Source organism: Acipenser ruthenus, chromosome 10 (assembly GCF_902713425.1).
Source record: "Acipenser ruthenus chromosome 10, fAciRut3.2 maternal haplotype, whole genome shotgun sequence".
Classification (NCBI taxonomy): Eukaryota; Metazoa; Chordata; class Actinopteri; order Acipenseriformes; family Acipenseridae; genus Acipenser; species Acipenser ruthenus.
Window position 1 is genome coordinate 20,070,393 of NC_081198.1, and position 56,914 is coordinate 20,127,306.

Consider the following 56,914-nt stretch of genomic DNA (forward strand, 5'->3'; position numbering starts at 1 on the left):
GGGGAGGAGGCTCATTGGAAGAGGCTAGCTTGTTTTTTCCTCAGCAGAGTAGGGGGGCTGGGGATAGACAAACACCTGTTTTTAATTGAGAGTGCCAGACTAGCTAAAGTAGGTCTCTCTTCTTTTTACTTGAGTGTTTTAGATGCCTGGAGGGCAGTGAGGGTGGCGAGAGATGAGGGGTCCCTGACAGGCAGGGTCCTGTTGGAGGAGCCCCTATTTTTCAATCCGCTCTTCCCTGTACGTTTCTTTCAGTCAATGACGCTCTGTGCCAGCTTTGTGAGGGCAGGAGTGACCAGGCTGAGACATCTTATCAACTTTGAGCTCTCCTGCTGGCTGACTGCTACACAGCTGGCTGGGCGGCTGGGCTGGCACTCTGAGAGACTGGCAGAGAAAATGGTCAGTGAACTGAGAAGTTGTCTTTCCCCCGAGCTCAGGGAGGCTGTGAGAGAGGAGATGTCCAGCGGCACAGGGCAGAGACAAGACTTCATCTTTCCAGGACTGCTAGTGTGTCCAGCAGTAGGTGAAGAAGAGGAGGGTGTAGGAAACGAGGGAATGTTATTAAACCTAGACACAGTTAAAGATCTAACTCTTCATACAGCAGAGAGTAAGAAGATCTACCAAATTTGTGTGAAGGCATCACATTCCCACCAGTTGAGGGGGTTGGTGGATTCAAGATGGAGGGCATGTCTGGAGGTAAAGGAGGGGTGCAGGCCAGTATGGAGGGTGCTGTATAAACTGCCCCTCACCAAGAGAGCGGGGGACCTGCAGTGGAGGATCCTGCACTGTATTGTGTCCACCGGCAGGTTTCTCCACAGAGTTGATGCTAGCATTAGCTCAGAGTGCTGTTTCTGCTCTGCAGAGGAAACAGTGTTTCACATGTATAGTGAGTGTGTCAGGCTAGGACCACTCTTCCATCTCCTACAGGAGCTCCTGCAGGGCCTAGGCGAGGAGTTCACAAAAGAGCTTTTTATCTTTGGGGTTCCCTACAGTTTTAAAAAGAGAAACAGGTGTGTTTTAATTAATTTTATAATGGGTCAGGCAAAATTGGCCATTTTAAAATCCAGAAAGAACAGTATCTCTGGCGCCGGGCTGACTGATGTTGTGTTGCAGTTCAGGGTTTTGGTGGTCAGCCGGATAAGAGTGGATTTTGAATTTTTTAAACTAAATAATAACCCGGAGGACTTCCAGGAGAGGTGGTGTGTGGGAGACGCCTTGTGTGCTGTGAGTGAGGAGGGGGAGCTCCAGTTTTTGTTCTAGTTTTAATTTTATTTTTTATTGTTTTACAGTGTTTTTATTAATTTTGGCTTTAATCTGTTTTTAACAGAAAGAAAACACTGTTTTTTTTTATTGATTTTTTATGATCCTTTTATTTTGGTAAAATCTATTTTTAAGGAGAACATGATGTATTTTAGGATTTTTTAATATTGCTAAATCTTAATTTTGTTATGTTTTACCTTTATTGAGTTTTAATGGATTTTATTTGGAATGTTAAATAAAGGATCTTAAAAGTCAAAGTCTCTCTCTCTCTCTCTCTCTCTCTCTCTCTCTCTCTCTCTCTCTCTCTCTCTCTCTCGTACACCCACCACCCCAAGTGCAGGGAGCTGCAGGCTTTTATAACAGGTGACCATCTCCCGATTAGCAACAAATTAAATCACCTAATTAATTCGGGAGATGGCCACCTTCTGCACGAGTTCTTAAATGGGGCTTCCCATCCACACTACTAAACAAAAACATTTGGCTACGCCGTGACTAGCTAAAGAAAACAATAACAAACCCTGCGCCGCTCGTCGTCATTTAAAATACATAACATTACTAAATCATAATACTAATAATAATACAAAATAACACAGGGGCGGAGGGGGACCCCGTTCTAAAAATAAATAAACAAAACAATGTACAGGGCACCTCGCCCTGTTACAGTCTCCCGTTGCGTGTCCAGCTTTTTACACAGCGGCAAGCATACGCTGAGGAACCAGCGACAGAGCACGCCCCGTCACAGTGCAATTTACATAAGGTGCCGGAATAAATGAGAAACCTATGTTAATGACCGTTTTTACATCATTTCAGGATTTGAATCAATGGACAGGTGGATCTTAGATGGAAAATACTCAATCCGACCACATCAACCCTTAATTTTTGGTCCTGAATATACAAGCTTTTCCAACCCTCAGGGAGGGCTTTTGTGGCGGTTTTAATTTTCCGACTGTGCAGAGCAAAAATTTCAAATGGCCAGGAAGGCTGAGAACAGACTCAAAATCGGATTGAATATTTTCTGCCTAAAGTGCTTCCTCCTGTTTCAATGATTCCCATTAGAGGTGGGAACCTATTTCAGACAGGCTCTGTCTCTCTCAAAAGGTCTGCTGCAGGTGGTGACTCTTTGACTATACTTAATGGTGATGGAGCCCAATGTGCTGCTAGGGATTGCTGCGATTTTAGAGGATGAAAGGGGCAATGTAATTCAATTAAAATACCAAGATTAACTCAATAATGAAATATATCCTTTTTTAATGTCCTGTATATAGCTATGTGGCAAAGTGGTTAGCAGTGTGCAGGTGCAGGTGATCAGTAAACAGACAGACAATTATAATCCAGGTGCAATGTTGTTTAATGGTTTTATAAATCCAATGGCAAAACAACAGTAAATAATAACAATGGTAATGAAGCAATACAGCGGCATATATTGCTTATTTGTAATCTGCGGGTTGGCCCTGAAATAATAACAGTCCCATTTTTAGTTCACCCACACGTAACACATACACAAACACAAACACCAGTCCACAGTGTGTGATCTAGTGCTCTTGGTGAATATAGTTCTTTAGTGAAAACAAAGTGCAGTGTTGTTGATCAAGGTTTACTGCTGGCCTTTGGCGACAGCTCTGGATTGTGTTAGCCATCCAAATAATTACAAACAGTATTATTAACGACAAACAAAAACTAACAAAATACTCACGTTTCACAACACAGGTTCTCCTTCTGGTCATTTAATATAACCCTTCACAAAGGAACAGATCACATCACTACGTCCCCTTTTTATAACGTCACCCATGTCCCCTTGGTCAACGAGCGCATCCGCTCCTCCAATCCGCGGATGCCACGCCATTTCCCGTCCAGGTCATTGAGTTTGTATACCGTAGCTTTGCCCCCTTTCTAGATGGCTGACTTCCACCTAACCCTGGGAATAAACTTTCGTGCCATTTAGTCCAAGGTATTCTGTTCCCTTTATGCAGCTGCCTCGCAGGTTGGGAGGGAGATCTAACACCAAGAATCATTCGATCTCTGTCACAAGCTAATTTAATATTTTAAACAATATTCCCCTTGATTTAATAGATGTGACATACAACAGTGCTTAATTAACTTTCAAAAATAAAAAAATCTGACAAATTAGTTTTAAAGTAGAATTACTTTTGTTTATTCAAAAGATTACAAAAAAAGATATATGATTTAAAGTATCTCACTTTTCAAACTATGCCTAATTAAAATATATACGTTCCTAAAGTCTTTAAGCAGAAATTAAAACATTCCTAATATATTCCAAAACGTAGTAATGTATTCATATATTCAACAAAGATTCAGAATTCTTAATATATGCAACACATTTAAGCATTATTAACATATTCATTTAAATTCAGAACTTATATATATATAGAGAGAGAATAGTAGATGGGCTTCAGTGAGTTACAGGAAAATAATTCCATCTAGGGTTTCTGTGACGTCATAAACTACGAGACTCTAGTTTATAAAACCGTTGGTGGAGGATGATTGTAAATCTTCACAGAGACAGATTTATTGTCTAAAAACCACGAATTGTGGGTGTTGTCGAGTGATTGAAAACTAGACATTTTGTTTATGAAAGTGGTCTCGGGGTGCACAGGAGTCAAATATGCCATTTTGACATCACTACTGTAGTATTATCCCTTTTTTTCGAATGACTCAGGATGCAAATATAGCCTTCATCCATGTATTATATATATATATATATATATATATATATATATATATATATATATATATATATATATATATATATATATTAAGGTCGAAACCCAGTGGTTAAGTTTTGCCTGGGCCAATCTAGTTTCGCAGAGAGCTTCTGGGCGAATCCCAAAGTTAGGCCTACCACTTTTTTCGGCACTCAGTCACATCCAATCGGGCGAATCTAGATTGGCCCAGAACTTGATAAAGACGACTGGGCGGAACCCGTTTTCTCAACAGTTTTCACTGAATTTCGGGGCTAGCCCAGGCGAGTCTAGTTTCGTCCAACGCTTCAACATCGACGCTGGGCGAATTTTGTTTGCCTATGCCAATTATTTGGGCGAGTCTAGTTTTCTTTTCTAGAGAGAGAGAGAGAGAGAGAGAGAAACAAAAAAAATATACAGGAACAGTGACAGTGACAGCGACTGCCCAGCCTGACCTGTATTTATTATTTTGTGTTCGTCATTTGTTTTATTTAAACCTTTTCTTTTTCTGTTTGAACTTTTTATTTATTTTTGTTATTTAAAAATAAAACGGCGCGCCGCGTCATTTATTTTGATCTGCAGTACTGGTGTCAGTTTCCTTCCTGCTTCTGTCCTGACGTCACCGCCCAGCCACCCTGTCACATCCTAATACATGACTAATACCTTCTAGTGTGTTTTTCCACTACCAACATGCTACAGTGCATTAATGGCACACAAATTAATGGCATAAGAACATAAGAACATAAGAAAGTTTACAAATGAGAGGAGGCCATTCGGCCCATCCTGCTCGTTTTGTTGTTAGTGGCTTATTGATCCAAGAATCTCATCAAGCAGCTTCTTGAAGGATCCTAGGGTGTCAGCTTCAACAACATTACTGGGGAGTTGGTTCCAGACCCTCACAATTCTCTGTGTAAAAAAGTGCCTCCTATTTTCTGTTCTGAATGCCCCTTTATCTAATCTCCATTTGTGACCCCTGGTCCTTGTTTCTTTTTTCAGGTCAAAAAAGTCCCATGGGTCGACATTGTCAATACCTTTAGAATTTTGAATGCTTGAATCAGATCACTGTGTTGTCTTCTTTGTTCAAGACTGAATAGATTCAACTATTTTAGCCTGTCTGCATACAACATGCATTTTAAACCCAGAATAATTCTGGTCCCTCTTCTTTGCACTCTTTCTAGAGCAGCAATATCCTTTTTGTAGTGGGGTGACCAGAATTGAACATACTATTCTAGATGAGGCCTTACTAATGCACTGTAAAGTTTTAACATTACTTCCCTTGATTTAAATTCAACACTTTTCACAATATATCCGAGCATCTTGTTGGCCTTTTTGTATAGCTTCCCCACATTGTCTAGATGAAGACATTTCTGAGTCAACATAAACTAGATCTTTTTCATAGATTTCTTCTTCAATTTCAGTATCTCCCTGTGACTGAGTGGTCTGACGTCAGGCAGAAGCAGGAAGGAAACTGACACCGAGGAGTACTGCAGGTAAGGTGGCGTTTGCCGTTTTTATTAAGCAAGTCACAAAAATAAATCAAAAGTTTAAACAAAAAGAACACATGCTCACAGAGCAAAATAAAAGGGTTAACAAAACAAATCTCGAACACAAAATAACGTGATCAGGCTGGGCAATAGCCTTCACTGATCCTTTGTCTTTTAAATCAAGTTACTCTCTGCTCGCTCTCCCTCTCTCACACCCCACTCCGAGCTGGAGAGCTGCAGGCTTTTTATATCGTGGCCGAGGGGTTTAACTAGCTTGTAATTAATTATTCTATTACCCCTCGGCCACAATCTGCACGAGTTTTCTAATTATTTTGTGGATGGGGCTTCCCATCCACATTACAAAATAATAAACAAAACGGCTACGCCGTCATCTAAACATAATAATTATAATAAATAAACAATACAAAATAAACACAGGGGCAGAGGGGAACCCCGCTCTAAAATAAAATAAACAAAACAATGTACAGGGCACCTCGCCCTGTTACATATCCCCCCCCTTGTGCAACGCACACATGGCCCCAACGGCCACCTCCCCCCCTCAGTCTCAGAGTCCTGGAAGAGGGGGAAGCACAGTGTCCATGGGGGGTGGCCATGGTGGGAGGTCCAGCACCCCCCAATTCTTCGTAGCCGGCAGCTCCCTCTTCCGGGGCTCCCGCCACACTCTATCCTGCCGCGAAAGTGCGGCTGGGGGAGCTGGTCTCTGACCTCCCCCCCTTTCTTCATGTCCGGCAGCTCCCCTTCATGGAGCTCCGGCCACAGTGTAGTGACCCGAGGCAAAGCAGAGCCCCCGGCGACCCCAGGCGAAGCAGGATCCTCGACGACCCCAAGCAACGGCAGCAGCGGACCCTCGGGAGGCGACGGCAGCAGCAGCGGACCCTTGTGAGGCGACGGCAGCAGCAGCGGACCCTCGGGAGGCGACGGCAGCCGCAGCGGACCCTCGGGAGGCGACGGCAGCAGCAGCGGACCCTTGGGAGGCGACGGCAGCAGCAGCGGACCCTCTGGAGGCGACGGCAGCAGCAGCAGACCCTCGGGAGGCGACGGCAACAGCAGCGGACCCTCGGGAGGCGACGGCAGCAGCAGCGGACCCTTGTGAGGCGACGGCAGCAGCAGCGGACCCTCGGGAGGTGACGGCAACAGCAGCGGACCCTCAGGAGGCGACGGCAGCAGCAGCGGACCCTTGGGAGGTGAACTCGGGAGGGGAGCCCCTGGCCATGGAGGCGGCAGCGGGAGCTCCACTTCTCCCTCATACCCTGTACCCTGTGCGGAGCAACAGGCAGCCCCAGGCGATGCGGAGCAACAGGCAGCCCCAGGCGATCCAGGTGTGGCATCCCTGAGCGGTGCGAGGCTGGCATCCTTGGGCGGTGCGAGGCTGTCATCCCTGAGTGATGGCGAACTGGCATCCCCGGGCAATGGCGAACTGGCATCCCCGGGTGATAGTGAACTGGCATCCCCGGGCGATGCACGACAGGGCGGCAGCAGTCCCTCAGGAGGCGACGGCGGCAGCGGACCCTTGGGAGGTGATTGCAGGAGGGGAGCCAGGACCAGCGGTGGGGCTGGGTTTGGCCCTCTTCTCAGCCACGGTGACCCGGCCGTTTTCCCCCTTGCCCTTTTTAGCAGCCTGTGCAAGGGCAGCTACGGACCGCCAGCCTTCTGTTCTGGTCCGTCCTGTCGTGAAGGGAGAGTTAGCTCCTGCTCCTCTCCCTCGGGTGGTGGAGAAAGAGACAGCTCCTGATCCTCTCCCTCAGGTGGTGGAGGCAGAGGCAGCTCCTGCTCCTCTCCCTCTGGTGGTGATGATGGAGGCAGAGGCAGCTCCTGCTCCTCTTCCTCAGGTGGTGGTGGAGGCAGAGGCAGCTCCTGCTGCTCTGCTCCTGGCGAAGGCGGCAGGGGCTCCTCCCCTTCTGGCTGCGAAGGCGGCAGGGGCTCCTCCCCTTCTGGCTGTGAAGGAGGCAGGGGCTCCTCCCCTTCTGGCTGTGAAGGCGGCAGGGGCTCCTCCCCTTCTGGCTGTGAAGGAGGCAGGGGCTCCTCCCCTTCTGGCTGTGAAGGAGGCAGGGGCTCCTCCCCTTCTGGCTGCGAAGGCGGCAGGGGCTCCTCCCCTTCTGGCTGCGAAGGCGGCAGGGGCTCCTCCCCTTCTGGCTGCGAAGGAGGCAGCTCCTGCTCCTCCCCTTCTGGCTGCAAAGGAGGCAGCTCCTGCTCCTCCCCTTCTGGCTGCAGCGGTGAAACCAGCAGGCATGCTCCCTCTGCTGGTGGCGGTGATGGAGGCGGAACCAGCAGGCATGCTCCCTCTGCTGGTGGCAGTGGGAGCGACAAGTCGTCCTCCCATGGAGGTGGAGGTGGCATCAGCAGGAACTCACCCACTGCTGGCGGAGGTGGGAGTGACACACAGTCCTCCCAGTGCGGTGGAGGCGGAACCAGCAGGAACTCTCCCTCTGCTGGTGGAGGTGGAAGCAACACGCAGTCCTCCCATGGAGGTGGAGGCGGAACCAGCAGGAACTCACCCTCTGCTGGCGGGTACCTGGGCTGTGGATGTTCGGCCTTCCCCCTCTTGGGTTGGGGACGCACCGACTCCCCCTCTTGGGCTGTGGACGCACCGACTCCCCCCTCTTGGGCGCAGGACGTTCGGGCTCCTCCCTTTCAGGCGCAGGACGTTCGGGTTCCTCCCTTTCAAGCGCAGGACGTTCGGGCTCCTCCTTTTCAGGCGCAGGACGCTCGGTCTCCTCCCTTTCAGGCGCAGGACGTTTGGGCTCCTCCCTCTTGGGTGCTGGAGATGACCGGGTCTGGTCCACTGCCCAGAACCACTCTGCAGCGTCCCCCACCAGACCCTGGTTCCACGCCTCTTCAAACTGGGGGTCCCCGTAAGGGCAGTCCTCCCTGACGTGCCCAAACTTGCCACAGGCGCCGCACATGGGAGCCCCCTCCTTCCTCCACTGCTCCTGTTCAGCTGCCCAGTCCGGGGGTCCAAACTTAGTTGGCACCCGGAACCACCACCTCTTGTTCAGCTGCTGTGGTTGCTGTTGTTGTTGGGGCGGTGGGAGCAGCAATCTACCTTCCCCTGCTGGTGGTGGAGACTGAGGCGACCCCTGCTCCTCCCTCTCCTGATGGACAGGGCAGCGGGCCACGTAGTGCTCACCTCCGCAGATGGGGCACAGTTGGGGTCGCTGTCCGAGGGGGTACCAGGGGCAGTTGGTCCTGGAATGCCCAGGCTCAGCGCAGCAGTAACACCCGGGCTGCTGTTGCTGTTGTTGCAGCTGCTGCTGTCTGCAGCTCCTCCTTCTTCCTATCCTCTGTTTTCCTCCCATTCTTCTTCCTCCTTACTCTCCTTTCTCCCAATTAGAAAAAATGAAAAAAACCGAAAAAAACTGTAGTACCCCACTTCTGCCTGAGTCCAGGAGGCGCTGGTAATCCCACGCTGGACACCACGTTTTATTAAGCAAGTCACAAAAATAAATCAAAAGTTTAAACAAAAAGAACACGTGCTCACAGAGCAAAATAAAAGGGTTAACAAAACAAATCTCGAACACAAAATAACGCGATCAGGCTGGGCAATAGCCTTCACTGATCCTTTGTCTTTTAAATCAAGTTACTCTCTGCTCGCTCTCTCCTCTCTCACACCCCACCCGGAGCTGGAGAGCTGCAGGCTTTTTATATCGTGGACGAGGGGTTTAACTAGCTTGTAATTAATTATTCTATTACCCCTCGGCCACAATCTGCACGAGTTTTCTAATTATTTTGTGGATGGGGCTTCCCATACACGTTACAAAATAATAAACAAAACAGCTACGCCGTCATCTAAACATAATAATTATAATAAATAAACAATACAAAATAAACACAGGGGCAGAGGGGAACCCCGCTCTAAAATAAAATAAACAAAACAATGTACAGGGCACCTCGCCCTGTTACACTCCCATATGATATTTATAGTGCACATTTGTATTGCCTGCGTGCAGTACCTTACACTTTTCAATAAAATAAATACAAAAAATAACAAAAGATTAGCTTTCCTCCAATCAATAAATTAATGAGTCACTCTTAGAAATGTGAATGTAAAAAAAAGTAGATATTCTGTTTGGACTTTTTAAAATCAGTAACTATTCCCTGATACAGGCCAAATTGCAATCTCATGATCAAAATAGAGCTATGCCAAACGATTAATCGACTATTTGGATGGTGTTTTCTGGGAGGAGTATAGAACACATTTACAATTCAAGAACAGCTGCAAGTGTTTGTGTTGATTAATCAGCAAAAATAAAATGAGGGTGTGACACGCTGAGTGGTGTGGTGCAGTAGAAAGTGAATGTCCAGTCTGAATTCTCCCAATAACTATAAAGCCTAAAAATAGTGGTACTTGCTTCCTTACTAAAACAGAGTGCTGGCATTTGTTAAAGGCGAGTATGCAGCATCCCCCTGCAGTTGACTTGCCCATACATTGAGACTGCACGTTCTGCATCCACTGTATTGGTTGGAAGTTAAGGCAAAGCTTTGCCAAGTTATACAGATGTGGAAATCGATTAGAAACAGCCCAAAAACTCGGTTACACAAGGGCATTTGGCATACTTTAACAAAAAGGTTTTAATAATTAACAAACAAAAAGATCATAAAGTAAATCCACTTGGAAAAATAATAATAAGCCCCGTTACCAGCGATGGTATTGGGGCAAAACTCAACAGCGTCCACGCCAAAACAAAAGTAAACAAAACACACTCCAATATCCACAGTCCTCCGTGCACGAAAATGTGCTCTTCTCTTCCAGGGTTTGTGGTGCGTGCGCTGTGCTGTGAAGTGCTGTGTGATGCTGGGCGTGCTCTGGGGTATGTGCTGGCTCGCTGGCTACAGCCTCCCGTCCTCCTGCTCCTCTGTTGACAAACAAACAAAACACGTAATCACAAACATAAAACACCAGCTCTGGCCGGTCGCTCTACTTTCTCAGTGCAAGGGAAGGTACTGACGTAGCTGCTTCTCCTTTGTACCCAGAAAACGCGTCGCCATGGTTTCTCCAATAGAGGGCTGCCCCGCAGCTGACTGCAATGGAATCGTCCTGAGTACTTGCAGCTACGCGTCCCTCCTAATATGGTTACCTTCCGGTTTCCACCTACCACCAGGTGGGAGATCTAGGAGGCAGCATACCTTCCCCCTTACACAGCACCCTTTCTAGTTGGGAGGGAGATTTACAGCATTGACCCTTTCTCTCTCTATCAATATCTCACCCCTCAGAGTGATGTCGAAGGAACACTTGGCCAACTCTACATTCCCCAATGGTCCACCCTCCCTTGAAAAAAAATCTGCATTTTGATGCTCCTTACCCGCACGATGTTTCACTGTATAGTGGAAGGTTTGCAGCGCCAGATACCACCGAGTTATCCAAGTGTTATTGTCCTTCATCGTGTGTAACCACCTTAAAGGAGCATGATCAGTGATAAGAGAGAAAGAACGCCCCAACAAGTAATAGCGAAGAGCGTGAGTAGCCGATTTGATGGCTAAACATTCCTTCTCAATGACGGAGTAGTTAATCTCCCTAGGAGCCATTTTTTTGCTCAGGTAAATAATAGGATGTTCTACCCCGTCAACTTGTTGGGACAGGACCGCCCCCAGACCAATATGGGAGGCATCGGTCTGCAGGATGAACTCTTTGCTGAAATCTGGTGAAATCAGAGCAGGAGTTTGACAGAGTTGCTTCTTGATCAAATCAAATGCTTCCTGACACTGCCCTGTCCATTTAAGTATTTTTGGAGCAGCCTTTCGGGTGAGATCTACCAGGGGGTTAACTATGGTGGCATACTCGGGATAAATCGGTGGTAATAGCCGGCTAACCCCAGTAGTGATCTTACCTGTGACTTGGTTCTCGGGATCGCCGTCTCCACCAGCGCCTAGACTTTGGAGGCGATCGGCCTCACCCGGCCATTACCCATAATTAGGGGTCTACTTAAATCGCGGTAAATTTACGTATTTTTCACGGGTATGTTGCGGAATAAAATTAGGATTTCGCGGACATTTCGCGGACCTGTTTAAACATTAAATAAACCTAAGTAGACAGTATTTCAGAACACTATAAAGCCTAAAAATAGTGGTACTTGCTTCCTTACTAAAACAGAGTGCTGGTATTTGTTAAAGGCAAGTATGCAGCATCCCCCTGCAGTTGACTTGCCCATACATTGAGACTGCACGTTCTGCATCCACTGAATTGGTTGGAAGTTAAGGCAAAGCTTTGCCAAGTTATACAGATGTGGAAATCGATTAGAAACAGCCCAAAAACTGGGTTACACAAGGTCATTTGGCATACTTTAATAAAGTCAATGTATGCAATACGTTCGTTGTCATGTTATTTGTCCCATCCAATAATTTATTTTATTAGTACCGAGTCAAAACAAAGAAGACGTGGCTATTCGGGTCTAAAATTCAAACTGTAAGCAGCAGGTTGAAGTGAGGTGGCTGTGCTGGATCGTTTTAGTACTGATTTAACTTGCAGACAGGAATACTTTTTGTCTGGGCTGACTTTCCAGTTTGGTTTCTGAAAGCTGTTTATTTTACGTTCTGTTCAGCAGCCTCTGTAGTAGCCTTTTGTTTAATGTGTGATTCTGAAGCTAAATAGCGATCGATCGTATTTTCTCCAAATACACATTAAGATATTGTAGCGTGGTCTTTGGAATAATTATCAGGCGCAATATATACAGTCAAATCTCAGAGAGGTAAGTTTATTTATTTTTCTTCTTGATACAGCAGTCGTGTAGATTTAGCAGGGCAGACTTGAAACCGAGAACATGGCCGCTTGTTTATCTCTCGTTCGCTTACAGCGTATGTAAATATATATATATATATATATATATATATATATATATATATATATATATATATAATTATTTAGTAAACAAACTACACTCACAAACTCCTGATGTCGACAGGCTTCGGTAAGGAAGATGATGGTTTCTTGTTGTTTACTGTTTCTGCCTAACCCGTGGCTATTTATTTCAAACTCACAGTATTACGAGAGTGAATGAGCTTCTCGTTAACTAGTGTCTGACGTCACCTTCTTCTTCCTCACTAACTTCCCGTCTACCCCCGAAATCTAGAGTCTCTAAACGGCCAAAATACTACATATAGAATTAAACACAAATGAACTGAAATATACTGCTTACATTTTTCCAGTTATAGTAATAATAAGTCCTGCGTTAACCTAAAGTTTATTATATTGTTAATTCCCAACTTATATATATATATATATAATAATAATTCTGCTGTTTTTAATTCTACATCTCTTTCCCTCCCTGTAGAAGAAACGTCCTCGTTTCAACAAAATATATTTTCAACAAAACATACATAACAAGTTATCTAACAAGTAAGAAGTTTTTTTTTCTCTACTTCTTGAACAGTTTAAATTCTTTTAAGTACTCAGGTGGTTTAACAGTCCTGCCAGTCTTTGTGGTATAAGCAGGTGTGACGCTCCTGGACCCTGCAGAAATACCATCTTCAGGTTGGCCAACTGGTGGTTCACTGTTGTCTCCTGTTGGAACTGGAATAGCTGGTTCTCGGACAGCGGTATCATTGAACTCATCAGAAGGCTGTGTTGAGACTGGGTCAGCTGTCATCAGGGATTGAGGCAAAAGTGATCTGAAGTCAGGTATGAGAACAGCTGGAGGTTCATCTGGAACTGTATTTTCAGTCCCCTGTGTTGAAGGCATATGTGGAGCTGGTGCTACAGGAACTTCAGCTCTCTTGGATAAAGCATGCAAAGGATTGAAAACACGATGGTGGTCCAAAGGTGGAGGAATAAACAGTTGGACTGGTCCTGAGTTTTGGGGAGACATGTCCGGTGATCTGGGACATGGAGTCACAGAGCTATTAGGTTTGGTGATATATGGTTTGAGCCGATTATAGTGTACAACCGTACTGAGTTTTTGTGGGTCATGTGGGTCAGTCACTTCATAGGTGACTCCATGGTGATGAGCTTGGCTAGGAATGCAACGGACAACTCTGAATGGTCCTTTCCATCTTGCAGCCAGTTTGTGTCGTTGGTGAACTGGATCATTCATCCAAACCAGGTCGTTGGGCTGGTAAGGAACATGTCGTACCTTCTGGTCATAGTACTGTTTTTGACGAGCCCTTTGATATTCAGCTTCTTGTTGAGTGGAGCGAAAAGCTTCAAAGAGTTTGCGTTGGAGACTTGTGATGTATGCTGCTGGTGTGCCAGGAGTAGCAACTGATGGCAATTTCGGGGCTGCCAAAAAGAAGTTCACAGGTAATTTAGCTTCTCTTCCATGAACAAGGAAGAATGGGGTGTAACCCGTGCTGCTGTGTACACTGGTGTTATAAGCTAGTTGAACCTGTCCTAGATGTTCATCCCATTCAGTTCCTTTCTGGTATAAAATTTTCGCCAACTGATCTTTAAGTGTACGATTAAATCGTTCCACTAATCCATCTCCTTGGGGGTGGTATGCTGTGGTTCGAGTTTTGATTATGCCAAAAAGAGTACAGAGTTGCTGAATGAGGTCTGCTTCAAATTGACGGCCCTGATCTGTATGGATCATTTCTGGTAGTCCATGTTCCTGTACATACCGCTCAAAGAGACATACAGCAATTGTAGAAGCTCGTTGATCTTGCAGTGGATATAAATTAACATATTTTGAGAAGTAGTCTTGCACAACAAGAACATAGCGGTAACCTCTAGCAGTGAGTGGTAGTTCGGTTATATCTGCCGCTATTTTCTCAAAAGGATGCTTAGCTGTTATAGTCTGCATGGGCGCTCGCATTAGAGGGTTGGGCTTAGCTCTAGCTTGGCATGGCAGACACGTGGTGCAGTGAGTTGTGAGGTCCTTGGCCATGGTGTGTTGTCTCCATGGCACACATCCCATGCTCGCTTCAGAGTTCTCTGAATACCAAGATGTCCCGTCGTGGTGTGACCATGCAATTGTGTCATAGCTTCTTCTTTCAAAGATTCCGGCACAACTACTAGTAGTGCACTTCCTTTTCCAGGTTGTCTCTTTGCTTTCTTGTAAAGAATGTTGCATGAGATTACTAATTGCGGATAGACACGCCATAGCTTTTTGAGCACTGGTGACTCATGCTTTATTTCCCTGTATGCAGGCCGTTGTCTTTGGCGTTTCCACTGGAACACGTAGCAAAGAAGGGGATCATGCTGCTGCTTGTGAGCGATATCCATCTGTGCGTTTCCAAACAGTTCCACAAGTAAAACATCAGAAGTAACTGTATTGATATCACTGGTTGATGTTGATATGTCACGGGTGTCTACTGGGACTGAATGCATTATTGGGTCAGATGTAGGTGTTTCTGGTTTTGAGGGTCGACGAGACATTGAATCAGCATTATTGTGGTCCCTGCCTTGTCGGTACTGAATTTCCCACTGGAACAAGTCAAGTTCAATAGCCCATCTCGCACGTCGACCTGTAGGATCATCCTCTACAGGTAGTTTCTTGAGACCCATAAGAGGTTTGTGATCGGTGATAATTACAAACATGTTCCCTCGCAGATAATGCCAAAAGTGGTGCACTGACCAGACAATAGCCCACAGCTCTCTGTCATAGGTCGACCAGTTGCGTTCCGCCTGGGTCAGGACGTGGCTGGCATAGGCAATAACTTGCTCTTTACCCTTCTGCTTCTGGGTAAGCACAGAGCCAATGGCTTGAAGAGATGCATCTGTATAAAGGGTAAACTGCTGTTGAAAGTCTGGAACAGCCATAATAGGGGGACTGGTCAAAGCCTTTTTAAAGTACTGAAAGGCTTCTTCACATTCAGAAGACCACTTAAATGGAACATTCTTCTGGGTGAGCTGGTGAAGTGGGGCAGCATGATGTGCAAAGCGAAGCACAAACCGTCTGTAATATGAGCAAAGGCCTAGGAAGGCACGAACTTCCGTCACCGATTTAGGTGTAGGCCAATTCTGAACACGTGCTGTTGATTTGGGATCTGGCTGGATGCCCTCAGCTGATACCTGATGACCTAAAAACACAACAGAGCCACGGAAGAACTGGCACTTCTCTGATTTTAACTTTAATCCCGCCTCTCGGAAGCGACTGAAGAGCTCCCTAAGGTTGGAGATGTGCTCAGTGAAGTTACGTCCAAAAACAATAACATCATCTAAATACACAACACATTTTTGCCAGTGCATACCTCTCAAGACGAGCTCCATGAGCCTCTGAAACGTAGGTGGTGCATTACAGAGTCCCATAGGCATCACTTTGAAGTGGTAGAGGCCATCTCCAGTAATGAAGGCTGTCTTTTCCTGATCTTCCTCGGACACCTGAACTTGCCAATATCCACTACAAAGGTCTATGGTGCTGAAAAGTGTGGCTCCTGCTAACACATCCAAGGTGTCATCCACCCGGGGTAATGGATGAGAATCTCTGATGGTAACTGCGTTGAGTTTGCGGTAATCAACGCAAAATCTATAACTCCCATCCTTTTTGCGAACAAGAACAACTGGAGAAGACCAAGGACTGCAACTGGGCTCGATGACATCTTGGGCTATAAGCTGCTCAACTTGCTGCTGGATCTCTTTTCGCAGGGCTGGCGGTGTTCTGTAGGCTCTTTGTCGAATGGTAGGCACATCATGCGTTCGTATAGAATGTTTTACTAGGTTGGTTCTTCCTAAGTCACCAGAATGTTTACTGAAGAGATCCTGATATTGCGAAAGTAGCTGTTTAGCTAACTGCTGCTGTTCCACAGTAAGGGGGGTCTGGCTCAGGTCAACTGGAACATCTAATGTGGCTGATCCATCTGTGTGAATATGATTGACAGATGCCTCAACAATCTCATATTCACCTTCTCCTACAGGAAAGAACTGTCCCAGTGAATGAGTGGGTTGGAGCTCCAAATCAGCTCTTGTGGCATTAAGGATTCTGATCACGGTTAGTCCATTTTCTACAGCAGATACAGTTCTGGCTACCATCAATCCATCTGGAAGTGAAGTTGAGGGTTCTAATATCCCAAAGTAACCATGTGGAGGGACAGCATACTGGTCATAGTTCTCAACCTTGGCAGTGCTGACAACTTCCGTTAAGGCAGGCACTATTACAGGTGAGTAAACAGAAAGGTTACAGCAAGCTGGCACAAGCTGACGGGATCGCTGCAATGGTATGGCTTGGTCTCCCAGTCGAATTTGACCCTTATGGGCATCAATTGTGAGTCCATGCTTCTCAATAAAGTCCCATCCAAGCAGTACAGGTTTGTTGACATTGCGAACAACCCAGAAAGTATGATGTGTAGTAGCATTCCCAAGTCTAAGCTGCAACTGGACAGAACCTAGAGTGTCAATTGGATCTCCCGTTACAGCTCGAACAACAATGTAATCTTTGAACAGAGGTCTCTGTTTCAGTGCTGGTACTTCTTTCCGAAAGGTTTCACTAATCAATGAAATGCTAGCACCTGTATCAATCATTGCACTTACTTCTCTGCCTTCAATGATCAGCTGCACAAAAGTAGTGGGTGGATCTTCAGCTAAGTCACACATGTCCTCCACTTGTCCATCTCTCTTTGGGGCCAATGTTGTAAGGGTAGGAGCTAAGGAGTGACCCTCCTTCTCAGCTCCTAATAGTTTCCCCGATGCTCTGGGCTGGCAAAGCGAACTCGGTTTTGATGTTCTCTGGAACCTGGAGAAGAATTGCGTTTTTCTGCATAGTTGCAATCATCTGGTGGGGCAGGAGAATGATCTCTCCTATGATGACAACAGCAGGGGCTGGAACTGCGCTGTTGCTCATAAGACCTTGATGCATATGGGGGCCTTTCCCTATAGGTGGAGTAACGAGAAGGGCTGCATTCCCTGTAGGTCTTGTAAGCACGCTCCTGTGATCTCCCTCTCTGATCAGTTCGGTATGTTGGTTGATAGTCCTGATGTGATCTGTAGAAGTCTGGCTCATAGCGGTGTGCTCTCTCATCACGAGCTGGCGAATGTGGTCTAGCACCCCTTGTGTGGTCATGAGTGTGAGGAGAACTTGATGCGTATGAAGCAGTTGGATATCTGTGGTATGGCGTTTCAGAGCCTCTTGGATCTCTGTTATCATAATGGCTCCTCTGGTGTCGGGTAGTTTCCACATTCATCCTTAGCATTGCTACTTCGTTTGTTAGATGATCCACTTTCTGCATTAAGTCACGATATTCAGCTCTTCTCTCTATGCCCTGGACACTGAGAGCAACTGGGGTCACTGAGGATGGAGTTTGACTGGCCATTGGTGTCACAGCTGGTATTGCAGGATTAGTATATAAAGATTTAATGATGTTCAGTGCCCGCTGTGCCCTTTCACACTGGCTGGCAACACGAATTGCATCTTCAATTGTATCAGCTCCAAATTCTTGTACTTTCATCTGAAGTGTTGGCTCAAGTCCAGCAAGGAATCTACGAAATACTTCTCCATTTATAGCTTCCCTGCCATATCCTGGGAAGGCATGCAGTACAAGTGTGCGGAGCTCTGCTGCATAAACTTCAAGTTGTTCACCTGCTTTGCGTGGTCTTGCATTGAGAAATGTTTTAAAAGTCTGCAAATATTGATCTTGTGTGACTATCCCAATATCTAAAAGCTGGGCCTGCAAGTCTGGATGGTAATATTTTAACTAAGAGTTCAGGTCTCATACTAGTCGCAGTCTCACATCCTACTTCAAACCTCCTTATCCACTGACTGAAGCTTTCATTGTTTTCTCCTGTAAAACATGGAGACAGTTCTGTTTTAAATGGTAATGGTGAGATCACTGTATCTTCTTCCGCCATTGCTGACAAGCAAGTCTCATTTTTTTTTTTTTTTTTTTCTTCAAAGCGCACGGGCGGCAATGTTAAACGCGGTAGGGTTTTTTTTTTTTTTTTTTTCAAAGCGCACGGGCGGCAATGTTAAACGCGGTAGGTTTTTTTTTTTTTTACTGCTCGGCAATAAAAACAAGAGGATAAAACATCTCCATCCGCTGGCACCAAATCTCTGTAGCGTGGTCTTTGGAATAATTATCAGGCGCAATATATACAGTCAAATCTCAGAGAGGTAAGTTTATTTATTTTTCTTCTTGATACAGCAGTCGTGTAGATTTAGCAGGGCAGACTTGAAACCGAGAACATGGCCGCTTGTTTATCTCTCGTTCGCTTACAGCGTATGTAAATATATATATATATATATATATATATATATATATATATATATATATATATATATATATATATTTAGTAAACAAACTACACTCACAAACTCCTGATGTAGACAGGCTTCGGTAAGGAAGATGATGCTTTCTTGTTGTTTACTGTTTCTGCCTAACCCGTGGCTATTTATTTCAAACTCACAGTATTACGAGAGTGAATGAGCTTCTCGTTAACTAGTGTCTGACGTCACCTTCTTCTTCCTCACTAACTTCCCGTCTACCCCCGAAATCTAGAGTCTCTAAACGGCCAAAATACTACATATAGAATTAAACACAAATGAACTGAAATATACTGCTTACATTTTTCCAGTTATAGTAATAATAAGTCCTGCATTAACCTAAAGTTTATTATATTGTTAATTCCCAACTTATATATATATATATATATATATATATATATATATATATAATTCTGCTGTTTTTAATTCTACAATATGGAAAACAATTACCTCAGTCTGCATGTACAGTTTCTTTGGGAAATATCTTGAAACGATCATCTTCCGAAATATACTTTGCTTTTTTTGTCATTTCTACTATTTTACCTCCAATGCTGAAAACGAGATTTTAGCAACCTAAATCAAAACAATGCAGCACTGACTTTGCCCCACCCCCTACTGCACAGTACTACAGATCACATAAAAGCAGTAAAGACGCACTGATAGGCTGATTAAAACTTTGTCATTTGAATAGTAAACAAGAATGTTAACTGCTTTGGATAATTTATTTTGTAAATGTTACTTGTGGACATTTTATGTTTGTTTGTTTTTTGCTTAAGTGCAATGCACACAGGACGGCGAAGGAATAAAAAAGGTCTATCTACAGAATGAAGACACGTAGTTTGCGTTGCTTGCGTTGTGCAGTAGTTCATTTAAACAAGGTTTCTTTTTTTCCCTCTCCTTACTTGTTTGTATGCATTGGCCCCTAAGAGGTGAATTTCGCAGTGACCCCTCAATTTCACGATTTCCACGAAATCCGCGAAATCGCAATTTAGGTAGGTCCCTATCCATAATGTAGCCAAGATTTTGGGATTCCTGTTTGCCAAATGCACACTTGCCCAGCTTAGCTGTTAGCCCTGCCTCCCTCAGAGACTGGAGGAAGGCTGAAATTCTAACAACATGCTCCTTCCAGGTGGAGCTAAAAATCACCACATCGTCAATGTACGCGGCGGCGTACTGATGATGGGGAGCTAAGACCTGATCCATCAGTCTCTGAAAGGTGGCAGGAGCTCCATGCAACCCGTAGGGCATGGTCCGGAAATGGAACAAGCCATCTGGGGTAGAGAAAGCAGTTTTCTCTCTCGAGCTCTGAGTCAGTGGAATCTGCCAGTATCCCTTCGTCAGGTCCAAGGTCGAAATCAACTGCGCCTTACCCAGTCGGTCGAGGAGCTCATCCACCCGGGGCATTGGATATGCATTGAACTTGGAGATGGCATTAACCTTTCGAAAGTCCACACAGAACCGAGTAGAGCCGTCCTTCATGCCCATCATGACGCGATAGGACTGCACCACTCACTCCAGGAAGGTTCAATGACTCCAAGCTCAAGCATATCCTCCACCTCCTTGCGAACAGGAACCCTGCGACTCTCTGGCATCTGGTACGGTCTCTCCCAGACCCTGACCCCTGGTGGAGTAATAATGGCAAGAGAAATAACATTAGTTCTGCCGGGCAAGTCAGAGAAAACATCATTAAACCAAACCAAAATCCTCTTCCAAACTGTCACCAACTACAAATAGGGCCTCCCTTTCATTCCAGGGTTTTAGTAAATTGATATGATAAATTTCGGTTTTATTTCGGCGATCGGGTTGTCTAATTTCATAATTTACTTTATGCCACTTAGCATACAACTTAGATTCAGATGTGTGAAGTAGTAACAGTACTTTATCACCTGGCTGAAAAGTCTAACTACGTGTTTGTTTATTGTACTGTTGCTCCTGGCGATGCTGAGTTAGTTTTAGGTTCTCCTGTGCCAAACGACCAACCAATGCTAGGCGGTCTCTTAACATAATTACATATTTATGTTTTTAGAAGTTTTTGTTTGCTCCTCCCACCCTTCTTTCACAAGATCAAGGATACCTCATGGTTGCCTCCCATACAGCATCTCAAAGGGAGAAAACCCGGTCGAACTCTGAGGCACCTCTCTCACTGCAAACATTAGGTAAGGGAGGAATTTAGCCCAAACTTTTTGCTCTTGGTTGACAAACCGCTTCAGCATCTGTTTCAAGGTCCGATTAAAACGTTCCACCAAACCGTTCGTCTGCGGGTGATAAACGGAGGTTTGGATCGACTTAATTTGCAACAATTTGTATAATTCTTTCAAACATTGTGCAATGAAGTTCGTTCCATAATCAGTGAGGATTTCCTTTGGAATCCCTACTCTCGATATAATGGTTACTAACTCTTTAGCAATGGCTGCGGCACTAGTGGATCTCAATGGTACTGCCTCTGGATATCTGGTCGCGTAGTCCACCTCTACCAAAATGTGCATATATTCAGAGTCAGACTGGCTCAATGGACCCAATAAACTCCCGGAACCGGCGACGGTGGGTCTCTTCAGTGATGTCCAATCGCTGGAGAATGGCCTGCCTCAAATGATCGTAATCGAGGGCGTCTTCATTTGTTAAGGCTTGGTAGGCTGTCTGGGCCTCCCCAATCACATTGGGGCCCAACTGGGTATCCCACCAATTCCGAGGCCACTGCGCTGCCATATCCTGCCTTTCAAAGGCTACTAAGTAGGCCTCAGGATCATCCTCCAGCGACAGCTTCACCACCCTTATCCTGGGAATGGGTGGTGTTGGTTCGGTCGCCGATCCCCCCCATCGATTGGCTTCCAGGAACATGGTATGCATCCGTTCCATCATGGTCACCATTCTCTCCTGGTGTCTTCGCTCCTGTGCTTCCAATATTGCTCCTAATGCGGCAGCATCCATCCCGAGTCCCTCTTCTGATCACCAACTGTGACACGCTGAGTGGTGTGGTGCAGTAGAAAGTGAATGTCCAGTCTGAATTCTCCCAGTAACAAAAAGGTTTTAATAATTAACAAACAAAAAGATCATAAAGTAAATCCACTTGAAAAAATAATAATAAGCCCAGTTACCGGCGATGGTATTGGGGCAAAACTCAACAGCGTCCACGCCAAAACAAAAGTAAACAAAACACACTCCAATATCCACAGTCCTCCGTGCACAAAAATGTGCTCTTCTCTTCCAGGGTTTGTGGTGCGTGCGCTGTGCTGTGAAGTGCTGTGTGATGCTGGGCGTGCTCTGGGGTATGTGCTGGCTCACTGGCTACAGCCTCCCGTCCTCCTGCTCCTCTGTTGACAAACAAACAAAACACGTAATCACAAACATAAAACACCAGCTCTGGCCGGTCGCTCTACTTTCTCAGCGCAAGGGGAGGTACTGACGTAGCTGGTTCTCCTTTGTACCCAGAAAACTCCTCCCTGCAGTCAACGCGTCGCCATGGTTTCTCCAATAGAGGGCTGCCCCGCAGCTGACTGCAATGGAACGTCCTGAGTACTTGCAGCTATGCGTCCCTCCTAATATGGTTACCTTCCGGTTTCCACCTACCACCGAGGTGGCAGATCTAGGAGGCAGCATACCTTCCCCCTTACACAGCACCCTTTCTAGTTGGGAGGGAGATTTACAGCATTGAACCTTTCTCTCTCTATCACAGAGGGAAACTGATTCACTTGGCAAAAGACGAAAGGAATTCTTTAGATGACCATGATTTCAAGGTTTATCTCTCTCTCACCAGTTATTCACTTTCCCTCATTTCTTCCCACTTTGCTGATTAAATCAACACTAAGACTTGCAGCTGTTCTTCAAATGCAAATGTCAATCACTGTAGTCAGTGTCGTTCTATACCCCTCCCAGAAAACACTGTCCGAATAGTCGATTAATTGTTTGGCACAACTCTAGAATAAAAAGATCATCGTAAACTGTTGCATATACCATGTTTTTATGCATCAAGCTTAAGCATTTTTCCGCCAACTGCAACTTTAAATTAATTTATTTACCTACAACAGAGTAACACAAAATGTATATTATGCAATTTATAAATATTTTGGGGATACTGAAAAGCTTTCCTTTATAAAGATATTAGTTTGAAAGCCAGGGAATTTTGAGATTTGGGGCTCTTTACCTGGTCTTCAAGTTGATTGCCTGGAGAACCAGATAAAGGTGACATCAGTGTTGAATTTAAATCAAGGGAAGTAATGTTAAAACTTTACAATGCATTAGTAAGACCTCACCTAGAATATTGTGTTCAGTTCTGGTCACCTTGTTACAAAAAGGATATTGCTGCTCTAGAAAGAGTGCAAAGAAGATCAACCAGAATTATCCCAGGTTTAAAAGGCATGTCGTATGCAGACAGACTAAAAGAATTGAATGTGTTCAGTCTTGAACAAAGAAGGCTACGCTGTGATCTGATTTAAGCATTCAAAATCCTAAAATGTATAGACAATGTCGACCCAGGGGACTTCTTTGACCTGAAAAAAGAAACAAGGACCAGGGGTCACAAATGGAGATTAGATAAAGGGGCATTTAGAACAGAAAATAGGAGGCACTTTTTTACACAGAGAATTGTGAGGGTATGGAACCAACTCCCCAGTAATGTTGTTGAAGCTGACACCCTGGGATCCTTCAAGAAACTGCTTGATGAGATTCTGGGATCAATAAACTACTAACAACCAAACGAGCAAGATGGGCTGAATGGTCTCCTCTCCTCTTATGTTCTTGCGTGATGGAGAAAGCTGTTGAGCAGAATCAGACATACTGGAAGCTGAAGACCACACAGGTAAGACACCATTGGGCATGGGCCTTGCTGATGGGCTTTGTCCAAGTAAGCCTTTGAAAAAAATTACAATTGACGGGAGATATTAAAAAAGCAGGAAAAACAATAATAAAAGGTTAATAATAAAAGTTTATCATACCAAAAGTATATTATGCTTATTTCTACTTAAAAGTTACATCTTATGATCTCACATAATTTGCCTTCATACCAAGGGCACAAGGGCATGTAACCGGGGGTAACGATAGTATAACTGCCTTTTTTGTACTTTGATGCCATTTCAGGCTATTGATAAATGTAACTAAAATGTTTTTTTCTTTTTTTTGTTAAGACTTAAATAAGCACACTTTTTGTCCATTGAAATTGTCATGTCTTTTTTGTAACATGAAGAACACACCCAAAAAAAGTGCCCACCATAGTAAGGATAAAGATCACTTTTAGAAACCAACATAATTGATATGTAGCTTCTACTAAAAGGTTGGCATGTGACTAGAACAGTAGAGTTTGACATGGAAATCCACATAAAGTAATATCGTCAAAAATATCAATGAAACCTGAATAACGATTTTAATGCAACACAAGATTAAACCCCATGACCTGAAAGTAATGGAGGAAATTAGCATTGCTAAAATACCTACAGTTAATACTTTTACTTCAGTTTTTATTTATGCAGCCCATATGTTTCACACCATTCATGTTTAAACGGTTGCTTAAATAAACCACCCTGGAACATAAATCGCCAAATTAAGTTCACCTTTAAGAGCATGTGGATTTTTTTTTTTTATTTTCCATTTCTCTTCCACCTTGCCTCATCCTCGTCTTCTGAACCCAGGTCATTGGAAGACTAAAATACATTTTAATTTAAACCATGGGCTAAGGGGGTACCCATTAAGCCCAAGTACCAATTAAGCCCATCTGCTTTTATTATTACTTCTCCAAAAAATAATACATCATATTTTCTGTTCTTGATAACCTTGATTAATTCACTAGACTGATGTACTCAAGTTATTTTTAATTTGAAGCTGATAAGAGCTTTTGTGTTTAATATATCAATGACAATTTGCCTTCACTAGAGGTCATTTTCAAAGACATAAAAAAACTTCAGTCCTTGGGCAACCTGAGAAAATAACACTGTTAATATTTTATAATGGATTTTAAGGTGTGGTTTATGGGGCTTTTTTGGTAAAAATAAGGGATTAATGTAATATATCTCAGTCAGGAAATATGTATAATGAATACTTTTATAAAGGAAATGACCAATCAAAGTTTTTTTTTTTTTTTTTTTAACTTTTTAGAAAAGGCACATATGTCCGACCTGAGGGTAGTTGTATAAGCTTTAAATTGTTTACACTGTAATCTTTATATTCTGACTACTTTTGTCCTACTTTATCATGAAATGTAAATTATATTTTAATGTTTTTACAAAGTCGCCTAAACAACTTTTTTTTGTTTTTTTTGTTAATGAATTATACTTGTATTTCTCATTTTACATGCAGTAAACCTGAGCTTCATATTTACTATTATAAAAAGATTTGATGAGCTTAAAGGGTACACTTACCTACATTATCTGTTTTGTATCAGTATCATAGTAACAGTGAAAGCAACCTTCTGTAAATACTGTATTTCTATTGTAATTCTTATTGCCTAAACCTCACGTTAAATATAAACACCTATGTCAATAATGAAGTGTAAACGTCTGTAGATGGTACAATAATTAAAGGAATCTACGAACTGTGTCCTTTAGATCCCCGTCATACCATCTCCCAAAACTTCACTGGCTTCTCAGACACTGTTGGTATTACCTCACCATTAACGTAGAACCTTTTATCTACTACTTTACCTTTAATTATAGAGATGCTCCTTGATTTAGTGGGCTTGAATTGCATTTGTGCCCATTCGATGTTATTGGTTAATTTGCCCAATAACCGATTAGTGCAGGCTACTGTTGTAGTCATGGTTGTCATGTCATCCATGTATGCTCGAATTGGTTTTGGTCGCATTCCAGAAGCCAAGCGCTCTCCTCCCACTACCCATTTTGATGCCATTCCATTGCCATGGTAAAAGCCAGTGGAGAAATGGTGCATCCTGCCATTATTCCAACTTCTAGGCATTGCCATGTAGTGCTGAATTCGAAGTTGAAAAACAAAATTGCATATCTCCAATGTAGGCTTTCACTAAATTTCTTATTGCCATCGGTACACTGAAAAAATCAAATGCTGCCCAAAGAAGTTCATGTGGCACTGAACCATATGCATTAGCCAAATCCAGGAATGTCACATGGAGCTCCTTCCTCTCCTTTAACTGATTGAATTTGTTGCCAGATCACATTGATGTGTTCTAAGCATCCTGGAAAACCTGGAATGCCCGCTTGTGTCAACGAAGCAGTTCTTTAATAGGTAAGTTGACAATCTCTGAGCAATAATGCTGAAGAAAATCTTGCCTTCTACATTTAATAGGGAAACAGGGCGAAACTGAATGATGCTTGTAGAATCTTTTTCTTTTGGTATAAAGACTACTTTTCTGCCTCCTTTCTCTAACTAAGCATTCAATCTCCTGCTGCCATCTAGACTTTCCAGGAGTAGTTTGTACTTTTTTCTTCCTTTTTTCAACTCCAAACCTCTCTCTTCCATAGGCGTACATGATGTCCCCAAATTTATCCAGCTTCTTTTCAACTGTTCCACTTAACCTTTCCAATGCAAAACAGAGATCTGTGTTTACTGTATCCCATGCAGTTTTCTCACAAGCTCTTGGCCATTTAACTCCAGGCTTGTGCCCGTTGAGGTTCTTTTCTCTCTTACGCTGGTTCGTCTGACCGGGTTTACAAGGATCATTAGGTTCGTCACTAGCTGTATCCATGCAAGTCCTCCTTACGTCTATGACAGGGGTGCTGATATCCTGCGAACTGTGGTTTGCTTCCTGTTGCTGGATTTCTTCGACTGACGACTTCGTAAGAAGTACTGATCAATGTGAGGCCCTTGTCCCTTCTCCCTCAAGCATTTCATTCTCCCTTGATGAATCTTCAAACCCCTGAGTGTTGTCGCCTTGCTCCAGCCGCAGACACAAACTTGGAGTTCCATGTCTTTGCTAAATGCAGATCTTGAACCAGTCTTTTGTGAAGTACTCTCCATTCTCATATCCGTTTCCATTCCTAAGTTGTTAACCGCGTTGTCCAACGTTGAGTCATCTTCCGCCCCTGCTCTTGCAGACTCTAGGGGTATTTTTCTCTTCTTAGAAGCCTTGGGCAGGTGTCTCCAGCATCCTGCATTTACCTTTGAAAACACAGAGCTGGATACTGCCGACAAGGGTAGCTAACCCTTGCCAGCCCCAATGGGGTCTCTTTCTTCCTGTCAGCTGTCTTTCCAGGCTGCCACAAGGTCTTTACCTTGCTGCCAGCTGCACTATTTACAGAAGTTACTGGACGTATCCAGACCTTCATGATTTCCATTACATGAGAGTAGATGTTAAAACTTCATGCTGATTTGAACTCGGCTCTCGCCAAGATAAGCACCAACTAAGACTTACCTTTACTGTAAACTAATGTGATCCATCTGTGTCTCCATCCATTTGCGTCTCTTTCCATCTGATGATGTAGATATCCTTCTGCCTGGTGTTAATGGCTGAAGTGTAATGCTGGCTCCCGGGATCAGCTTATTATGCCTCCCTAGTGCATCAGCACACACAACGGCTGCGATGCTGGCTCCAGGGATCAACCACAGTGCGGTCTCCCCAGCGCATCAGCATGACAACCGCCTGGATTGAGCGAAGTAGGGTACATCTCTGGGGTCTTCAAGTGGGCACCTTCCATCATCTGTGTTTTGTCAACTAGCCCACGACACCTCAAGAGGGCTCGACAGTGATTCTGGCGTCCCAGCATCACCCCCCTCCGTCCCCCACTCAACTCAGCCCAGCTTACTTACCTGTACATCAGCGTACTAACTGCCACTTCCGGCGAATCTCACCTACCTGCGCTTTTAAAAAGTATTAGCCTATTATTATTATTATTATTATTATTATTATTATTATTATTATTATTATTATTATTATTATTATTAATAATAATAATGTTATTATTATCATTACAGTTTAATTACAATTACAATAAATATTAATAATAATGGATTTATGTTTTATTGTTGTTATTATTAATAAAAAGTGCGGGTCTGAGTGATTTGCCGGAAGTGGCAGGTATTCATTAGTACTAGATTCAATACCACAGTGAATGTGAAACAGCAAGATAGGTGATATGAGCAAAGATGAGTCAAAGGAGAGGACCATACAAAAGATACCTGGCCCACCCTGACTGTGCAATTCCGTGAAGAACAAAGTGTATATGGAATGAAAAGGTAAGTGACTTGGCATATCAAACTACGTAGGTTACTGTAGCTGGCTTTGGGGGTCATTTTATAGGCTATATCTGGGTTTACTGAAATGTAGCTTTTGCACTGAATTAAAAGGTAGGCCTATACATGCAAGGTTTGTTATATGTATTAGAAACCTTTGTTTTAAATGGCTAAACTGCAACATAGACATTTTCTAAAATGTATTAAAACAATACCCCTTTTCTGTAGAATACATTGTTGCTACACTCTGCTGCAGCTGAAACTGTCATGGTGAATATGAAGAGGGGATAGAAAGTGAATCTGTGGAAAGCAGTGAAGAGGAAGAAAATCCTACTGTTAAAATGACCCCATAACCGTGAATGAAAATATAAGTGACTTGACATGGCTAACATATAGCTAGCTTGTGTGTACACATGTGTTAATGTTACATGTCTATACATATGTGTGTTAATGTTATAGGCTATCTAGGTTTATTTAAATGGTGACTTATGATACTTTGAGACATCAAACTGAAATACATTAACATGTAAATGAACTATTACCATTACTCCTCTACTGAATAGTATTGTTGGTGCCAAGCAAACCTATAATATTAATCAGCTTTTCACTATTCCAGCTGTTGATCAGACCAACCAGAGAGCATATGCAAATTAGTTATTGATATCAGTAGATAAGCGAGTTAAACGTATCCAGAACTGCAGACAAAACAACAACACAAATAAATAGGTGAATTAAAATTACTTTAAAATAAATACTGTATATTTTGTAAGCATTTTCTTCGTTGTTATTGTTGCTGCTCAGGGTAAGGGTAACAATAACAAATATATTCTTTATTAATTGACCCTTTTATTTCATTCTGTTTAAGAGTAAGTTTAAAGCCCAACTAATGTAAAAATTGGAGTTTTTGAAATAATCATATAAAATGTTAGGTTATAGTAGCTGGAACGTGGCTGGTGCTCTGTGCAAACCAAAAGGCATGGTCCTAAATTGGTATAACCCGAAGGGAGTCGAAAACGCCGTCCTCTCTCTGGATTCCAGGGTCAGGGGTATCTGCCAGTACCCCTTCGTTAAATCCAGTGCCGTCATAAAATGAGCCGTGCCCAGACGCTCCAGCAACTCATCTACCCGGGCATGGGATAAGCATCGAACTTCGATTTCTGATCAACTCATCTGAAGTCAATGCAAAACCGAGTTGACCCGTCTGGCTTATCCACTAAAACAGTAGGACTGTTCCAGTCACTTTGGGACTCTTCTATTACCCCCAGTCTCAGCATCTCATCAATCTCTGTTTTTATTACCTGTCTAGTGTCAGAGAGCCTGGGTTTTTGTATCATCCACTGTCACAGGAATAATAAAATCCGTCTGCTGAAGTGACTGAGGTAATTGAACATGCTTACCTGGTCGGCTGAGGTCACAATCCATCACGGGGCAATCCCGAGCGATGTGGTCCATCTCCCGGCACGTCCAACACCTTGGTGGGCTGGTTTCTCGCCCTGACGCTTCAACAAGAGGTGGAAATACTGGAGCCATCAAAGGGGCTCGACGGTGAGGTGGCCGTGCGAGACCCCGGTCCGACACCGCAGTAGCCCGTGGGTAACCCCACCCGCCCCAGTTCCCAGGCCGGGAGCTCCCGCCGAACCCCCCCCCGTCCAAATACCTGTCTACCCCTTCCCTCCAGTCCCTTCGCCCTCTCCGGGGCCAACGGAGGAGGTGATACAGTAACTGCGCTCCTTCCAGGCAGTCTTGCTGGCGTTGGCTCCGCTGCCTGATACTGCTCCGCCAACTCGACTGCCCGATCCAAAGTGGCAGGTGCCTGCCGTTGCACCCATAGCCGAGGTCCCGGAGCCAAGCACTCCAAAAAGCACTCCACCACGATCACCTCCACCAACCTGGGTTTGGTGCTCGCGTCCAGGTTCAGCCAGCCCATGGCGTAATCTTTTAGACGGTGGCCGATGGTTCTAGGATGCTCCTCCGCTGAGAAACGCTCTTCCCGGAACTTTCGCTGATATCCCTCTGGTGTGGCCCCCACACGATTAAGGATGGCCGCTTTCAGCGTGGGGTAATCCATCATCCTCTCAGGAGATAGCGTTCTCGCAGCTGCCTGTGCCTCCCCCATCAGCTGAGGCAAGAGGTAGCTAGCCCACTGTGCCTGAGCCCACCCGGCAGAGGTCGCCATGGCCTCGAACACCTCCAAGTAGGCTTGGGGTCGATCCTTGGCCGTCATCTTTGTGGGTCTCTGCAATTGGGGATCAGGACCTGTCGGTCTAGCAGCCCCCTGCACCGCAGCAGTTAGGGTCTGGCGCAGGAGGTCCATCATGGCCGCAAACTGGATGGCATCCATTTCTGCGCCGTTTGTGGGTGCACTGCTTTGTATGGGCAATGCAAGTGAATCCCACTCTGACACCACGTGTGGAAGTGTGTGGGTATTCACTCACATAGGAGACAGAAGTTGTAGTTGAAACACCGCACAGGTGCTCAGTTTTATTTTGTTTAATCTTATGATTTGTACTGATTTCTTTTAGCCCGCGAGGGCGCTGTTGTCCGTGGTCTGGCTACCAACTATGGTATCCAGAACCTACGGGAATACAACAGCAGGGTACTCAGTACAGTTCAGGTGCACTCATAGTATCCTTCGGTCTATATCTACACTGTATGCCTTGGGGAGGGTGCAGCAGTTTTTGACATCATACAAGGAAAATTTAGAATTTGAAAAATAAGAGAGTAATGTCTTTTTAACATTCAATATTTTACCAGTGTTGGGATTTAACAACATGCATGGGAATTGTGATTTGGTTTTTTTTTTCTGGTGTGACTAGCATTCCATAGGACCTTCATAGAAACCAGGAAATAACTGGTTAGTATTCAAAAGACACACACCTTATTTTGTAAAGGACTTGAACATTTAACTCCAAATGCAAAAAGTACACAGTATTTATTTTTTGGCATAACTGCACACATTGGTCCAATATTTTTTTTTCACATTAGTTGGCCTTTAAAACCCTGTGTCAGTGTCCCGGGAATATGGAGTCATATGGTCACCCTAACTTAAGTAAAAGGTATATATTTGTGTATGCTAGGTTTGTTAAACTTAAACATGCATTTTCTAGAATTTCTGAAGAAAACCTAATTAAAATAATGCCCTTTGTTGCTACAGTACTGCAGCTGAAACTGAAGAAGAAAGCCATGGTGACTGTGAAGAGGGGTTTGTGTTGTTGAATGTGTGGAAAACAATGAAAAGGAAGAAAATCCTACTGTTACAAATGATATCACAACCGAGGATGATGTAACCTCCCTGAACTGGAAAACTTGAACAGGGACAACAGTGATCTGGTAAGTTTCACAATAAGTGTTTTTAGACAGGTTTTTAATATTATTTTAGCTTAATATTATTGAAGAGCAACAAATGTGGATGTTCTGTGGATGTAAATTATATGTTCTCGTTTTGTTATATACATCTCTTTACCCAATTTTAAATTGGGCAAAATGAAACTAAACCAGAAAAAGCCTTCAACTGTAGGTGTTCTTTTATTTATTTATTTATTTATTTATTTATTTATTTATTTAAAATTTAAATTATATTTCATAAGCAACTCAAAAATGATCATTGGACTATGTAGAAAGACTAAAAACAAACTTTTGTAATTAAGTCCAAAATACATAATTTTTATATATCTATATCTATATCTATCTATCTATCTATCTATCTATCTATCTATCTATCTATCTATCTATCTATCTATATATATATATATATATATATATATATATATATATATATATTGTAAGATAGCGGGTTGTGAGAGACAGCAGGGAGGGGGTTAAAACCTCCCTGCAAAAGAAACATGTGAGAATGCATTTTTTGGTTTATTGTTTAAATTTAATTGTTTAATTGTTTTATTAATGATCATCCGCACCTGGGCGTTATTGGGGAATTAGACCCAGGTGTGGGGTTTAAAAGGAGAGCAGGCAGTCTGCTCGAGGCTGCTGAGGAGAAGGAGGCAGAAAGGGGTACTCTGCTTCCTGGCAGTCGTGAGATAAAGTGCTGTTTCAAACCAGTGTGTTTTGTGAGGACGGGGAAACAGCGTAGCTGTCCCGTGTTAGTCAGGGAGTTCCTGTGTGTTAGTTAGTGCTCGTACAGAGCTAGGTGTTTGTTTTGTATTTTGTTTATTTTTTTGTTTATTAAACATAGCGCACCAGCGCTTAAAAAATCCATTTCTCTCGTGTTGGGTCTATTTTTAAAGGGGCAACGAACCCGAGAGTGGTGCAATCCTTTACAATATATATAGATATATATATATATACAGACGTGCTCAAATTTGTTGGTACCCTTACAGCTCATTGAAATAATGCTTCATTCCTCCTGAAAAGTGATGAAATTAAAAGCTATTTTATCATGTATACTTGCATGCCTTTGGTATGTCATAGAATAAAGCAAAGAAGCTGTGAAAAGAGATGAATTATTGCTTATTCTACAAAGATATTCTAAAATGGCCTGGACATTTGTTGGTACCCCTTATAAAAGATAATAAATAATTGGATTATAGTGATATTTCAAACTAATTAGTTTCTTTAATTAGTATCACACATGTCTCTAATCTTGTAATCAGTCATTCAGCCTATTTAAATGGAGAAAAGTAGTCACTGTGCTGTTTGGTATCATTGTGTGCACTACACTGAACATGGACCAGAGAAAGCAAAGGAGAGAGTTGTCTGAGGAGATCAGAAAGAAAATAATAGACAAGCATGGTAAAGGTAAAGGCTACAAGACCATCTCCAAGCAGCTTGATGTTCCTGTGACAACAGTTGCAAATATTATTAAGAAGTTTAAGGTCCATGGAACTGTAGCCAACCTCCCTGGGCGCGACCGCAAGAGGAAAATCGACCCCAGATTGAACAGAAGGACAGTGCGAATGGTAGAAAAAGAACCAAGGATAACTGCCAAAGAGATACAAGCTGAACTCCAAGGTGAAGGTACGTCAGTTTCTGATAGCACCATCCGCCGATTTTGAGCGAAAGTGGGCTCCATGGAAGAAGACCCAGGAGGACTCCACTTTTGAAAGAAAAACATAAAAAAGCCAGACTGGAATTTGCTAAAATGCATACTGACAAGCCACAATCCTTCTGTGAAAATGTCCTTTGGACAGATGAGTCAAAACTGGAGCTTTTTGGCAAGTCACATCAGCTCTATGTTCACAGACGAAAAAATGAAGCTTTCAAAGAAAAGAACACCATACCTACAGTAAAACATGGAGGAGGCTCGGTTATGTTTTAGGGCTGCTTTGCTGCGCCTGGCACAGGGTGCCTTGAATCTGTGCAGGGCACAATGAAATCTCAAGACTATCAAGGCATTCTGGAGCGAAACGTACTGCCCAGTGTCAGAAAGCTCTGTCTCAGTCGCAGGTCATGGGTCCTCCAACAGGATAATGACCCAAAACACACAGCTAAAAGCACCCAAGAATGGATAAGAACAAAAGATTGGACTATTCTGAAGTGGCCTTCTATGAGTCCTGATCTGAATCCTATCAAACATCTATGGAAAGAGCTGAAACTTGCAGTCTGGAGAAGGCACCCATCAAACCTGAGACAGCTGGAGCAGTTTGCTCAGGAAGAGTGGGCCAAACTACCTGTTAACAGGTGCAGAAGTCTCATTGAGAGCTACAGAAAACGTTTGATTGCAGTGATTGCCTCTAAAGGTTGTGCAACAAAATATTAGGTTAGCGGTCCCATCATTTTTGTCCATGCCATTTTCATTTGTTTTAGTATTTACAATATTATGTTGAATAAAAAATCAAAAGCAAAGTCTGATTTCTATTAAATATGGAATAAACAATGATGGATGCCAATTACTTTTGTCAGTTTCAAGTTATTTCAGAGAAAATTGTGCATTCTTCGTTTTATGTGGCAGGGTACCAACAAATTTGAGCACATCTGTATATATATATATTGATATATAGATATATATTGTAACAGACTGTCCGGGTATTTAATGTCTTTTCACAGAACAATGGAGAACAAATGGACCAATCTGAAGATGAACCGTTGTATCCAGAAGCACCACTTACAAAAGGACAAAGTTTATTGTTACTGATGTCATATGTGCTCGGCACAGTCTTAATGACCAGGCACTGAATCACTTGCTTCAGTTTTTCAATTTACATTTTCCAGGCCTAGCACCTTTCTCACAAAGCTTTTGGTAGTAATTCAGAATATGAGGTTTACTTTTATTGTAAGTGCTGTGTACTAAGTACCTGGGGACTAGAGAGAGCTCTCCTTTACACTGTGGCTCATGTAACACAGCGTTTGATGCAGGTTCAAATCTCACTGGTTGTTTTTTTTCTTGTGCCCTTAGCTTACCAGATTAAACAGCTTCTTGAGGAACATGACATTAGCTTTTCTGAAAAACTAACAAACACTGATGATTTGTGTGATATACAGTGTGTGGAGCAGTACAGGAAGCTGTGTGATAATGGAATTTTGGGGAAAGATGACTTGACTCTCATGTGGAATTGTGATGGGGTTCCAGTTTTCAAAAGCTCCAAGTGTCAAATTTGGCCTATACAGTGTCAAATTATTGTGTTAAAACCAGAAGAGCGAAAGCAGCACATTTTAATGAATACTTTATGGTTTGGACCTCAAAAGCCTAACATGTTCACATTTTTGACACCATTTACCAATGAAGCATTGCATTTAGAAACAAGCGGGATTTGCTGGAAAGATAACAAGGGGACACTCACAACTTAAAAGTGTATGTCCTTCTCTGTAGTGCAGATTCAGTTGCCCGACCTATGCTTCGCAACAGAAAGCAATTCAATGGTTTTGATGGATGTGATTTTTGCTACCATGAAGGTAGAACATACCCATACAATAAACCTGAGCCTGCCCTTAGACATGAAAAGGATTTTTGTCATGCTGTGTCAGCTTCAGTAGCCAGTGTTTGGAGTTAAAGGGTCATCTCTTTTAATGAAACGTAGCCAGTTCAAAATGATCAGTGGATTTGTTCCAGAATATTAACATAGCGTGTACCTCGGAGTAACTCACCAGCTATCTGCTTTGTGGTTTGATTCAACATACCATGAAGCAGAGTGGTATACTGGGAAACAAATGACAGAGGTTGATTCCAGATTAGCTCAGCTAAAAACACCTGTAGAAGTAACAAGAGTGCCAATGGCAATGGTAGAAAGAAAATTCTGGTAAGTGTCAGAATAGAGAGCCTTTCTGCTTTTCTATGCCTTACCAGTATTGAAAGGTATTCTTCCAAGGAAATTTTGGAAGCATCTGTTTCTTTTAGTATATGGAATGCACACTTTACTCCAGGATACTGTTAAAGTATGCCAAATCAATGTTTCAGAATTAGCACTCAATAAATTTGTTATAGAATTTCAAAAAGACTGAATGGATCTCAACATATGTGTGACAAAGTGGTTAACAGTGTGCAGGTGCAGGTTATCAATAAACAGACAGACGATTATAATCCAGGTGCAGTGTTGTTTAATGGTTTGTAATCCAATTGCTTGATGACGTAACAACAGTAAATAATAAACAATGTTAACAGGCAATACAGTGGCGTGTATTACTCTGTTTAAATTCACATATACAGTCCTGAGTGAAACAAAATACCGTGATGTTGATCTGGGTTTAGTGCTGGCCTTTGGCGACAGCTTCGGATCGTGTTAGCCACCTAAACAATAACAAACAGTATTTTTAGACAAGACAAAACAAACAAAACACTCACAATATCTTTCACAATAAGTAATCACAGGTCCTTCCGGGTTGTTTCTTAACCAAAATGAAGGAACAGATTACATCGCTTCAACCCCTATTTGTACAGTCACACATGACCTCTTGGTAAACGACTACAGCCACTCCTCCAATCCACGACTGCCTCATCATTTCCCTTCCAGGTCAATGAGTTAGTGCACCGAAGCTCCGCCCCCTTTCTAGATGACGACTTCCTTTTAACCCTGGAAATGAATTGTCAGGCCAACCAGTCCAGGGTACTCTGTTCCCGTTACTTAGCGCCCTCACAAGCGAGGAGGGAGATTTACCATCAAGAATCATTCTGTTTTTGTCACAGGATGTTAGACCTTTTTTTATGAGCTTTATTTCAATAAACGTGAAACAGAAAAGTATGACTTTATAAATGAGACTGTGAGAGGGTTTGGCTGTCCACCATTGCAAAACGACATTTCGGTTCCCCACAGACTTGCGATTGAACAAAGAGTTAGGGACATAAGTGATTAAAATAAAATGTTTGTCTGTCAGTGCAGATGGAAAAACCTACATTATTCCATTGCCAAATGCATAGGAAAGGGATTAAAATAGCTATCAATATAGTTGTATGGCAGTATATCAGAGCACTTGTATACTGTATATTGAGATTTGCAGACTAAAATGGATTTACTACAGAAATTAGTTATTTCTTATTGGCAAACTCATTTAATTAAATAATTCAAATGTAAGACAAAGCTGTCTAAGATTAATTAATTACAATGGCCACCTTAAGTTGTTGCCATCTATGTTGCATGCATTTACCCATTAAGTGCATTGTGTTAATAAAGTGTGACATACTATATTAAAGTCATCAATAAAATTGGATGATCAATACTTTGCCTATTGACAATGTTCCAGGATTTTCAGTTTTCACAACAGATCAAAACTACAATCTAGTGTTCTTATGAACTTGCATACCACTTCATATTCTTCTGTGAAAGGGAATGGTAGAATTGCCAGATACTTACTATTTAAAGAAAAATAAAAAGATTCTCAGTTTTTAAATATGTCACTGATTTTTTTAATTTATTTTTTAATTTGTTTAGTTGTATTACTTTTTTTGTTTGGTCCTTGTTATATTAAATCACCCTCTGCTGTTCACTTTGGGAACGTCTGCTTGAATGAACGGGGAGGGGGGGGGGGGGGGAATAACTATCCATAATAAAGGATGTTTTTTAAAATGTGATGCATTACAAAAGATACAGCATGATAATAAATATTATATTATTTCACAAAAGTGAACTGGTGTGTTACATACACACACACAAGATCAAATGTATATGACTGTACCAATTAATGATGATTGATATATACTCTATATTAATGATATATATTAAAATATGAATACAAAATATGAATACAAACATAAAAGGCATCATTCATGAACATAAAACTTTTAATAAAAAAATAATCTTAACTAACAATTTAAATGACAAAGTATATTTAGTATACTCTTTAAAAGTAGCCTACATAATGTAAAAGTATACTACTTCATAACGTTGGCAGTACAATAAAAGTATACTGATACTTATATCTGACTTCCTAAACATAAAATATTTTTTAAAAAAATTATAAATATAAGAATTATGTTTTTTTTTTTTTTAATTATTATTTTGTCGTTGCTAATCTCCCCAATTTGGATTGCCCAATTATTATTTTTATCCAGGTTCACCGCTGCAACCACCCGGCGATTTGGGAAACGGAGGATGAAACACGCGTCCTCCGAAACATATTCTTGCCAATCTGTCATTTTTCGCACTGCGGATCTACAGCGAAGCCACCAGACCTATACCGGAAAACAACACAGATCTGAATGGCTGAGTGGCTCCACTAGGGGTCGCTGGTGCGCGGTGAACCGTGGATTTCCCTGCCGACCTAATCCCTCCTTACCTTGGCGGCGCTCGGAACCCCCGGTCGCACAGGGTAGAAGTTTGGCACGAACTTCGACTGGCAGGCAGGTCTGCCTATTAGGCAGATAATAAAACACCTCTTTTTTTTTAATGCATTTTTATTGAAATAAACAAAGAATGTACAGAAAGTAGAAAAAACAAACAAACAAAAAAAAAAAAACAGAATAGTGAACATATTATAATGGAAGCCAGGGGGTGGGCTTAATAAAATTACAAAAAAATATTAAATAGGTTACATACATGAAGTGTCTTCAAAGCTTTTTTATTATTGGACATCTTAATAACCTTAATGTACTGTTCCATTTCTTTTACAAAAAGAAAAAAGAAAGGTTTCTGATTAGAGAATTTACACTTGTGAATATGAAATTTGGCCATTAGATAATAAAACACCTCTCTGCGAAAACCCGCCTCCTCAGTTACATCACAAAGGAAACACGCCTTCTAAGGGCAAAAGCTGCCTGTTTCCACGCCCTCACATTCAAACTGAAAACTGCGCGCCAAGGTTTTGCAGCAGAACAGATTTGGAACGAAAAACGTAGGATGTTTTATTCATCTTCTCAAAATACACCGTTTTTGAGCACAACGAATGCACACAAAGGCATTAAAATATGTTGCGTTACGCCTTAAATATGAATATGAATATCTTCTTCTGTTAAGTTGTATTATATAACGTTTTTTTTTAAGTGTCTATCATTTCAAATATTAGTGATGCTTAATCTCTACCTTTGTCTCGTTTTGTTGTTCAAACGTATATTTTAATTATTCACTTTATGTGCAGCATAGTATTTATGCTGTACTGTGTGTGCAAGTTGTTCACAGTGATCCACAACATTCAATTACACATCATGTATAATTGATGTGCTGTTAAAAATGATAATACAAAATATAATAAACTTACCAGGCATGTCAGCTGAAGTTATACTAATGTCATATGTCTTAAGCAAATATTGGTAACAGAGTAACAAGGTTGGTTACTCTAAACTAAATTATTAATTTACCAGCTGGTAAGACTACTGTAGTTAAAACACAGAGGCCTGGAAGGCAGGTTTACATTAGGTGTTTATAATGGGCACATGCCTGGCAGGCTGGTTTATATTGGGCACTTGCCTGGCAGGCTGGTTTACAATGGGCACTTGCCTGGCAGGCTGGTTTATAATGGGCACTTGCTTGGCAGGCTGGTTTATATTGGGCACTTGCCTGGCAGGCTGGTTTACAATGGGCACTTGCCTGGCAGGCTGGTTTATATTGGGCACTTGCCTGGCAGGCTGGTTTACAATGGGCACTTGCCTGGCATGCTGGTTTATAATGTGCACTTGCCTGGCAGGCTGGTTTACAATGGGCACTTGCCTGGCAGGCTGGTTTATAATGGGCACTTGCCTGGCAGGCTGGTTTATATTGGGTGTTTATATTTGGCACATGCCTGGCAGGCTGGTTTATAATGGGCACATGCCTGGCAGGCTGGTTTATAATGGGCACATGCCTGGCAGGCTGGTTTATAATGGGCACATGCCTGGCAGACTGGTTTATATTAGGCACATGCCTGGAAGGCTGGTTTATATTGGGCACATGCCTGGAAGGCTGGTTTATATTGGGCACATGCCTGGAAGGCTGGTTTATAACGGGCACATGTCTGGCAGGCTGGTTTATAACGGCACATGTCTGGCAGGCTGGTTTATAACGGGCACATGCCTGGCAGGCTGGTTTCTAATGGGTTTTTATATTGGGCACATGCCTGGCAGGCTGGTTTACAATGGGCACTTGCCTGGCAGGCTGGTTTATAATGGGCACTTGCCTGGCAGGCTGGTTTATATTGGGTGTTTATATTTGGCACATGCCTGGCAGGCTGGTTTATAATGGGCACTTGCCTGGCAGGCTGGTTTATAATGGGCACGTCTGGCAGGCTGGTTTATAATGGGCACTTTCCTGGCAGGTTGGTTTATAATGGGCACATGCCTGGCAGGCTGGTTTATATTGGGTGTTTAAATTGGGCACATGCCTGGCAGGCTGGTTTATAATGGGCACATATGTCTGGTGGCATTTGATGGGCACTGTGTTAATGTTTGCATAAGGCTATTCTCTATGTTTTATTCTTAGTAGGTGAATTGATAATGTATGTCAGAAGGTTCCTTTAAATGTGGGTTGAAATCCAAGTTTTCTGAGTGATTTGTTACGGAATGACACACATCACTGAGAAATTGTTTAACGTTTTTTTTTCTTCCGTTTAGTGAGATAATGGAACGTTTCTGGATCTCATCACTTGAAGACTCTGCGCAAGGAGTCTGACGCACGTGTGCAGAGAACTATACATATTGTAAAACGAGATTCAAGAGAGGATTTTATGCAAAATCACTTGACATGTCTTAAGGAGAATGGAACTGGCACATTTGTAGCTATCAAAAAAAAGAGGGGAAAATCACTTTCAGTAGCGATGTGAAAGGTCCAATAAACCAAAAGGTAAATCCTCAGGAGCACCTTCAATAACTCGTGCCAATAGATGTGGAGCGTACGTTTCTTTTACATTTGTGAGCAACAATTCTACACATGGGTGCATTGTGCGTTTAATGCAAGAGCACTCTGGCCATGATCTAGAAGACCCTAAGGAGAATGCAGTGAATCGTATTGATGAAGAACTAATGGGTTACATTCATATGTGCATATCCCAGGGGCTATCAAATGGAGAGATCATGCTCAAATGCAAAGATTGGTCAGAGTTTACAAAAAAGTGACATCACAGACAGAAGATTCTATGTGGCACCAGAGGACATTAAAGTAATAAAGAAGAGCTTTTATGCACACACACGAATGGATGGAAATGACTGCATAAGTGTTGACAAACTGATTAAGTCCAATTTGCAGGATAATGTTGTGTACTATCAGCCTCTCTCTCACAATGAAAAGCAACCCTTGATAATAGTATTTAGTTCTTAGTGGCAAATTGAACAGTTGAAAAAGTATGGTCCAACAATGATTTTCCTTGATGCAACATACAAAGGCATAACTCAGTATGGTTTTGCATTTTATGCTGTGCTAGTGAAGAGCAACCAAGACCGAGGAATACCTGTAGCATTTTTTATTATGAGTGAGGAATCCAGTGACATCTTGTCACTGTGTCTGAAAAAAGTTCAGGAAGCTGTTGGAGAGTTTCAGCCAAGGTATGTTTTAAAATTCATAGTTGAAGTTTATGTATGAAATGCAAAGGATAAACAGATTAAGATGAGTAACTTACATGGCAATGGTATTTCATGATTGCATAATTTACAGCTTATACTGTAGAATGTTTGGGGTGGTAATGTGTCGTTTGATATAAAAATTATTATTAACATAAAATGTGATATTTGAAACAACATAATGCCAATATAGGGTTTAATTTAAAACCGAGTTTAATCTGGTTTATATAGTTATCTTATTATGTAGAATTTTGTTTAAAAAAAAAAAAAATTAAAATTAGCAGCCCATCCAGTAAAACTACAAGTATGGCAGCAATCAACCACTCCCCCCATCTCACGCTACCTGATTTGGCAGCCTTGTAGCGGTACAATCAGCTTTGTATGCAGCTCTCTTAATTTACGAAGTGATAGACAGATTAAGTACTACTTCCTTTTTATATTTCTCTTTGCAGATGTGTCATGGTAGATAGGGACATGAAAGAAATCAATGCAGTACACACAGTGTTTCCTTATGCAAAGGTGTTGCTGTGCTGGTTCCATGTACTTCAGGTAAAAAACCAAAACCACTTTGGGTTAGGGGTCATTCCGGGTTGATTGCAGTGTAGCAATGACTTTGGTCCATACCAAGTGGACTAAAATGCAGTCTAGCAAATGCTGCAAATTAGATCTGATTGCACCGTACCAAAACCAAATAGTTAATCATGTGAATTGGTTCAGCTGATGTGAACATGCAGAACACGTTAGACCGCCCATGTGGACCAATATCAGAAGCAATGCAGAAGATAAGTCACATCAAACTTTTAACAGTTTAAAAACCCTTCAGTAGAATAAATGTCATCTAAAAGAGTTCCAAAATTTTCAATAGAGGAAAAGATGTATTTAGTATGCCTAATTAAAAACTACATTAACGAAGTTGACAGCACCAGCAAAGAAGACGAGAATGTTGTATTACGTACAATGGCATGGAAAAATATTGAACAGAATTTCAATGCTAACCTTTTGGGGCGGCCGCAAATTTTTCAGGATAGAGGTGTACAGTACTAACTGTAGTCCAAGCACATGGACTAAACCTCCTCATTCCACTAGTTCAGGGGTGGCCAATCCTGGTACTGGAGAGCCACAATCCTGCAGGTTTTATAGGTCTCTCTAAATCATCAAACACTAATCAACTGGCACCCATGGGAATTTTGACCAATTAAGACCAATTAATAATGTCAATTAAGTTATCAAGGGCTCGGTTAAAACAAAAACCAGAAGACCCTGTGGCTCTCAAGGACCATGGTTAGCCAGTCCTGCACTAGGTAGATGAATCAAGTGGACTAACTGGTACAGTGCAATCGACCCTCAATGTCTAATTACTTAAATATATCTGCAGATAACTGATTTCAATTGCACTTAGTATAAAAGTACTTGAGATTGGGTATTTATATCCATAATGTAGAATTCACATACAAGGTCTTAAAGCCTTATATCAGGAGTAGGCGACCCTGGTCCTGGAGTGCCACAATCCTGCAGAGTTTGTAGGTATCTCTTAATCATCAGTTATTAAATCCCTGGAACAAATGGTAATTCTGATAAATTAAGCTAATCAATGAGTCAATGAATTTATTAAGGTGTTTGTGGCAGTGGTTCCCAACCCTGGTCCTGGAGGACCACCTACCCTGCTGGTTTTTGTTCCAACAAGCTCTCAATTACTTAATTGAACCCTTAATTTAAGTAATAGTTTAAACTGGACTTTTTAAATCATGTAACTTATAAAAAGTTGGAGAATTCAAGTTCCTTATACAATTTTATGCCTAACTTGGAACCCCAACTGTTGTTGCGGTCAGCCAAGTTGAATTGCTGATAAAGGGAAAAAAATTGGTGATACTAAAAAAAAAAATTAAAAATTGCTTTTGCTTTTCTTTTTTTTCCAGATTTTTTTTCAGCATGAAGTATCAGTTTCTTCATGGCTATGCAAACAGACGAGTTGATGAACTACTTCTACTACTTAATACCAAGGTGGTCACTTACTACAGGTTTGTGTAACATTTCCAATACTAGCATTTTTATGTGGTCTAGTGTTGCAAATGAGTGTTGGATTTCAAAAAATAAATACATTATACTTTATATTTGTAATTTTCTAGAACATAAAGTTGTTGTGTACATTTGTTTCAGTATCTGTACAAATAAGGAGATAGTGTACCACAGGTAAATGCATTTTTGTCATGTATATAATTTACACAACCCATAACTTTTTTAGCATGTGAATAATAGAATACTGCTCTACTAATTGTATTCTCTCTTGTATATGGTGCAGGTATCTGGAAGATCTTCATGGTGCTCAGAGGATTTCTGATTCCAAAACACAGGATACTGCAGAATCTGCATTACGTATGAAGAACAAAGGCCTTCAAAATAATTTTGTTTACAAATCAGGTGGCCATTGCACAGTGCCTTGAGAAGCAGATAAAGCAAAATGTTATGCTGTGGATTTAATTAGCATGAAATGTGAATGCGCCGTTTCTGAAAGGGGTAATTTGTGCAAGCATATTGAGTTTGCAAAAATGATGTGCAAAGAACAGGGGATTGATATTGATGGAATTCGAAAAGAATTAGCCAGTTCACTAACTGAACAGCATTGCTATGAGTGGGATGGAAAACATTTAATTGTACATTGTGCTGGTAGTTTTGGAGTAGTACATGTTCAAAACCAACAGTGTACCTGTCTTGCCAATAGTCTTGGAGAAATATGTGTCTGTCTAAGACTTTCTGAGTTAATTGGTACACAGAACCCTAACCAAGAGGTAACTGACTGCTTTGCGAATACCACAGCAAATTGTCAATCACACAATAAACAGTTGTGTGTAAAGAAGATGATTTCAGACTTAAAGGAGTGGTGTGACAGCAGTGGTTATAAGGAATCTCCAGAGTTGAATGCTGTAGTAAAACGTGCACACCAACTGGCATTTGGACAGTATAGCATGGCCAGCAATAAAATAAAAATTATAAGGCTACATGCTTACAGAAAACGCATTGAAAGAGCAAGAAGCCATGCTATAGACATGCATTCATATCAGCTCAAAGAACCCCTTAATCGAGCTTTATATACCCATAGACCTGATTCCAAATTCAAAGTCTGTTCCTTTAGAAAAAGAATAATTGGTAGCAGAGCAAAGAATCAGATACTAAAATCTAGCTGAACGTGTGCTGTTATGCCATGCCTTTATTTTTGAATTACAGAATGCACACAAAACTGGACAAAGTATAGAGGTTAATTACAACTGTTAAGGACCTCAAAGGTCTCTTCAAGTAAGAGTGAAATAGCTATTTATATGTATAGTGGCAGCATGTTATCAAAAATAAAATATATGTTGCATAGTTCTAATTGCTGATGATTGTATTCTGGCCAAGTTGGTCGATATTTGATATGGTATGTCTCCCTTTTCTCTCTTAATCAGATTACTTAAATAACACTTAAATGTGCATTATTGTAACACTTTGTAAATAGAAGTTGTAAAAATATGATTTGTAGTAAATAGAATGTGCAATCTTTAAGTAGCGAGTAGTGTAAAAGCAAATTGTTAACATAAAAATCTAAGCCTGAACTGAATTTCTTTCAAAGGGGGAACGTGTCAGGGTGTCATTAGAGCTGAGAAGTGGGGAGGAGGGTTCTTCTGTACAGCACTTTTTTCCACAATTGGGTCCAGTACTTTGTATTGCTCTGTATCAGTCTGTTGAAGCATGTATATGCAGTTTTACATTTTAATACTGCTATTATTTAAACCATAAACAAATAAAACAAGAAACTATAAATATGAGATGTTGTACAGTACCTTTATTTATGTATGTTTATGGTCAATTTTTAAATATATATTTAAGAGGTTGTATAGAAAAGAAAATGCCTTACATAATATGCTATTTTAGGTTTTCTTTGCTTAGAAATGTTCTTAATGTATTGAACAAGCCCTTTTTTAAAATAATGAACATATATGCAAAGGATGCCTTATTTTCAGTGTCATCTAAAACTACACATTCTGCAGTTTTACTATCTGGGAATCGGCACATTTTTGAAGTACAGAACTGTAAACATTAAGCATTTGAAAGCCCAGTCCATGAGTAGCCATGTCAAAGTCCGTAGCACTTTCTTTAATTTGGTCTGTTGTATTCTTGATGCCATCGAGAAAAAAAAAAAAAATATATATATAATTTTTTTTTTTTTTTTAAATAATGAATAATACAATTAGTACTGCAATACTCAATAAACCAGTCATGTGGTTTTATGTAAGCTGCTTTTAGCCTTAGACACTGATTTTACCCAATATTTAATGAGGATTGTTTTTAGCTCCTAACATTTTATCTTGTAATGGTATGTAAATAAAAACAAAAAATATTGAGATGCCCAGCAGAAAAAATCATCCTGAGAAAATCTGCAAGTCTATTTAGAAGTTTTAATGTGTACCTTTACACTTTAAAAATAATAATTTGGGGCTCACAAGTGGCATAGCGGGTAAAGGCAGAGTGCAAATCCTGCCTTCTATATTTAATATGATATAATTGTGCTTCCACAAAATGAGTGCCATGCATAAAAAACTGGAGAGGTAAAATATATAGTTTAATTAAGTCTTCTGTTGACTTTATTTTTACAATTCCGCACATTTGATTGCAATCATATCTTTCTCTGGTTGACCCCTCTTTCTAACTTTATTGTTTTGTACATGGGAAATATTTTGGTCTGATTTTACTTTTTCTATATTTCATATTCATAGTGTATATTTTTTGTTACAGATTTGATGTAATTTAACGTTTTGGTTACACTACACCTGCGTTTTTCATCACTAGTGTAAAACTGTAAAGAAACATACTTAAATTCATGAAGCTTTCCAATGGCAACATCTTTGGTTGTGATCGAGCCCTCATAAACTGCGATCCTGTCAAAAGGAATCATCCTCACTGCCAGCTTGCCGATGCCCACACCTAAATCGCAGGCTTCTCCTGAAGACAGAAAAGTGTTACTATTATTGTAACAATCAACTTTTAACATACAATAAGACTGGCATTACATTTTTCTATATTCACAAATAATGGATTTATGTAATGATAAATATAACGTTTACTGTTTGCATGTTACATTTGACTTAAGCTGGTGCCTGAATGCAAGACAACTTAGAATGGAAACATAATTAGATTGTTAGGTTTTAAAAACAAGGCTACCCACACTACACTATTGAGATAAGGTATTTTGAAGCTGTTGAATGCAGTGGTCTGTATATTGTACCATGTGTTATACTACTAATTGATATGTTTTAGTGTGTTGACATTGCACTGGACATTTACTAATGTACCCTCAGTCAGTTTGGAACACAGGGAAGTTACAGTGGTTGTTGGGCCAGGACTAATGCCAACTGTCTCTTCAATCTTCAAGCTCACTTTTAATTTTTATCTACCCTTAGATATGCAACCAGGGAATTGGCTAACATATTCTCAGGTGGACCTATCCTTCTCCTGATCTCCTCTGCTGTCACATTGTATCTTTGGGGGAAAGGTATAAGAATAATAAGATACAAAATATGGCTAACATTGCAAAATTGATACACAAATGTAAATTTAATGAAACCATAAAAAGGTATTTACTTAATTCAGAATTAATTTAATTCTGCATTAAGCCTTTGGAATGAACTTGAGAATACTTAAATTATGGAATGTTCCAATATCACATTAATCTGTTTATTTATGTTATATTACCTTTTCTTTCTCTTGTTGAAAGAAAGAGGGAGAAGGCTCTCGACTTCAGCAAATACTTGTGGTGTAGCCATGCTGTTGGGTATTACAGCTGGGCGAGGCACAGCCAGTGATACAGGTGGATGCTGAAGTGACACAGCGACTGTGTTGGAGGAAGGAGGGCATGCCTGTGGCAGTGGGGAAGCAGTGTCGCTTTCTGAACAAGCAGCAGGGGTTGCTGATGTAGCATGAGCTTTTTCTGCATGATTTTTCACTGAAGGAAAAAAATACAACACCTTACTTGTAAATAACACTACATTACTTGCTTTAAGAGCAACTATCGTAGGTTGTAGAAAATGTTGGTATATGGTCTAATGTGTTGTTATATGGTCTAATGTGTTGGTATATGGCCTAATGTGTTAGTCCAACTGCATCAGTAAAGTATCTGATTTTTTCTCTTTCATTGTTAACATCCTGACACAGATCCTAATGTGTTGGTATGACTCTCAGTAAAGTATCTGATATTTTCACTTTCATTGTTAACATCCTTTCTAACAACTTCTAACACTTTAAAATGTATGCGCCAAAGTGCTGTCCATGAGCAGCAATATTGAAGACATTATTGTGGAGTGTACATTTTAAAGTGTTATAAGTTGTTAGAAAAAACAAATCAGATACTTTACTGATAGTCATACAACATATAGCCATATAACATTTTCTACAAACTACGATAGTGGCTCTATACATAAACTATTCAGTAATTTGATAAAATATAATTATTTATTCTCAAACAATAATTCATACTTACCAGTGACCGAAGTACACTTCCTACGCTTTCTGGGAGGCATTTCTCTGAGAAAAAAATATCAGAATGAAATTATGATAATGGCAAGCTACAGCATTTTTTTTTTCAATCACTGTAACCTATAAATGCAAAAACAAGATGATAAATGATAATTTATTAGGCTTAATATATATTAACAGAGACCAAGACTTTCACTTCAACACCAGGTAATTTATTATTTATTAATTGATTTTGCTCTGTAGGAATGAGATAGGCTACTTCTGAAATAACAATAATTTGGGAATCACTGCCTTAAACAATGTAATAATAATCTTTAGTTGTATAGTGCAATCAATGTGTAATACAGCTCAAATTGCTTTACAAGCAGAATTCAGCAAAATACAGAAACAAAAAGTACAATTATTAAAAGAAGCCCAAAGCACTTTGTAAGCAGAATACAGAATAAAATACAGAAATAGAAACAAGTACTATTAAGAATAAAAATATATATATATAAAAATGCTTTTAAACAAGATTTAAAAATAACAATGTGGGTCCTTTGTTATTAGAAGTGCATTCACTTAAATAATCTCATTAAAAAGAAAATAATGTAGTAACTTATTGTATTGTAAGCAATGGATTCTGCATTATACGGCAGTGGTTCACACCACAGACCAAGAAAGTGGTCCACATCACTCACTGGGTACCAGCACTAAACCATTTTTGCTGGTGATGCTGAAGCAAATAAAAAGGTCATTTTCTTTTTAGTATTGATGTTTTTTTTTTAATGACTGCTGGTGTATACTCCCATACTAATGGAAATAAGTTGTGTCTTATAGGATTCTGTTAACACATGCTAAGGTATGTTGTGAATGAGTACAAACATACAGTATAGCTGTTCAAATAAAACACGAAAATAATCTATGTGACTTACATACCTTCAGAAATGCATTGCTAATAATGTATTATCTATGTGTATATATATCTTTTTAGTTTGTGATGGTGCTTGGCAACTGGAGGGTTGTGTATTTCAGCCATTCCTGAAAAAATTAAGGATTGTAACTCAATAAAATGGGGGTGAAATGTAATGAACAGACTCATAGTGAATAGAACATGGGGTTGGTTGTGCCAGATTTACGTCACTGCTATTGTTGCTGGGGTTTTAGTAGTGTCCGGGTGCTGAAAACATGACATTTTGGCTGGTAGGTTGTGTATTTCAGCTATTCCTGAAAAAATTAAAGATTGTAACTTAAAAGTATATAATTCATTTTAAAAATAAACTAGTTTTTTTTTTTTTTTTTTTTTTTTTTACAGTACAATAAAAATATAGCCTAGTAAAAGTGTACAATTTGATTTCCATTACACGAGAGTAGATGTTAAAACTTCATGCTGATTTGAACTCGGCTCTCGCCAAGATAAGCACCAACTAAGACGTAGCTTTACAGTAAACTAATGTGATCCATATGTGTCTCCATCCATTTACGTTTCCTTCCATATGATGATGTAGATATCCTTCTGTCTGGTGTTAATGGCTGAAGTGTAATGCTGGCTCCAGGGATCAGCTTATTTTGCCTCCCTGGCGCATCAGCACACACAACGGCTGCGATGCTGGCTCCGGGGATCAACCAAAGTGCGGCCTCCCCAGCGCATCAGCATGACAACCGTCTGGATTGAGCTAAGTAGGGTACATCTCTGGGGTTTTCAAGTGGGCACCTTCCGTCCTCAGTGTTTCGTCGACTAGCCCACGACACCTCAAGAGGGCTCGACGGTGATTCTGGTGTCCCAGCATCACCCCCCTCCGTCCCCCACTCAACTCAGCCCAGCTTACTTACCTGTCCCCAGCCAGAATCTTTCCGTCTCAACCACAGCCAGTTGCTGCTCCTCTCTGCTGCTTCAGATAAGTTCTTCACTGTGCGACGCAACTCTTGGCCACTGAATCCGACGTCTCTGAGAAACCGGGTTGTAGAATGTGCCACAAATCCTCGACAACCCACTTCCACTGGGTAAACCCGAACTCTCCATCCTCGCTGTTCCGCTTCAGTGGCTAGTTGAGCATACCGCAGTTTCTTCCTCTCATACGCCTCATCTACAGCGTCCTCCCATGGCACTGTTAACTCTACCAGGTGAACAAGGCGTGCTGATCCAGACCACAAGACAATATCTGGTCGAAGGTTAGTGGTGGCAATCTCAGGTGGAAAAATAAGCCGTTGACCAACATCTGCCAGCATATTCCAGTCTCTAGCAGCTTCCAGTTGTCCTGGGCGAGGATTGGTTTTAACACCTTTTCTTGGTGGTTGCTCTCCTGGGCGGAGGAATGTTGTCTTTTGTGTGTAATGTTTTGATGGAACAGGTGGCAACTTATTGGTCATGTTACGCTTGTCTTCCAATGCTAAGGCCAAACATCGCAGCACCTGGTCATGGCGCCAAGTAAACCGTCCTTGGCTAAGAGCCACCTTACATCCTGTCAAAATGTGCCTTAATGTTGCAGGTGATGAACACAAAGGACATGAGGGATCCTCTCCTACCCAGAGGTTTAGGTTCTGTGGTGATGGGAGAACATCATATGTTGACCTGATGAGGAAACTGATCCTGCTCTGTTCCATTGACCATAGGTCTTGCCAGCCAATCTTGCGTTGTTCCACACTCTCCCATCTCATCCATTCTCCCTGTTTGGCCTGGGAAATTGCCTTTATACACCTCATCCTCTCCTCCTGCTTTTGCACCTCGTTGACTACCAGCTTCCTTCTTTGAGCTGGGGCCGCCTTGTGCCATGTAGGAGGAGTTGAACTGAAACCAAGACCCCCTCTTCCATGCTGAACTTGCCCCATGATATCACCAATTCGAAGGGCAGCCTTTGCATCTTCCACAGCTTTCTTTGCCGCCCACTTTCTTCCAGTTTTCAACACAGGTGCTGCCTCCCTTACGCATTTATCGCGTGACTCTACTAATGTCATTTCCAGTCTGACCTTGGCCAACTTAAACTCCTCGGTTAGAGCAGAGACTGGTAGCTGCAGTATTCCTTTACCATAAAGTCCCACTCTGCTGAGGCAGCGTGGAACTCCCAACCATTTCCTGATGTATGAACTGATTAAAGCTTCCAGCTTCTCTACTGTTGTCAAAGAAACCTCGTACACAGTCAGTGGCCACAGCAACCTCGGCAGTAGACCAAACTGAAAGCACCAGAGTTTTAGTTTACCTGGTAGAGCGCAGCTGTCTATGCTCTTCAACCCTTCCACTGCTTGTTGTCTAACTTCTCCCACACGAACTGTGTCCTTTAGATCCCCGTCGTACCATCTCCCAAGACTCTTCACTGGCTTCTCAGACACTGTTGGTATTGCCTCACCATTAATGAAGAATGTTTTATCTACTAGTTTGCCTTTAATTATAGAGATGCTCCTTGATTTAGTGGGCTTGAATTGCATTCGTGCCCATTCAATGTTATTGGTTAATTTGCCCAATAATCGATTAGTGCAGGCTACTGTTGAAGTCATGGTTGTCATGTCATCCATGTATGCTCGAATTGGTGGTAGTCGCATTCCAGAAGCCAAGCGCTCTCCTCCTACTACCCATTTTGATGCCCTAATGATTACTTCCATTGCCATGGTAAAAGCCAGTGGAGAAATGGTGCATCCTGCCATTTTTCCAACATCTAGGCATTGCCATGTAGTGCTGAATTCTGAAGTTGAAAAACTGAATTGCAAATCTCCAAAATAGGCTTTCACTAAATTTGTTATTGTCATCGGTACACTGAAAAAATCAAATGCTGCCCAAAGTAGTTCATGTGGCACTGAACCATATGCATTAGCCAAATCCAGGAATGTCACATGGAGCTCCTTCCTCTCCTTTTTAGCTGATTGAATTTGTTGCCAGATCACATTGATGTGTTCTAAGCAACCTGGGAAACCTGGAATGCCCGCTTTTTGTATTGAAGTGTCAATGAAGCAGTTCTTTAATAGGTAAGCTGACAATCTCTGAGCAATAATGCTGAAGAAAATCTTGCCTTCTACGTTTAATAGGGAAATGGGACGAAACTGACTGATGCTTGTAGAATCTTTTTCTTTAGGTATAAAGACTCCACCTGCTCGGCGCCATGCTCTTGGTACAACCTGTTTTTCCCATGCCACTTTCATCAATTTCCACAGAATTCGTAGAACTCCTGAAGCACTCTTGTACACTCTGTACGGAACTCCATTAGGCCCTGGAGATGATGAAGCCCTTGCTTTTTTCACAGCTTGCTCTATTTCTTTCCACTTAGGTGCACAGTCCTCCATTTGGTATTCTGGTGGATTGATAGGTGGGATGTCTGACGGAATTGACATAGGCTCCTGCCTTTTTGAATCTGTATGTGTTTCCTCCAAATATCTCTCCAGCTCAACCTTAGATGCTTTTAGTGTGCCATTCTTCTCACTGGTGAATAACTTCTTTACAAATTTGAATGGGTCTTTATAAAAGTTAGCTCTCGCACGCTCCTTCTTTTTGTAGCGTTTCCGTAGGCGCTCAGCTCTGCGCAATGTTGCAAGCTTATCTTTTATGACCCTTTGTAAGAGATTGAGTCCCTCCTTCTGACTTTGTTCTGCTCTTCTCCATTGGTTCCTCAGCTGTCTCCTTTCTCTAACTAAGCGTTCAATCTCTTGCTGCCGTCTAGACTTTCCAGGAATAGTTTGTACTTTTTCCTTCCTTTTTTCAACTCCAAACCTCTCACTTCCATATGCGTAGATGATGTCCCCAAATTTATCCACCTCAAATAAAGTGTACTTAATGTGTGCTTAAATATACTTTTTTTTGTATGGGGAATGTTGTAATATGTAAACTCAGCTTCATTCCGTGTGGAACTGCACATCGATTCCAGAAGATAAATCGCCGAATTCAACATATCGGCGCCTGTTCTGACCATCAGAGCATCCCCCTCCAAATGAGCTACCTAAAGCGAACAATGCGAGGAAGCTCATTTGGAGAAAATGTTTTAATTGAAATGTACAGGTTTTAACACTCTAAAGTCTGCGCCCCTGAATAGATCAGTGGTGGACATAGCGGTTGACATTTCACTTGCCTACCAATTTCATGGGGTGTAAAAATGTTTTAAACACTGTGCACATGAAAGCATCTCGCAATCGCGGCTAGCTGCTGTTCTGCTCGCTCTATTGCTCAACAGGCACGTCTTTTTAGAATAAACTGTAATGGTAGTGATGGGCATTCCATGATATTTCCATGGATGTGGAAATACTCCAGGAGTCTAGTGTCCTTAACATCTACTTGGTTACACAGAATTAAATAACCTGCATTTGCCTGAATTACGCAAACACCATTTCGTCCACTGGTCTCCGTGCTGGTCCTGGACCTGGTCCGCGGGCTCCCTCTGGGCTGGTAAAGGCACCAAAGTTATTATTATTATTATTATTATTATTATTATTATTATTATTATTATTATTATTATTATTATTATTAATTTCTTAGTTGAAAATAAATTGGAGCGAATACATTTTTCTTTAAGCATTTAAAGTATCCCAGCTGACACTGTAACTTGTCATTTTAAAGTTATAAATTACAGGGGTTTTTTTTTCTGCATACAGTTCAGAATCTACTCTCCGATTATATTTAGCTAGACATTGTTGTTCGATTTTTTGTTTTTCCATTAAATAATTCTTCCCGATTTTAAAAAAAAGAATAAGAAATGACCCAAAAACAGAACCCCCACATATAGCCAATTTCGTAAATTAGTTTATCAGTTGGGCGTCCGTGATAATTATAATAAATTAATTTAAAAAGAGGTCTGTTATTCACGTTATGAAAAAGAAATGAACCTCTGATCAAAGACACTCGATTTAAGTTCACATTTGAGTTTTTTTTTTAAATTAATAAGTGAAGTAATATAATGTACACAATACCGATTGCAAATGATGGTACTAAATTGTAATACATAGCTTAAAACACAAATTAAATTATATGATTGTACCTTGCTTTGGCAGTTTGAATTCTGATGGTAGCGCAAATTGGATTGTGTGACCAACAACGGTGTCCATTAAAACATTATATATATATATATATATATATATATATATATATATATATATATATATATATATATATATATATATATATATATATATATATATATATATATATATATATATTGCGGTCTGACAGCTTTCATTGTTATGATCTTTTATTTTTTTTGTAATCCTGTTTTATTTATTTTATTTTTTCACGACACTGTTTTGCGCTGCGGTTTACTCCCATATTTCTCAATTCCTGTGAAATGTTTTGGTAGAATTTGTATCGTTTTTAGACAGTACGAGTTAACCCCGCCCCCAGCCTTGCTCAACACCGAGCCAGTACCAGATATCACGCGAGGCTAGAGTTTCACGGTTCCGGCTCTGCTCGGCTCGACAAAATGACAAGTGTGAAACTAGCCCTACCGTGAGGGTTCGGCTCGGGTGTGCAAGTGTGAAAAGACTAGACCAAACAAACTAGTGTGAAAGTTCTTAGTCAGCAGCCTACAAAAAAGAACAACATAAATAATATATATATATATATATATATATATATATATATATATATATATATATATATATATATATATATATATATATGTTAATGCGGACTACAGGAAAAAAAAAACAAAGGCAAGAGGCTCTAAGCAATCCCCAAATGCGATATTTATAGCCAAAAAGGATACATTGTCAAATTCCACCTTCGTACTTCATATAAAGAGTTTCGCATTTTTGGGACTCAACATGGCGTGTGAACACAATGCTTTTCAATGCAACAAAGGACCAAAATGGTGTCTAAGAGAGAAAAATATAAACGGTAAAGCATTATGGTGTTGAATAAATTACTGAACATCACATTCATTGCAGAAATATATGGAACAAAGGGGCGCCAGGTGTAAGGACTTAGTTATTATTATTATTATTAAAGATGTTTGGGCTATGGGTGAGGCATAAACTTACCGGGTGCACATTATATAAAACACCAGATCTGTGTAATGTCCTGAGAAATGTTCTTTACTTAGTGTAATTTACAAAATGTCTGTAGATGGCAGCAAAGGACAGTGATTGGTAAAATAGATAACAATAAAAACCCAAATCTGCTCGTTGAATGAATAAGTCCTCCAGGTCCAACACCAGTCGGAACGAAATGTTACTAAGTCGAGGGGGACATTTTTTTTATGTGACTCCCATGTAGAGAGTACAGCGGATTTGTTTTCCTGCAGACTATCACAATAAAGTGTATTCCAGTGTATTTTAAACTTCTGTGCTCAGGACTGTCTGTCTGCTATCTCCTCCTGGATGCACTCGCATCACCTCAAACTCAACCTCTCTAAATCTGACCTTCTCTTCTTTCCCTCCTCCTCCTCCCCCTCCTCTGATCTATCTATCTCTGTTCCTCTGGAATCTACCACACTCTCTCCCTCCTCCTCAGCTAAGAACCTCTGAGTCACCCTGGACCCCTGCCTCTCTTATTCCCAGCACATCTCCACTCTGGCACGCACTTGCCTATTCTTCCTGAGCAACATACGAAGAATCCGACCCTCCCTTACCAACTATGCCACCCATCTATGCCCTGGTACTCTCCCGCCTAGACTACTGCAACTCCCTGCTGGCTGGCCTCCCTGCGTCCGCCACCTGTCCGCTCCAGCTCATCCAGAACTCCGCTGCTCACCTGGTGTTCTCTCTGCCTTGCTTCTCCCACGCAACTCCACTGCTCCGCTCACTCCACTGGCTCCCGATCACCGCTCGCATCCAGTTCAAGATTCTTGTACTAGCCTACAGATGCCTTGACCAGACTGCACCCAGCTACCTCCAGACCCTCTCCGCTCCTCCTGCACTAGAAGACTGGCTCTACCTCCGCTACGCTCCCCTGCCTCCAGAGCCCGCTACTTCTCCACCCTCGCCCCGCAGTGGTGGAATGACCTTCCTACAGATGTCAGGACTGCCCAGTCCCTGACCACCTTCCGGCACCTCCTCAAGACTCACCTCTTCAGACAGCACCTGTAGAACTTCTTTTTTTCCCTCTGGACACTATCACTCTTCCTTAAATGCGCTTTACTTGCTCTTATCTGCCCCCTATTTTACTGCATTTAATCCTGTACTTTAGAGTACTGTATTGTCACAAGTGTTATTTAATCTGTAGTATTTTGTATTTAATTATATCCTGATGTAACTATCACTGACACTGTTATCTGCTCCGTTATTGAATCGTATTTTGTCATATACTTGTACTTGCTTGAACCAAAGTCATTGTATTTTTATCTTGCTCTTAATTGTATTATTACTTGTACTGTGATTCTTGAAATGTATTTTTGTTTATGACTGTAAGTCGCCCTGGATAAGGGCATCTGCTAATAAATAAATAATAATAATAATATTTATTTTCGTTTTGAGCTAACACGTTCAGATTTCTTTTTTCTTTTCATAGTGGACTATACCTATAGATATTCCTCTTCCAAGTCTGCTTTAAACATATTTCATATGTAAAATACTGATCTACATGATTTGACTAATGTTAGTGCCGCTGATTGAGACTGATACTGATGGCAGAGCAGTAAACCAGACCCTTGCTCACACAAAAAAGTTTGTCCTGTACAGTTATAGACATTAATGTCCCCTTTCCTTCTGTAAAACATTTGTTGTTTACATAATTTGTCGGTACTGTACTATATTATACCATTACAATTTTATACCTTTATGCAGTTCACGGGGGGCTGGAACTGCGATAGCTCATTTCTACCGTCCTCGTTTTATCATTGTTACTGGGCGCATTTGCACAGGCAGAACCTCCTGTTAAATCATTACCTGCAAGGTAAATACCACTACCATATCACTACCTGTACAGTAAATACCACTACCATATCACTACCTGTATAGTAAATACCACTACCATGTCACTACCTGTACAGTAAATACCACTATCACTACCTGTACAGTGCATACCACTACCTATATAGTAAATACCACTACCATATCACTACCTGTATAGTAAATACCACTACCATGTCACTACCTGTATAGTAAATACCACTACCATGTCACTACCTGTAAAATTATGCATAAAAAATAAACATACTGAAAAATACTTAACCATTATTGTATCTATGCTTTTTCCTATAAGAATACACATTATTTATCCTGTTTTGCTGCTGATAAACATGAAGCGTGGAAAAAATCATGAATGATCGGCTTAGTTTTCATCTCATGAAAATGGTGGAGACCAGGAAATCAAATGTGTTGAAATATTTACTTGTCAGACAGATATTTTTCAGTTTGGTCAGGCTGCAGCTTGAAAGATCCACCTATCGAACCCACACTTTCCATCTTCTGATTTTCTTGCAAGATAACATGACCCGCTTTTTAATGTGACATGTAAGGTTTGACTTGCATGTTTGAAGCGCTTTCTGATTTCCATAGCATGCATTAGCCAGTCATTTGTTTTAACGTAACTAACAGTAACTTGTTTTTTCACAGGAAAATGTAATCCGTTACATTTCATTACCTCTCTCAAAAAGGAACCATTAGTTACAAGTTACTGAAACATGTAATCAGATTACAGTAATAGGATACATGTAGTGCGTTGCTCCCAAACACTATCTGATGCTGGACTTTGACCAAAAACATTATTTCAATGGCAAATAATAAACAGTTCAGTACATAAATAATTAAATAGCCCCTTTGTTGGCTACATTTTCTACAATGAAGTATATGGGTGTGCTGTTCATGCTTTTAAATACTTCAAGTCCCCTCTTCCCCTTCCTTTTTCTTTGCTGAAGAGATAGAATTATTTTAATCTGTCCTCATTGCTCATGTCATTAAGTCCTTTGCTCTTTCAATGTAAATCTGGATATTTTATTTCTGTAACATTGTGTTGTGTTGTCA

At 41.3% G+C, this 56,914-nt stretch overlaps 1 long non-coding RNA gene across 2 annotated transcripts; it reads left to right on the forward strand.

Moving 5' to 3' along the window:
- Window positions 1-18,300: 18,300 nt before the first annotated feature.
- LOC131738150 (uncharacterized) lies at window positions 18,301-41,107 on the forward strand. 2 transcript variants are annotated; one of them, XR_009329680.1, is made up of 4 exons: window positions 18,301-18,432; window positions 30,866-31,041; window positions 39,617-40,543; window positions 41,011-41,107. It is a non-coding gene; the product is annotated as an uncharacterized LOC131738150 (long non-coding RNA). The 2 variants fall into 2 exon arrangements; XR_009329681.1 differs by lacking the exons at window positions 39,617-40,543; window positions 41,011-41,107 and adding an exon at window positions 33,712-34,753.
- Window positions 41,108-56,914: the final 15,807 nt, after the last annotated feature.